Here is a 72,089-nt window from a genome sequence, read left to right as displayed (position 1 = left end):
GGACATGACGATGACGGCTACCAGTAGTACTGTACCGTCTGCTGCCACAGGGCAAGGGGTTGCTGCTACTGTGTAGCAATGCAGTACCACGTCTGCCAGCACCCAGGAGACATAGGGTGACGGTTACCTGAGCGGGCTCCATGCTTGCCGTGGCATGGCGTCTGCACAGGTAACTCAGGAAAAAAGGCGCGAAACGATTGTCTGCCCTTTGCTTTCACGGAGGGAGGGAGGGAACGAGGGCCTGACGATATGTACCCAGAACCACCCGCAACAATGTTTTAGCCCCATCAGGCATTGGGATCTCAACCCAGAATTCCAATGGGCAGCGGAGACTGCGGGAACTGTGGGATAGCTACCCACAGTGCAACGCTCCGGAAGTTGACGCTTGCCTCGGTACTGTGGAAGCACTCCGCTGAGTTAATGCACTTAATGCACTTAGAGCATTTTCTGTGGGGACACACACACTCGAATATATAAAACCGATTTCTAAAAAACCAACTTCTATAAATTCGACCTTATTCCGTAGTGTAGACATACCCTCAGCCAGCCCTGGCGACCCCATTAAAATGGGGTTACAACCCACTTTGGGATCTCAACCCACAATTTGAGAACCACTGCATTGTTTCATTCAGGTCAAAGGTAGCCTCCCTTTCACATACTGTTTTTTTATTTTTATGACCAACCAAGCAAACAGGGTGACAGCTCATATAACTGAAATATTATCACTATATAGCAAGTATCCAGCTTCCTGAGGTGATGAGGTAAAAGGCATCTGGGCCAGGAACAGAGATAAACATTTGTTTCTTGGGTGGCTGGACATGTAACAAGACAATAAACAGTGTAGTAAATCTTCAGTCTGGCCAGACCCACATATGGACAAGGACAATTATGTCTCAGTACCAGCATACTTCCCTTCCGAATAGGTTGCCTGCATAGTTTGGAAACGGAAACTTGTACAGATCCTCCTTAACAAACTGTTCAAAATAGCCAAATGTTTCTCCTAACTGTGAATATTCTTTAAGTGAGAAAGCAAAGGAGACATATTTATTGTATGACCAACTGCCATATCCAGTTGTTTGCAGATGTTTTCTGCTCTGAGCTTAATTAAGGTTTTCACATTTTTGCATGCATTTCTAACTGCATCAAGTTCTGAAAAGCCAGAAAAATGGAGAGAATGGTGAACCTGCAAAACCCAAGGGAACTTTAGAGTATTATCTTATTGAGCTGTTCCTCAAGACATGACCTTGGAAGATGCTGTCAATTCATATGCTGAATACAGAGACAACAGTTAATAAAATTAGGCTTTGGACAAAATAGCACATTCCCCTACCTCTGTCCACCCACTGAAATCATGGGGAGGTCAGAGGGGCTGAGCACCTAGGAAAATTAAGTTACAGTAGAACCTCAGAGTTACAAACACATCAGGAATGGAGGTTGTTCATAACTCTGAAATGTTCGTAACTCTGAATAAAATATGATGGTTGTTCGTTCAAAAGTTTACAACTGAACATTGACTTAAGACAGCTTTGAAACTTTACTATGGAGAACAAAAATGCTACTTTTCTCTTTATTTTGTTAATAGTTTATGTTTAACGCAGTACTGTACTGTATTTGCTTTTAGTGTATATGTATGTCTCCGCTGTTGCCTGATTGCATACTTCCAGTTCCAAATGAGGTGTGTGGTTGACCGGTCAGTTTGTAACTCTGGTGTACATAACTCTGAGGTTCTACTGTACTCATTTGCCCACATTTGTATTTAAACGCCTAACTTTGGGCAACCAAGTTTGAAAACAATGGCTTTAAATAACCAAAAATGTTCAGGACTTCAGTTTTCCATCTCTATTTAAATACAGCACTTCCAGCAGCACAGCATTCCTAACTAATATGTGGCTAGATGGGTGACAGCTGAGACTATTGCTTACCATGCAAAATGTGCTCATTTTACGGTTATCTTCACATCCCTGCCTTCCCATTTGTCTGCTTTACTAGACTGTGAGCTCTTGAGGCAGGGGCTGACTTCCTGTTATACATTTGAGCACAACAGGCCTTGATCTTTGATTAGGGCCCTTAGGCACAACTTCAATACAAATAAATAAAAATAACAACACTACTGAATGAGTGTAAATTGTGTCACTTACTAACTCTATTGTATTCAATTCAGGGTCTTTCACTGTGCCTGTCACTATGGTATCTATTAATTCACGTTTCCTGCAGCATCTTGGTTATCCTTAGCATGCTTCCAGGAAATGCCATTGGTGCAGTGTGGCTAAAGCTTGTAAAGCCACAATATATCTTAGAATGACAATTTATACAGTACATGACCATGCCCAGTGATTAGAAATGTTTGACTGTAAAAATATGTAATTTTCTCTTATGTGCAGAGACTTTTGGAAGTTATTTTAAGCGCTGCAAACAGGACAAGAGTTCTACTATCACACAACCCAAATAGCAGCTGTAAGTTTGATGCCAGCAGCTGACAAAAAGAAAAGGAGGACTTGTGGCACCTTAGAGACTGCGGTGCTGCCTCTCCTTGTCCCCTCTGTTAGGGGAAGAGGCTGTGTCCCACCTCTCCCTCTCTATACCTGTTCATAAGCCGACACCCTTCTCTGATGCTTCCCTTTTTTACTAAAAAATTCAGCTTATGAACAAGTATATACGGTAAGTATTTTATACAAAGTGGATCTGCTTTAACAGATGAGACAGAGAAACCCACCCTAGAATGCTACATAGCCCAGGAGGATTATGACACTCATCTGGGAGGTGGGAGACCTCGATTCAAATCATTGATCTGCATCAGGTGGAGGAGGGATTTGAACTCAAGTCTCCAAAGCCAGGGTGAGTTCACTAACCACTGGCCTAAAGTTTATAAGGGGGCATCCACCACAGCCTTCGGTGGTGTTTTGTGCAGGGTCCAATACAGTAGACATGTTTTAAGGCAGCCTTTGAGTACCTCCACTAGATTGGACGCCATAGGCAAGGGAATACCACTGAGGTTTAGCAATGAGCTGGGCACAGAGCTCATCAGTGGCATCACGACTGAAGCAACTTTGTGCATGCCCATTGGTAGAAATTTTGGGGACTTTACCAGTGGAAACTTCGGCACCTAGGGAGTTTAGGCATCTACAGGTTAAGCGGTGGCTGACTCGGGGTTTTGAGAATCTAAATTTTGGACTTTGGTGCTAAAGTGGCAGTTAGGTACTTAAGTCTCCCTAATATCCCTTTAATAAAAGGATTATATTAGAATTATAAAGTTACTATTTATAATAATGGCTAAGATCAGGAATTCAATCTGAATAACTACACTGCAGACCAGCAATCTCAAAGGTCTCAGTGCGATTAGTTACATTCTGTGGTTGCTGCTAACTGGCTTGCATCCCATTCTTATACTGAAAACAGAAAGCCATATTTGTCTTTCAGCTGTTGCTGTTTGTTAGGACCCAGTAAACATGGCTAACTCTTCCATAGTAACCACTGCTAAAATGTTAGACGAAAACCACAAGGTGAAAGAAAAACTACTGCTTTCATTAGCCATTTGTTGATGAAAGATGAAATGACAATTGCAAGTTTCAAAATTCCTGATGCCTGCTTCTTGGAGAAAAAAAATAAGAAAATTCTCACATTGCTGTCAGCAAATGAAGACAATCTTACAAATGATCACAACATTTGTTTGTGTATATAGTCTGGTCTCATGGTAGACTACCAGATATATGAAAATGTAAATCCAGGAGTTTCATTGTATGTTCTGGAGAAGTCCTGCGTTTCACTGCACATTACATCCCTCCAGTAAAAGATGACTAAGGGAGTCTCTTACAAAGAAAATTAGATACTGCATATTAGATACTGTAGGTGTAAATTCCTGTGACAACAAGCTATGAAAGGAGGAGGGATGGGGATCATCGTATCAATTAAAGTACAAAAGTATTATTTCAGAGATGCCATGACTAAATTATCCTGTTTACAGTGAAGATATATTCTTTTCACCCATCAAAAAGAATACTGAAAACTACCAAAGAAGCCCCATGTAAATTTAGAGGAACTTATGTTTAAATAATATTTTCAATATTTATAAAATTAATTCCATTCATTTATAGAACTGGAACACGTCAGTGCTGACAGTATAAGACAGTCAGCTTGGCAAGCACAATTATTGTCCTGGTAACTTCAGTAAACAGAACTCTTTTTGCAGGACTCAGTTTAAATAAAACAGGCTGGGACAGACTGAACAGTTTAGTTAGCACTTCCAACCTTTCAATAGCTAGTCCAAAGTATGAATATTTAAACTACGGTATTTCTAAGATTAAGAGGTTAAGGAATAAGTTTTCAGTAGCTTTTGTACAGTAAATATGGTTTGCCTTGTGAGTGTTAACAGCTTTTCCTTTTGCCACAGTAAATCTACTGGAAATATCATAGCACCAGTAAGGGTATCTGATAATACAACAATTTGCTCGTATATAGAATCCTTCATCTAAGGATCTCAAAGTACTTTATAAACATTAATTAAGGGTCATTAATTAAGCAGAATAAGGACAATGGATTTTTAAAAATTAACGTTAACAAACTAAGAAAACTGGTAGAAAATGTAAGGGAAAAAGAAGTGCAGGAGCACTTGCAGTTTATCAAAGAGACAATAGTAAAGGCACGACAGCAAACTATCCTGATTTGAAGGAAAGATAGGAAGAATAGTAGGAGGCTACAACAGGAGCTCTTTATTTACCTGAAAATCAAAAAGCAATCCCACAAAAAGTAGAAATATGGACAAACTGGTAACGAGAAGAACAAACATGTAACATAAAACATTCCATTTGCAAATACCTGGAAGATGAAGGGGTGATTACTAGTAGCCTGCATGGATTTACCAAGAACAAATTATACCTAACCAGCTTGATTTCCTTCTTTGACAAGGTAACTGATTTGGTGGACAGAGGGAATGTGGCAGACATAATATACCTGGACTTTAGCAAGACTTTTAACACAGTCTCACATGACATTCTCATAATTAAGCTGGATACATACCATTAAGTGGATACTTAATTGGTTAAATAACTGCAAACAAAGAGAAACTATTAATGGAATTATGTCAGATTGGAAGGAGATCTCAAGTGGGATTCCACAAGGATCTGTTCTGGGCCCAGTGTTATTTAACAACTTTATTAATGACCTTCATGTAGGAATAGAGAGCATACTGATCAAGTCTGCAGATGACACAAAGCTGAGAGGGTTGCAAACACTATGGAGAATAGAACTAAAATTCAAAGGGATCTTGATAAATTGGAGAACTGGGCTGTAGATAACAAAATGAAATTCAACAAATATGAGGTACTACACTTAGGGAAGAAAAAACAAATGCACAAATACAGAATGGGGGATAACTGGCTTGGCAGCAGTATTGCTGAGAAGGATCTGGGAGCTGTTGTAGATCACAACTTCAACATGAGTAAACAATGCAATGCTGTTGCAAAAAAAGCAAATGCAATTTTGGGTTGCATTAACAGAAATATAGCATGCAAGTCACAGGCGGTGATATTACCACTCTATGGAGTACTATGTCCAATTATGGTCACTGCTGTATAAAAAAGGATGTAGAAAAACTGGAAAGGAACCAGAGGTGAATGACAAAAATGATGAAAGTGATGGAATGTAAGCCATATGAGCAAAGGCTGAAGGAACTAGATATGTTTAGTTTAGAAAAGAGGAGATTAAGGGGGGACATGATAGCGGTCTTCAAATACTTGAAAGGCTACCATAAGAAAGGTGGAGAAAAATTGTTCTCTCTTGGCACAGAAGGCAGTACAAGAGGCAATAAATTCAACTATAGCATAGCAGAGTTAGATTAAATCTCAGGAAACTCTAAAAACAGTAGACAATGAAACACAAACTGCCTAGGGAAGTCGTAGAATCTCCTTCACTGGAGGTTTTCAAAAAAAGGCTGGCTATCTCTCTGTCTTGGATGGTTTAAACTCAACAAATCCTGCATCTTGGCAGGATGTTAGCCTAGATGATCCTGGCAGTATCTACTAACCCTATGGTTCTATGATTCTACGTAGGGACATCATCAGAGAGGTTATGGCACAAAATGAGTTACACCTAGCAAGGAACATAAAAGACAGTAAGAAGGGGTTATATAAATACATTAGGAGCAAGAAAAAGATGAAGGAAAGTGTAGGTCCATTGCTCAGCTAATAACAGACAACACAAAAAGGCTGAGGCATTTAATGCCTATTTTGCATCAGTCTTCACTAAAAAAGGTTAACTATGATGCTTAATACACTTAATATCAACAACTAGGGGGAAGAAACAAACCAAAAATAGTGATAGAACCGGTTAAAGAATATTTAAATAAGTTAGATGTATTCAAGTCAGTAGGGGCTGATGACATCCATCCTAGGGTACTTAAGGAACTAGCTAAAGTAATCTTAGAACCATTAGTGATTATCTTTGAGAACTCATAGAGGACAGGTGAGGTCCCAGAGGACTGGACAAGGGCAAACAAAGAGGACCCAGGGAATTATACATCAGTTAGCCTATCTTCAATACCCAAAAAGATACTGGAACAAATTATTGAATAATCAATTTTTAAACATCTAGAGCAATGGCTTTGAACCTTTCCAGACTATTGTACCCCTTTGAGGCATCTAATTTGTCTTGCATGCCCCAAGCTTCATCTCACTTAAAAACTACTTGCTTTCAAAATCAGACATAAAAATACAAAAGTGTCAAAGCACACTATTACTGAAAAATGTCTTTCTCATTTTTACCATATAATTATAAAATAAATCAATTGGAATATAAATATTGTACTTATATTTCAGTGTATAGTAGATAGAGCAGTATAAACAAGTCACATGTCTGTATGAAATTTTAGTCTGTATTGACTTCGCTAGTGCTTTTTATGTAGCCTGTTATAAAACTAGGCAAGTATCTAGATGAGTTGATGTACCCCCTGGAAGACCTCTGCATATCCCCAGGGGTACAGTTGAGAACCATTCATCTAGAGGATAATAGAGTGATAAGTAATAGCCAACATGTCAATCAGAGAGGACATATCTAGTGGAGTCCCAAGGAGGTCTGTGCTAGGCCCAGTACTGTTCAATATTTTCATTAATTACGTGGATAATGGAGTGGAGAATACACTTGTAAAATCTGCAGATGACACTAAGCTGGGAGGGGTTGCAAGCATTTTGGAGAAGACGATTAGAATTCACCATGTCCTTTATAAATTGGAGAATTGGTCTGAAAACAGTAAGATGAACTTCAACAAAGACAAGTTCAAAGTACTTCACTTAGGAAGGGAAAACCAAATGCACAACAACAAAATGGGAAATAACTGGCTTGGTGCAGAAAAGGATCTGGGAGTTACAGTGGATCACAAATTGAATATGAACCAACATAATGATGCAGTTGCAAAAAAGGCAAATATCATTCGGGGATGCTGTAACAGGGTATACAAATTCTGCACCAGTAACTAAGGAGTTAAGCAGCTGCTCTGGGACCAGGCAGCTCAGCCTGCCACACCTGCAAAGCATGCATGTCTTGGAGGAGGAGATCAAAAGGAGAACAGGCAAGTCTAGTGGGGTAGCAAATAGTGGAGGTGGACTGGCCTACATTCTGAGTTACTGGGAAGGAGCATTATAGGAGCTCCTGCAGTCTGAGGACTGGCTGTATTGTTGTTGCCAAACCCAAAAAGAAGAGACTTGTGATTCTCAGGAGGCCTGAGACTTTATTTTTGATTCCAGTTATTTAAGGTCTACTTTAACTGTCGAGAAAGAGGGGACTGGAAGGAAGTGATCCAGGGAGGCAGTAGTATATATAGCACTTTGGTGATGGAGGACATTGCTGCTTACACTGGTCCCTGGATCAGAACCTGGTGGAGACAGTGGGCCCAGGTTTCCCTACTATCTCCCAGAGGGTGCTGAATGCAGAAGTCTACCCATGATATTAGAAATCTAAAGGAGAGAAGGCCATGAGGACAGAAGGGTCAAGATCCCAACACCTCAATCCAGGGGGAAACTCAGGGTTCCCTCTCCTAACCCAGAGGTCAGACGTAAACATGTCCTGGCTGGAGGGCTGAGTCACAGAAGGAACTGACCACCACAGGACCAGCATAGCTGTCAACATGGGGCACCAGGAAAGATGAGAAACTCTCAGGCCCTGCGCAACCACTGGGTGGCACTATGGAGATCGTTCTCCATAGTCATATATAGGGCATGGGGGTAATTGTCCTGCTCTGCTTGGCATTGATCAGGACTCAGCTGGAGTAGTGTGTTCAGTCTGGGGCATTGCAAACTGGTGAGAGTCCAGAGGAGAACAATGAAAATGATAAAAGATTTAGAAAACCTGACCTATGAGGAAAAAACTGCACATTTATTCTTGAGAAAAGAAGACTGAGGGGGGAAAGGGGAAACATGATAACAATCTTCAGGTATGTTAAGGACTGTTATAAAGAAGACAGTGATCGGTTGTTCTCCATGTCCACTGAACGCAGGACAAGAAGTAATAGACTCAATCTGCAGCAAGGGAGATTTAGATTAGACATTAGGAAAAACTTTCTAACTATAAGGATAGTTAAGGGAGGCTGTGGAATCTCTGTCACTGGACGTTTTTAAGAGCAGTCAGACAAGCACCTGTCAAGCCATCTCTCCACCCACAAGGAGGTAGAGCATGTATACTGAAACTGTAAATTCCCCACGTTACACCACCAATTTCACTCAGCTCTCACCTGAAGTGACCATCTCCAGGACCTGGGATAGCTCGGGCTATGTCTACTCTATAGCATATGTCAGCATAACTTGCATATGTTGCTCGGGGTGTGAATAAATCACCCTCCTGAGTGACATACGTTAAACCAACATAAGCACCAGTGTGAACAGCGCTATGTCAGTGGGAAAGCTTCTCTCGCCGACATAGCTTTTGCCGCTCTCGGGGGCTGAAGTAGTTAAGCGGATGGGAGAGCTCTCTCCTGTCGGTTTAGAGCAGCTACATTAGAGAACTTACAGAGGCACAGCTGCATTGGTGCATCTGCGCCGCTGTATCTCTAGTGTAACCATGCCCTCGGTCTCTATACTCTGTCAACCCTCTGCTGATACTTCCAACAAGAGTACCAGTTAACGCCAATGGTGATCATAATTTTGTCATGTAGACATTAGTCTACTGGGATCTGGATTTAAACCACTAATTTATTTCAAACAGGCCAAAATACAGTTCTCAGATGGTCAAACCTGTCAGTCTACTATTTCACATGTTTCGAACTGGATTATAAATGTCTTGGGATAGAGACTAAGATCCTGATCCTTCACTCTGTTATGTATGTGATTAACTTTATGTATGCAAATAGTCCCACTGGTGAATAGTCACACTGAAGTCATTGAGACTGCACATACGCATAGAGTTACCTATGTGTTTTTATAGGACCTTTGTCATAGATGTATGTGGGGCCACAAATGCCAGCATTCAGAACATTTATTTAAATTTAAAATAATAAAAATACCTATCCCTAGGTGCCCTAACATAATTAATCACACAATACAGACAATTAAATTAAACTTCAGCAGCACTGAAATCAATTCCACAGGACCGTGGCTGGCTAGCCACCTGCCCCTTCATCATCTAGGAAGCACATGATCAGCCCTCTCTAGAGACCCTATATTTTGCAGAGTGCCTGCAAAGTCACCAACTTTTGGTTATTTCAGAACAAGAGAGGGAGCAAGTTCCAGAGTCCTGAAGCCCTCATAGAGAATGATCTACCAGCCTTTTATAATGAGGGGGACCAGCCTGAACAGCCCTGCTGGCCACAGCTATGGCAGTATGGCAATGGTAGAGGCGATCCCTCAGTTTAGGCTAGTCCCAGGCTATTTCGGGCATTATAGATCACGACCAACACCTTAAACTCCACTTGGAGACCAATGGGAAGCCAGTGCAGGTCCCAGAGCAATGGGGTCACGTGCTCCCAGTGAGATGTCCCTTCAATAAGAGAGCATATACATTCAGCACAAGCTTCAGTCTTTGAGTAGTTTTAAGGTGCAGACCACACTGCAATAGTTTAATCTTGAGGTGACAAAAGCATGGATACGCTATGGAAAGAAAAGGTCACAACCTCTTAGGCAGTCAGTTGTTTATAAATGTTATAGTACGTTTGTTGAAAACAACAGGCAATATAAGTGGAGTATAGTGAATTATTTTTTAATACTTTTCAAGAGTATTTTTACCTACCTCTTTAGTAAGTTATGTAATAGATTAACCTAACATAACTGAAAGACAAAATATATAGAAATTAACATTGAGATATTCTAGTTCTCATAGTACCATTTCTTAGAGAATTGCTTAATAGCTTCCTTACATAATTTTAAAAAGTGTGAGAGAGAGTTAATTCTCTGAGCAGACAAAGACATTATTTTGATCTGTTGCCCAGGCACAAGCCCTTGCTAGTTTTATTCCAAATTAACTCTTCTGGAATGAGCCTGCTCAGTCTCCAGTGCCAGAATGGGCTTTAACTTTAAACCAAATAAGGCAGCAGCTTGCCAAACTTGGAGGTGACGTTTGATTCTAGCTATTAACATGGAGCTGAGCCACAGATGAATGAATGACAAACAATTCCTTACTTCCAGCGAGCATTACAGTTCTATCCTAACAGTTTCTATCAAATTTGCTGTCAGAACATAAAAACAAAACCTCTAGATACATTTCAATACACTAATTAGATAAAGAATGTAATTTCCATTCAGAAAACCTACACCTTGTAGAAACACATCTCCCCTTTAAATCGAAAATATAGAAATACTTTGTGATTTAGTTATTAAATACAAAAAACACATTTAAATGATGCCAGGTTTGAAACACAATCTAACAACAGAAAGGAAACTCCCATGTAACGTGATAACTATATCCTTAACTCATGCTAGAGTGATAAAGGCACAACAGAGATATTATCAAGGTTAGAAGATCCAAAATTTCAGGCAGTCAATACTATGATAATGGGAGGGATGGATGGATGGATGGATTTGTCGTATTTTTATATCTGTTGCAAACACAAGGTAGGCTTGGGTTTTCAAAGGAGTCTAAGAATATTAAGTGCTTAAATTCCAATGAACTTCAAGGTGAGTGAGGCATCTAATTCCCTTAGGGACCTTTAAAAATCCCAGCCATATTTTATATGTGCCTCTTTCCCTTCCTTCACCATACACTTCAGTGTTCTTTTTAAAAAGATATTTTAAAAAATCAGAGTCAAAATCTCAGACAACATGAAAGCCCTACAAAAAAACAGTGTGCCCAGAGAGGCAACATTGGGTTTATTTTATAATTCAGTTTCCAGCTTCTTAGTTGTTTAGAAAAAAATCACTTAGAAATAAGAAATTTCACAAATTTACAAAAAATGTCATGTCAGCAAAATGTTATTTTTGTATTTAATGTTTCTTTGTTAATTTATGACAGACCTTTAATGCAGGCCTTAAAAAACTCCAAGATGCCTACTCACCACTGCAAAGTGGCAAGCTTCCCATGGCAAGTAAGAGAGGGGTTAAAAGTCTTCAACTTCTGCAGGATTTTAAGAAAAAGTTCTAGCCCCTATGGTTGCAAAGGTGAGCCAGATATAAACCAATATAGTGCTGTCTTCCTACAGACTGCTCCAGTGAATTCCAGCATTAGAATGAAATTAATAAGAATCTGATCAGTTTCAGTCTTGCTATTCAGAATCTCTGGGCAGCAGGAGCAAGCACTGCAGCTATGCACAAGGGAGGAAGACTGGAAAAATAGAGATTGAGGCCTGGTCTACACTACAGAGTTGGGTCGACATAAGGCAGCTTATGTCGACCTAATTATGTCAGTGTACACACTACAGCCTTGTCCCGCCAATGTAAGTGCTCTCCTACACGGACATAATAATCCATCTCCACCTCCACAAGGGCATATGTCGGGTTTTTTAGGGTGATGCAGGGTAGGTCTATACTCTGGGGCTCAGCAATTTCAGCTACGTGAATAAAGTAGCGGGAGTCGACATAGCTTAGGTCGACCTTTTGCAGTGTCTACACCGCACTGGGTCAACAGGAGAAACCCACCCATTGACTTACCTTATGCTTTTTGTTCTGGAGGAGTACCGGAATCGACAGGAGAACAATTGATGATTGATTTAGCGGGTCTTCACTAGATCCACTAAATCAACGCCTGATGGATCGATCACCATGCATCAATCCCCCAGTAAGTGGAGACAAGCCCACAGTGTCTGTGTAGACACTGTGTTATTTACATTGGCTGTCTTGTCAATTTCACAGCTGCTGCCGGGAGGCTCCCAGCTCAGGGAGCCGAGAAGCCTCGGCAGCTGGCCTCCGCTCCCAGCCAGAACTCAGGTGGGCTACTGCCAGGGAGCTGTGCCGCATCACTTCCCGCAGCTCCCATTGGCCAGGAACGGTGAATTGCGGCCACTGGGAGCTGCAGGCAGTTGTGCAAATGTAAACAAAATGTCTGGTGGCTTGCCAGTGGATTACCCTGATGGGCCACAAGTTGCCCACCACTGCACTAGGGCATAATGTTTTGTGAAAGTATGGCCAGAGGCCCATAGTCCTGCTTAATAGATGTCAATGACTGGCACTTCATGAAGTGAGGCTACTGAAGCTGCTTTGGCTCTGGTAGAGTGAGCCCTCACATCTTGAGGAGCTGAAGTATCCACTGACTCATAACAGAGCAGGTTACAGCCTGAAATCCACTTAGAAAGTCTGAGAAGAGATTGCTTGTCCCTTCATCCATTCTGCCAATGAAACAGTCTTAGCAACCTCCCAAATGATTTTGTTTTCTGTAGGTAGAGTGCCAACACCTGGCATACATCCAAGGAATGGAGTCTCCTATCCTCCACAGGATTAGAAGGGCATCTCCCCTGGAATCCTGACCTTCGGACCTTTGAAGCAATATATCTTGTATACTATGATATAGTATTCCTGTCTTCTTGTGATGCAAACAGTTCCCCAAAAGAGATCCCCATTGTCTGAATGTGCTTTTCACCATGGAATCGCGTGCCTTATATTCGGGATTGATTGAGAAGTGTCTGCTGAGGCTGTCTGCTAATATATTGTGTAGTCTCAGGAGGGGTGCTCTTGACAGAGTAATCTGGTGGCAACTACACCAGTTCCAGAGGTTAGCTGCCTATATGTAAAGACTGTTAGATCTCACTCCCCCTTGCTTGTTGAGGTATACAGTGTTGTCATGTTGTCTGATATCACGTGAATATGATGGGATTGTATGACTGGTAAGAATTGTTTGCAGGCCTCTTGGACAACTCTCAGCTCCAGGATGTTTATGTGCATCTGGGACTTGTGAGGAGTTCATATTCCTTGTGATGTGAATTTGTACAAATGGACGTCCCACCCTAAAAGGGAAACATCTATAATCATGTTTTCTGGGGTGGGGATAAAGTGAAGGGAATTCTCACACACAAATGTTCTCTGTTCTCCCACCAAGCTAGAGAGTCCCACACTCTTGGATAGGTGCAGGGGAGAGGGAGCCTGACTAACTCATCCATATTGGACAATTATTATCATTAAGCCAAATCCTTAAATCTTTACCCAGTTTTCTCTCTGTCTTTACTCCGGCAAAACTCCCACTGATTTTAGCTGATATTTTGCCTAATTAAATACAATGGAAAAGTGGAAATTCTATCTAAGTACAAGGACTAAGCCCTTAGCAGCAATAACAGACAAGTGATGTAGAGTCAAGGTTGTCAGTGGAGAACTGGAACAACAGGAACACTTGCAGGCTAACTTTGCTAGTATAAGATACTCATGGGGAACTATACCAGCACAATAGGAAAGGAAACATCTAAGAACAGCACCACTGGAAAATCCTGTCTCTCTTTTACAATCAGATACAAAAGAAATGTGAGTCAGGATGAAGCAGAAAGATGGAAAGAAAACATCAGCTGATGCAACAGAACCAACTGGGAGCCAGAGTGAGCTGCACAAACTGAACATACCTGCATAAGAACTAGAGTCCAAGACAATGCCAAAAGAAAGAGAAGTGGTTATCTATTACACTAGTTGCATTTTTGTTTCCAAGTCTATGTATAAGAAATATCTATGACATTGGTAAACATTTTCAAGCCAGCACAAATATTTTATATGTGTACATTGTACAAAACATTATAGCCGAAAACTTCCAATGAAGGGCTAGAAAGACTCTGTGGTCAAGTAAATGACTGTATCACAAGTTGACTGAAATGCAAAATGATCATTGAGGAGGGACAAAGCTCAATATTAATATTTCTTGTTAGGTGCAATGTTAATGATGCTGTGGTATGGTTAAAGCAAAGACAGTACAGTAATACAATCACAACATCAAAAGTGAGACCAGGTTGCTTTAAGAGAGAAACAGGAAGTTGTAACCTGAAACTTACTGAATGCTGGGCTGGGCAGTATACTGTGAAACAGCAAATAAAGTAAATCTATTTGCCGTAAACTTCACAGAGCATCCAGACTTTGTTTTACCAAAGTTGGTACTCCCCCTGTGGGTGGAGGAGACAAGAGACGGGTGACGTCATACAGGAGCAGGGATAAAGTGCTGTTTCTGCAGCTGTGGGATGAGAAAAAACCTCTCAGGCGTATAAAGGATCTGCTGCCCTGTCCAGCAAAGACACTGCTGACAGGACCTTTATTCCTACAGCTCAGCCTTCAGCTCCCTTTACCAAGCTAGGGAAAAAAGAAAAATAATCCAGTAATAGTAGCGGTCAGAAAATTGTTGTACAATGCCACAGAACGTCATTCTCCCAGGACCTGCTCCTTGGGGATTCAGACTGACAGGAGGGATAGATTTTAACCAGCCTTTGATCATAACCAGGGTATGTGTTCTTTTCTATTTCCCTTTTATTTATTATTTTTAACATTGTTTTAGTTTTTGCTCTTTGACTTTTCTTGAATGAAGCAATAAACAAGTGAACTAGCTGCAGGTTGCGTTTATTACTGTTGTTCAAATTTAGAGTTGCTGAAAGTTGACAATTTTGAAATGATTTGTGTGTGTATGAAATTTAAAGAGACTGTTTTATCAGGCAAAATTTATTCATTCGACTCCTGCTCATTCCTCCACTGAAATTTGAGTGTCAAGGGGACACTGGCAAGGTAAGAGGACAGTGTGATTTCGCAAAGCATTCAGATTTTCACTTTCCAGTTTCGGACCCCCAGGGAGCCAGAGACCAGCCTAAGATACTGACCATACTGCAGCTCTCACCAGCCCCAGTAACTGGCCCATGTGATCTTTGGGAGAGAGGGGGACTTGGCAGCTGTTCCTTGTGTCTGGATATTTGTATACTAATCTTCATGTCAGCTTGAGTTAAGAAGAGTTTGTAATACAAATCTTTAACCAATTCAAGATCTATGTGTTGTGAGCAAAGGCAGTGGGACCATGTTCCTACAAATGTACAGTTCTGTGTTTTAATTTAGTTTACATCAGTGATTTATTACAAAGTTATTCTATCATGAACAAGCAAGAAAAAAAATCGTATGCATTAACTAGTGGCTTTTAGTGATACTCAATATTAATCTCTTATAGTACTTCACATTTAAAGAGGATTAAGAACACAATCCCTCCTCTTTTTTATGTATTTTAAGATAGTATCCTGAAAACTGGCATTTATTTCAGAGGTTGTCACTTAATGACTGCAACACACAAAAATCTGTTTTCCATTCTTAAAGCAATAGCAAAACATATTTCCTGTCCATTAGGTAAACTTAGTTTAAGTACATATTGTTGAATAGGGCTTTATGTCACATACATCAAATACCAGAATCAGTATTCTTTATTTTCTACTGGTTTACAGTACTTGCACATACTGAAAGCATGTTTCATTCTTCTCTTCTACCTCATTAACATAGTTTTGGAAGTACTGCACTGAGACTCAGAATTTAGACAATATCTTAGTGCAGTATTACATAAGTATCAGAACTTGTAAAATAAATACCTTTGATGATGCCATGCAGTAAAAGTACGTCAAACAGGAGTTTATAGAAATGGTAAGCACCAAAATTCTACAGTAAATTACCCTAGTGTAAATCTGAAGTAACTCCATGTAAGTCAATAGAGTTACTCCACATTTATACCAGCATAACTGAGATCCCATTTTGCCCTTAAAATGTAATGCTCTTAATATATAAACTTATATGCTAAATGTTTGTTGTATGAGACATGAAAACTTTGGAGGGAAAAAAACCCATGTTGAGTAAAAAGAGTGAAAAATGTCTAGATGTATTGGGACTTTCATTGCCTTTTATGGACTTACAAGGGGGAAATAGTTTCCATTATCTCTAATGAAAAATATTTTAGCAGAGTCTGGTTTATATTTTCCCTTTGTTTAGATTATGTGCAATGAGGTTTAAAATTATACTAACAAAAGATAAATTACATTTATTCTAACTTTCTGAGGAATAAATAATTTTGCCATTGACTCATCATCATATCAGACAAAAAGCTGCTGGTTTGTAGCAAGATGTCAATGCTCATTAATCATGTGTTTCAAGTGGAAGAACTGTTGATATTATGCTAGCTGCATGGAAACTTTTTCAAGACACCATAATAGAGGCTCAACTTAAATGTATACCCCAAATTAAAAAACATAGTAAGAGAACCAAAAAAAAGCCACCATGGCTAAACAGCAAAGTAAAATAAGCAGTCAGAGCCAAGAAAGCATCTTTTAAAAAGTGGAAGTTAAATCCTAGTGAGAAAAATAGAAAAGAGCATAAATTCTGGCAAATGAAGTTTAAAAATATAATTAGGAAAGCCAAAAAAGAATTTGAAGAACAGCTAGCCAAAGACTCAAAAAGTAATAGCAAAAGTTGTTTTATGTACATCAGAAGCAGGAAGCCTGCTAAACAACCAGTGGGGCCACTCAAGGACGATAAGGCCATTGTGGAGAAACTAAATGAATTCTTTGCATCAGTCTCCACAGTTGAGGATGTGAGGGAGATTCCCAAACCTGAGCCATTCTTTTTAGGTGACGAATCTGAGGAACTGTCCCAGACTGAGGTGTCGTTAGAGGAGGTTTGGAACAAACTGATAATCTAAACAGTAGTAAGTCACCAGGACCAGATTGTATTCAACCAAGAGTTCTGACGGAACTCATATGTGAAATTGCAGGACTACTAACTGTAGTCTGTAACCTATCATTTAAATCAGGTTCTGTACCAAGTGACTGGAGGATAGCTAATGTGACGCCAATTTTTAAAAAGGGCTCCAGAGGTGACCCTGGCAATTTCAGGCTGGTAAGCCTGACTTCAGTACCGGGAAAACTGGTTGAAACTATTGTAAAGAACAAAATTGTCAGACACATAGATGAAAGTAATTTGTTGGGGAATAGTCAACATGTTTTTTGTAAAGGGAAATCATGCCTCACTCATCTACTAGAATTCTTTGAGGGTGGCAAAAAGCATATGGACAAGGGGGATCCTGTGGATATAGTGTATTTAGATTTTCAGAAAGTCTTTGACAAGGTCTCTTACCAAAAGCTATTAAGCAAAGTAAGCAGTCATGGGATAAGAGGGATGGTCCTCTCATGGATTGGTAATTGGTTAAAAGATAGGAAACAAAGTGTAGGAATAAATGGTCAGTTTTCAGAATGGAGAGAGGTAAATAGTGGTGTCCCAAGAGGTCTGTACTAGGTCCAGTCCAATTCAACATATTCATAAATGATCTGGAAAAACGGGTAAACAGTGAGGTGGCAAAATTTGCAGATGATATAAAACTACTCAAGACAGTAAAGTCCAAGGCTGACTGCGAAGAGCTACAAAAGGATCTCTCAAAACTGGGTGATTGGGCAACAAAATGGCAGATGAAATTCAATGTTGATAAATGCAAAGTAATGCACATTGGAAAACATAATCCCAACTATACATATAAAATGCTGGGGACTAAATTAGCTATTACCAATCAAGAAAGAGATCTCGGAATCATTGTGGGTAGTTCTCTGAAAACATCTGTCATAAATATAAAGGGAAGGGTAAACCCCTTTGAAATCCCTCCTGGCCAGGGGAAAGCTCCTCTCACCTGTAAAGGGTTAAGAAGCTAAAGGTAACCTCGCTGGCACCTGACCAAAATGACCAATGAGGAGACAAGATACTTTCAAAAGCTGGGAGGAGGGAGAGAAACAAAGGGTCTGTGTGTCTGTCTATAGTCTGTCTTTGCCGGGGATAGACCAGGAATGGAGTCTTAGAACTTTTAGTAAGTAATCTAGCTAGGTACGTGTTAGATTATGATTTCTTTAAATGGCTGAGAAAAGAACTGTGCTGAATAGAATAACTATTTCTGTCTGTGTATCTTTTTTGTAACTTAAGGTTTTGCCTAGAGGGGTTCTCTATGTTTTTGAATCTAATTACCCTGTAAGGTATCTACCATCCTGATTTTACAGGGGGGATTTCTTTATTTCTATTTACTACTATTTTTATTAAAAGTCTTCTTGCAAGAAAACTGAATGCTTTTTCATTGTTCTCAGATCCAAGGGTTTGGGTCTGTGGTCACCTAGGCAAATTGGTGAGGCTTTTTATCCAACATTTCCCAGGAAAGGGGGGGGGGCAAGTGTTGGGAGGATTGTTCATTGTTCTTAAGATCCAAGGGTCTGGGTCTGTAGTCACCTAGGCAAATTGGTGAGGCTTTTTACCAAACCTTGTTCAGGAAGTGGGGTGCAAGGTTTTGGGAAGTATTTTGGGGGGAAAGACGCGTCCAAACAGCTCTTCCCCAGTAACCAGTATTAATTTGGTGGTGGTAGCAGCCAATCCAAGGACAAAGGGTGGAATATTTTGTACCTTGGGGAAGTTTTGACCTAAGCTGGTAAAGATAAGCTTAGGAGGTTTTTCATGCAGGTCCCCACATCTGTACCCTAGAGTTCAGAGTGGGGGAGGAACCTTGACAACATCCATTCAATGTGCAGTGGCAGTCAAAAAAGCTAACAGAATGTTGGGAATCATTAAGAAAGGGATAGATAATAAGACATAAAATATCATATATAAATCCATGCCTCTATATAAATCCATGGTGTGCCCACATCTTGGATACTACATGCAGATGTGGTCGCCCCATCTCAAAAAAGATATATTGGAATTGGTAAAGGTTCAGAAAAGGGCAACACAAATGATTAAGGGTATGGAGCATCTGCCATATGAGGAGAGATTAATAAGACTGGGACTTTTCACCTTGGAAAAAAAACAACTACATTTGATATGATAGAGGCCTATAAAATCATGACTAGTGTGGAGAAAGTAAATAAGGAAGTGTTATTTACTACTTTTCATAACACAAGAACTAGGGGTCACCAAATAAAATTAATAGGTAGCAGGTTTAAAACAAACAAAAGGAAGTATTTTTTCAAGCAATGCACAGTCAACCTGTGGAACTCCTTGCCAGAGGAAATTGTGAAGGCCAAGACTATAACAGGGTTCAAAAAAGAACTAGATAAATTCCATCAATGGCTATTAGCCAGGATATACAGGGTGGTGTCCGTAGCCGCTGTTTGCCAGAAGCTGGGAATGGATGACAGGGGATAGATCATCTGATGATTATCTGTTCTATTCATTCCCTCTGGGGCACCTGGCATTGGCCACTGTCAGAAGACTGGATACTGAGCTAGATGTACCTTTGGTCTGACCCAGTATGGCCGTTCTTATGTGGCTTCACTCTGCTCTTGCTCCTGCTCTTGTGGGAGAGAGGTTTATGTTGAAGGGGGCAATTGAGTATTTGACTACTAAAAACCCATTTTTCTAACCCAGAGGATCACACTTACTGACTTAAGAATTTAAGGTTGGTTCAGAAATGTAGAAGCTCTGTCTCTCCTTTCCTTCCCCAATCCTGGTGCATTTTTCAAATGACTGAGCAGAAAAATACCACAGTGAAGAACTGAACCTGTGCTGCTACGAACATTAATTCCACATGCTGTGTACTTGACAGTTATCTCTGACAGAGACTGCTATGTGACAGAGAATAGATTTAATGCTTTGAACTTGTTATACCAGAATGGGGAAATTAATCCATTTAATCTGATATCCTTTCTTTAGCAGCGGCCTTTACCTGACGCTTTAGAGGAAGATGAAATCTTCCCAAATGCACTAGTTGTTCGTTACTATAATGTGATGGGAGGGGATTCTTTCTTGAACACAACTGGAAGTCAGCTTTTTTGCTTAGATTCTGAAGCATAATAATAGCCCTTACATTTTTAATCCTAACTAGTGTAACTGCAGATTTTATCCTTATTTATGAGCCTAATCAGTTTGAATCTTATTTAGCTATTGATCTCAATAATATCTTGCAGTTTTGAGTTCCACAGCTTAATTATATTATTTATATGTATAAATATTAATTATATGTATAATTTATACATATTATAATTTATACATATTAATTATATGTATAAAATATTTCTTGCAATGCATGGATATGTAGCAGTGCAATACTCATAGAGACAATATAAGAGACAGTTTCATTAGCATTGATACAGTGGTGATGGTACATTCCATGCTTTTAATGGAATCTTTCTTTCTTCAAGAATACAAGATTTTGTTAATCTGTCATTTCCTGGGAAAATGTATTTAAGAAAGTACAATCTCAGTGAGCAATTTTATATGTGATGTAATACTTAAGAACTAAGAGAGAGAGTGCAGTGTTTTTCTGGACAGTTACAGAATGCTTTCAAACACCATAGAGGCATAAATGCCTTAAGTACTAGGAAGTGCAGTAATCTCCCATAAATACACTGCCTGGCAGTGGAAGCGAGGGATAATTAGAAATGGATAGGCAAAAATTACATATAAATGGTCTGTTCAGAGCACACTAGAGAGACTATTCTGTATCTGAAGGAAGTAATAATTCTGGATCTGATTCCACCTGCCTGATGAGTCATCAGTGCTGGCTGCAATGACAGGAAATGGAATTAAGAAGCCAACGATTCTACACTTCATAATTAATTATTAATTATTATTATTATTCCAGTAGTGCCCATAATATGCTAAGGAAGAGAGATTTATCAAAGGAGAAAGCAGTGGTCTTAAGGATCAGTTCAAGAGGACGTTCCATGAAAGAGCTGATAAGGGAAACTCTTCAAAGGGGACTAGGAGAGAAGAAGATAAATGAGCAGCCTAGGCTGTGACATAATAAGAGACAAAACCAGGTGCAGGAAAGGCTGAGTTCTGAAGGGCCTTGAAGGTGAGGACAAGAAGCCTGAGCTTTAGGCAGCAGAAAAATGTTCTTGGGGGGAAGGGAGGGGAGTTAAACAGCAAAAGAAATAATTCAATGGTGAAAGAAAGAAATTTCTAAATAAAACATCTGTGTCTGAATTTTTTTAATCTCTATCATGTGTGTGCATGTGCATACACACTTGTGAGAGAAAAAGTGGAATTCCAAATTTGAGATATGAAATGGTTCTGCTGCCTATCACGTTCTACAGGCAGCTTCAAAAGAACTTAATTCCATGAGGATGAATTGTTCCAGTAATGTATTCACTTTGCTATTTGGTAGTGTGTAATATTGTTTTATCGTGCGAGTAAAAAAGTATTCCTGAATTGAAGGTTTAATTGAAATTAAATGGATTTCTAGAAGTCAGTAGAGTAGTTTTATAGACTGGAATTGTACTGGGAAAGGCAAAAGATATTCCTTTTGATGAAGGTGTGAGTAATATGCACATTGCCCTGGGAAATACTATAGGTGGACAGAAAAATTATGCATCTTTGTAACCTCTCTCTTGCAGGGTTTTTAATTCCATATTTTCCAATCAGTGGTATGAGATTCTCTTTAGGACAAACTTCCAAAATACGAATTTTTAGACTTGTTTAGAGTAGCAGTTCTCCAACTCATCCTCTTGCTTTAATGTTAAGTCTCTCTCCTTAATCTAAACAAAAGCCTCAAAATCTAGATATCAAGCAATAACATCACGTTAGAAAGCAAAAACATCAAGAAAGCAGAACAGTTCATCTACCAGGGCACCACCATACTAGCCAATGGAGACCTCAAGAAGGAAGTGACATCAATAATAGGAAAGACATCCACAGCATTCACCAAACTCAACAAGGTATCAAAATCAAAGATATACAGCACCAGAACAAAACTGAGAATTTTCAACTAAAATAATCTTAGTATTAACATATAGCTGCAAAAGCTGGAGATCTACCAAAAAGTGAGACAGAAAACAAGACAACTTCAAAAATCAGTGTCTATGAAAAATTCCAGACACTGAATGGAAAGACTTCAACACCAACAAAGAGATCTGAAAAATCACCAACCAGCAGCTCATCTCCACCAGAATCAGAAGAAATCTCTAAACATATCTGGGGCATGTACATCACATGCCAACATGCAGACTCCTACACAAAGTTGCCAAGGGGAAACCAATTGGTGTGAGAAAACGATGGCACCTAAGAGAATTTTTAAGGAGAACCCTTTGTAGGGAGGGCAGAACAGCTGTTCTCCACACCATATGAAAGCGGTAGCAAATGACCGGGAGGTATGGAGTAGACTAGTGTCTGCCCTGTGCGCCGACATTGGCATGGGAAGGATGTAACGGAATGTAAAAACAAGTGTCCTAAAGAGGCAGAGGGAAGACCCCTAAAGAAGCCTGGGAATATCTTTGAAAAAAATTGCAGATCATCGGAAGCCCAAAGCCATGTACAAAAGAGATATACGGTCAGAGAAAACAAGGCTGAAGGGCTTTATATTCACTGTTGCTGAGAGGAGGGATCTTCCTTCCCCAATACTCTTACAGACTAGGGCAGTGGTTCTCAAGCAGAGGTATGCAGAGGTCTTCCGGGAGTACATCAACTCATCTAGATACTTGCCTAGTTTTATAACAGGCTACATAAAAAGTCAATATAAACTAAAATTTCATACAGACAATAACTTGTTTATACTGCTCTATATACAATACACTGTTAGTTAAGTACAATATTTATATTTCAATTGATTTATTTTATAATTATATGGTAAAAATGAGAAAGTGAGCAATTGTTCAGTAATAGTGACCCGTGACACTTTTGTATTTTTATGTCTGATTTTGTAAGCAAGTAGTTTTTAAGTGAGGTAAAACTTGGGGGTACACAAGACAAATCAGACTTCTGAAAGGGGTACAGTAGTCTGGAAAGGTTGAGAACCACTGGACTAGGGGATTCAAAAACTGTAGCAAGAGAATTTAATTTTTTTAAAGTTATGTATTTACTTTCCACTTACACTGCCCCAATGGCAACCCCAATACAGTTTATCCTTCACCCCAGGATCTCCCCTGTCCCTTGGCCTTTACATGACACTATTCCATCAATTTAGTGCTACACTAGTAATATCCAACAGCTGGGACAGTGTGAAGTTGAGAGACATGGCCAGGACACTTCTGAAGAGCTGAAGGGGCAGGGCTAAAGACTCCCAGTCAACAACCCAGATGACACTTGCCCCATCAGCACACACATGGAGCTGCATCAGCAGGTACTTCTGAGCCTCAAGGGGAGGAGATTAATCTGAAGCTTCTCCTTTCCACAAGACCTCCCGAAAACTAATGATCTGATCTGCAGAGAGCAAGAATCCCTGTAGAGCACTGGCTGTTCAGCCAGGTAGGATTCTACCATATCAAGGGGAAAGGAAACACTGGAATCTGCTTAAAAGTGTGCTATTGTGCACGAAATTTAAAACTTTCGGCTAGTAAAAGAGTACAAAGTTTTGTTATGACAGTTTTGTCAGATATTTTGCTCCCCTCATATTTGCAAGAACTTTGGCCCAGATTCTCAAAGGTATAAGGTGCCTAACTCCTACTGATTTGAAAACCTTTCAGAATCTAGGCCTTTGCTCTTGTCCTTTCCACAGATTTAAGAATCTGTGATCACTCTATCACAATCATGCCTCACCCCAAGACAAATGTATTAACAACCTTTATAGACCTATCAGTTTAACTCATTTACAGGGCTGGCTGTAAATAGTGTTAAACCTGAAAACAGCTGATGGTGCATTTTGTAAGGAGACATTTTCAAATGTACTGAATTAGGAGCACTTTCTTTCATTTATTTATTTAAAGCTTAAATTTAAAGCTCTTATTAGAGTGAGAAACTAGAACCACTTTGGTACTTATTCATTTATTTTATTATTATTATTCATACTGTGGAGTGCCCATAGGCCACAACCAAGTTAGACCCCTTTGAATTAGGTGCTGTACAAATATATAATAAATGGATGCTTTTAATGTGGGCAAGTTTAAATGCTGTCTCAAATTTAAATATGCCCCTGAGAAATTACCTTTCTAACAGATATTAGGTAGAATGAAGTGTTACCTGATAGAAAGGTGGTTTTCAACTGCATGGTAGGAAAATTTGACAGAGATGTTCCATAGAAAACCCTGTGTAAACTTAAAGCTGGAGAAAACAGTGTTCTTGAAAAAAGAAAAGGAGTACTTGTGGCACCTTAGAGACTAACCAATTTATTTGAGCATTAGTCTCTAAGGTGCCACAAGTACTCCTTTTCTTTTTGCAAATACAGACTAACACGGCTGTTACTCTGAAACCTGTCATTATGCAAGTGTTCTTGAAGTATTTCTTACCCCATTTCTTGGACATGGGAGGATGAAGACTGACTAACTCCCTTTTGGTGGTCAGGAGATTTATGGCACAAATATTGCACAACTTTCCCTTACTTTTGGACCTGTTATCTCTGATACTTGGAACTATTGGTTCTCGTAGAAATGTGGTACAGTAGACAGCTTACAACGATGGCTTTCAGTCAATATTTGTGTGTTTACATACAATGAAAATCAGCATTGTTTGCTACACAGGTAGTACTATCTACCAGATTGTAGTACAGATGTAGTTGTGTGCATCTGGTATATTTAACAGATTGGAGAGTCCTGTTTTCTAACACAGGGCTAAATTGTGGTAGTTAAGCATGAACCTGTGTCACCCTAACAGAATTTCTAGAAAACACTGTGTCTCAGGTTGGAACAATGTCTCTGTATCTTTGCAGAGAACAGTTGCTTTTAGTCACTAGAGGAATACTTGATTGGCTACCACAGGTTTCAAAGCATGTTTCCTTTACCATGAAAGAAACCATGCCAAAATACTATTGGGAATGTTATGAGCTGGGTGAAATCTAGTTCAAACTGATGTATGAACAAGTCCTCTATTTAAGGTAGTTGTAAGAGACAGCCAAGGGACCACACTGAAAACAAAGCCTAATACAGTCTGCCCAGAAACTAGCATCATGTGGGCAGAGGGGTCACATTCAAACATGTGCATGGCAGTGTAAAAACACACAGAAACTGAGAACAAACATGAACTGGGAATGGGGGGAGAAGAGGGAGAAACCCAAGTAGGAGCCTGTAAGCACATGTGATCACGGAAAAAACTAAAGAGATCTTTTGGATCTTGTGTTGACTGAAGAGGCAGTAAGATAAGAAACTGCTCTTTTTGTTCTTGATTCCTTCTGCATTCACAGTCACAAGACTTTTTACATTATTTGTAAATAAACAAAATTGCATGAAAAAATACCCAACTTTACCAATTTCTACTCCCATCTGGAGCAACCTACTAGACACTGTATTTTTAGCAAGCAGCTCAGGCCAAAAAGGGGTAACACTGGAGTCAGCAGTGGGATCCAGGTTCCAAGTAGAGAGACTGTGAGCTAGTGGTATTCCTGTTGAACCAAAATGCAACAAATAATGCAGGATCTTGCAGAAATAAAAAATGGCCAGCAGGATTTAAAACAAGATCTCAAATAGGAGCTGGAGACTTCGCAAAAGGAATTAAAGACAAGACCTAAAACAAGATCTAAAACAAGAGCAGGAGGTTTCCCAGAAAGGGCTCAGAGAGAACTTGCAGGTTGAGATGAGTTTGTTGTATGGAGCTGCAACTAAAAAACACTTGGACAGACTGGGAAACCCAGTGGCAACACACCCGGGCTAGAATGGTAAAGCAGACGGATGAGGTGAACAACAATCTGACTAAAGTTTTTCCATGAAGCAGTGGAAACCAAACAGGCTTTGGCCAATTTGGAACTTGCTGAGATGAGTTGCAGCATGGACTTGAGTTGAAAATTCAGGTCCAGAAGGAAATCAAAGGGTCACAGATCATAGTGGAAGGTAGCTGTCTGGATGAGGAACTGAGCCAGCCAGAGGACTAGGGTAATACCAGATATTTACAACAATTTTCTGCCCCATTTGTAACCCACAGAGACTCAGAGGGGACAAGTCAGTTTGTCCCAGCTCAAATAATGAAAAAACTTCCTGGCAGAGGTGATGCATGGAAGGACATGCGGGGTCACGTGACCCCCCAGATTGGCTGGTTGGCTTTTACAGAACATGCTCACTTGGACTGAGCATGCTCAGTAACACTGCTGAAGCTGGCTGCCCCCTCCCCCCCAGCAGCAAGCATGGATCATCTCTGCTGGGACGCTCATTTGGCTCAGTTCAACATTACAGCTCAAATGAATGGCTGGGAGGAGGGACAGAAATGGGGGTTACTATCAGCCAACTTGGGTGGCCCAGCTCTGATTGTGCTACAGAACTTACCCACAGGAAAAGAGACTGAGTTAGCCAGACCTGGTACAAGCCCTTGACACGCAGTTTGGAGCTAGCCATCAATCTGATCTGGCCAAGGTAAAGCTAAGAGGCTAGAGCTAGAAGTAGAAGGAAAGAAGAAATCCCACCTCAGCTGGCAGAGAACCTGCAAAGACTTATGTTCCTAGCATCGCCAGATACCATGAAGGCTCTCAACGCTAAACTAGCAATGGACCAATTTATAAATACTCAGTTGGACTTGGATTTGCCAATCAAAATCAGCAAAAGGAATCCAATTTTCCACAGAGCTTGAATCTTTTCTTGTAACAATGTCCAGAAGAGAATGTAGCTGCTAGTGTAGAAGATGGAACCTGATCACCATGAGCCCTGTAAATACACCTCTGTGGTTCCATATGTATGATGAAAGAAGAGATTCTAATCTGGTTCAGGACCTTATTGAATAAGAAGATAAACTGATAAATTTGGTGTGTAAAACAAGGGAAAATGTCAATAATGCAAAAATTAAAGGAAACAGTTCAGTTAAATGTTGGTACTGTGACAAAATTGGCCACAGAAAGGATTATCAATGTAAGACAGCCAAGAGAGACTCTTGTAAGTGTCTAGTGAAAGCCTCTTTCCCAGTTCAGGAAATGAAGGAACACCAACCTGAAGGAGCAAAGGTTAGGGGAGATACAAGGATCAACCCCACAGATTTTGTTTAGATCTTGGCAGTTAAACAACAGTAATGGGCGTATGGCTACTAACACCACAGAAACATTAACCCAGGAACCAATCCCTGTAACAAATCCCATTGCCTACTCTGTCCCCATATCTACTCTAGCAACACCATCAGAGGACCCAACAACATCAGCCACACCATCAGGGGCTCATTCACCTGCACATCTACTAATGTGATATATGCCATCATGTGCCAGCAATGCCCCTCTGCCCTGTACATTGGCCAAACTGGACAGTCTCTCGTAAAAGGATAAATGGACACAAATCAGACATCAGGAATGGTAACATACAAAAGCCACTAGAAGAACACTTCAATCTCCCTGGACAGTCAATAACAGATTTAAAAGTAGCCATTCTTCAACAAAAAAAACTTCAAAAATAGACTTCAAAGAGAAACTGCAGAGCTACAATTCATTTGCAAACTTGACACCATTAATTTGGGCTTGAATAGGGGCTGGGAGTGGCTGGCTCACTACAAAAGCAATATTCCCTCTCTTGGTATTGACACCTCCTCATCAATTATTGGGAGTGGACCACATCCACCCTGACTGAATTGGCCTTGTCAACACTGGTTCTCCACTTGTAAGGTAACTCCCCTCTCTTCATGTGCCAATATATGTATGCCTGTATCTGTAATTTTCACTCAATGCATCTGAAGAAGTGGGGTTTTTTGCCCACAAAAGTTTATGCCCAAATAAATCTGTTAATCTTTAAAGTGCCACCGGACTCCTCATTGTTTCTGTGGATACAGATTAACACAGCTACCCCTCTGGTACTTGGCTAATAACTGTGTAATCCATGTCAGGAAAGGTGTCTTACAAATTCAGTCTGTGAAATTCTCTGTAAAGATATGGCCCAGGTGGGATAAATAATTTGTAGGTAATTGGTTTGCAGTGGAAAAATTGTCCTGCCCCTGGGGGCATTATAACAGCTACATGCTTTGGTAGCTTTCCAACAAAGGAAAGATGGAGAGTGGCTGAAATCTGTTTTGAGACCCAGGGTCTCAGGATAATCTTAGCTGCTAAAACTCTTGTGGACCTGAAATAAAACCTGATCCCAGCTCGTTTGCTGAACATTTCTGACAAGCAGCAAATAGAAAAAAAGGGAAAGTGATCAGCATGCTGAAAAAGGCTTTTGTGACTGTTCCCGCTCTTGGCCTATCCATGTTTCAGATCCCCTTTCATATTGGACACAGAGGCTAGTTCTTACAGTTTGACGGACAGAATTTCAGCTTGCCTGCCTGACCACTTCCCTCCTTCTCCCCCCCCCCACCCCGCCCCATCTGAGAATGTAGCTGTGGAAGTTGAGGCTAGAAAAGTTGTTACAGACATGGATTCCTCATTCAGATAAAAGGGTCTGCTTCAGCCAACAAGTTCAGCAGAAATGATAGGCATTCCTCAGGGGCTGACTGAAAGGTGATGTGAAACTATCCTGACAGAAAGACACTGTAGAAATGTAAATAGTTAAGCTTGTATCAGTAGTAATATACTAAATTATTTCTTTCTGTTTAGGTTATTGGGTGTCATTATTTTAGGCCTCATTGGGGTGACAGGCAAAGCTGAGGTGAGTGGGAGGTATTATTGTAGGTGAAACCTTATTATGGGCTGAATTAAAATTTCATTCAAACTGATGTATGAATAAGTCCTCCATTAAGATAGTGTAAAAGACAATTAAGGGGCCACAACTAAAATAAAGCCTAAGAGAGTCTGCCCAGAAACTAGCACTATGTGGGTGAAGGGTTCAACTGGGTATTGTGACCAGGTGTGTGTAAGGATGTGAAAATACACAGAAACTGAAACCAGACAACAAGGGAGAGAGGAGGAGGGGCAAGAAAGCTGATCAGGAATCTGTAAACACAATAGGCATGTCTAGACTGCAGCAGCAAGTCTCAGAACCCGGGGCAACTGACTTGGGCTTGCACTACCGGGCTAAAAATAGGAGTGCGACATTCTTGCTCAGGCTAGAGCCTGGGCTCTGAAACCCAGTGAGGGTGGAGGGTATCAGAGCCCAGGCTCCAGTCTGAGCAGGAACATCTTCTGAGCTATTTTTAGCCTTGCAGCATGAGCCTGAGTTAGTTGATCCAGGCTCTGAGACTCGCTGCCATCGTTGTTTGTGTGTCTGTTTTCAGGGTAGATGTACCCAATGTGATCCTGGAAAAAAACTAGAGAGAGCGCTTTTGGGTCTATTTTTGGCTAACGAGGCTTGGGGGCTGTAACCTGAGAAATGCTCCGTTTGTTCTTGGTTCCTTCTGCATTGAGAGAGACAGGATTTTATACATTCCTTGTAAATTAAAAAGATTGCATGAAAGAAAATACCAGACTCCATCAATTTCTACTTCCAACTGGAACATCCCAAGGGACCCAAACTTTGACTAGCCGCTCGGGCTGATTAGGGCCAACAGGAGGAACAAACTCCTAAGTCTCTTCTCCCATTAAAAGCTGTTTTTTCTCTTACCCAGCAGTTGAGAATGATCTTTTGTTAAGGATAGAAGGGTAGCTCTGCTTCAACCTCAATGACGGTCAATGTCTAAAAGGTACAATTAGTCCTTAAAGACTGTGAATTAACAAATCTGTTGAGATTAAATGCTGGTGTGGTGTAAAATGGCTTATCTGGTTGGATTTTAAATGTCACCATAATATTTTTCTTGTAAATTAGAAGGCCTGTATAGAAATGTATCGTCAATTTAGAAGTGTGTAAAATCTCATGTTCACAAGCAAGGATGACATCCAGAATTAGTGAGGGAGGTCCTTTTTAGGTCATAATTATAGTTGCCAGCCTTTCCTGTTTGAAAATATGCAAATATTCTGTCTGGATTTATACTTTATTAGTTTAAGAAATATTTAAACCATTTTACACAGAAAAAGTATTGTAAAAAGCAAAGAAAAATTTAACAGCTACATACAAAAAATAAAGGAAAAACAAAGGGGATGCAGAGAAAAATAGATAAAACCTGAAAGAGTTTCTTCATGGAGCTGGATTTTTTAGGAAATGTGTATAAAAAAACCCACATTTTCTTATTTTCTTTTCAAAACTCAGAGGTGACAGCTTAGCTGTAAAGACAACAGGTAGAATTAATTAAGAGAAGTGAAAAATTAGAGACAAAGTGTGCACTCTCAATTTTTTTGCTTGTTTTCGAGAAAGCATAGATATTCCTGATGTAATTTTTGTTTTTAAGATTGGATTACATTACATTTTAGTCTCAAACCTAGTAAAATATTGGAAAATACACAGAGTATTCAAAAAGTGAAAATTACGATTACTGTTATTTAGAGAGATTCACAGATGTGCTTTAATTTAAAAAAAAATAGTAAAAAATAATAGTTTTTTTCTTATATCTTTTAGATTACGCCAGGAAGCAAGGCTTCAGCAGCCAATTTAAGTCCTGGTGATGTCATTCTAGCTATTGATGGCTATGGTACAGAGAACATGACTCATAACGATGCACAGGAGAGAATTAAAGCAGCATCACATCAACTTTGTCTCAAAATTGAGAGGTATTTCATTATATGTATGGATCACAACATCATATTTACTTTCGGAGGAGACATTAAGAAACTGAGGTCTTTTTTCCTCTGATCTGATGACTGTCTAAGTAGACATTACATATTCCATGGATCCTTTCAAAAAGAATAAGGAATGATCACATTGATAGTATTCCATTTCTTAATTAAACAGATTCCAGCATCTAAGGTTCTGTGTATGATATTGCTGAATTCATAAGGGTTTTTACCCTTGCTGTCCGTTGACTTAAATGGGTTTTGGATCATGTCTATAAATCCTGCACTGTCAGTATTATTTTTGTAGCACCACTAACGTGTATGGAACTTTATAGACATGCGGGAGACCAGAGGTCCAATTTGCACGGTGCTGACCATCTCTTTGTCAATGGGAACAGCATCTCACAGGATCAGGCCATTACAATTTAGGGCCCCAATTCTGCAAACACCTATGCACATACTTAACGTTACTAACATGAGTAGTACCATTCACATCAATGGGACTACAGTTGGTAGTAAAGTTAAACACATGCAAAACCAGTTGCAGGATCATGGCTTAAAGTCTCAATTCAGGAAAGCATCTCTACTGAGGGTGGCATTTAAGCATGTGTTTACCTTTAAAGTTTGAAGTCAACATGAACTTAAGTACATATTTATAAGTTAAGTGAATGCGTAAGTGTTTTCCTGAATCAAGGTCTAAATTAAGCAGATAGCATAACAACAAATGACTCATTGCTTTACGCAATGCTTTGGGATCACAAGAGTGCAAGGTGCTTCATAAAATTATGTTTTCTGGGCCTGAATCTGCAGCTGTAGTTCTCAAAAAATTTCTACTAAAATTCTGTGCATGGGGCAGCTGTCAACTCAGTCCCTAATTTACCAGTGTTTTAAATATATGTGCCACAGATGAAAAGTTAACTCAGTCATTAAATTGCCACAGAGATAACTTTTAAAATATGCTGACCATATTACTGCAGTTCTCCTTTTCACGTCAAGGAACATGTTTACTGGAGAGAGCACTGTCTAGTGGCTTACAGCACAGGTTTGGGAGTCAGAGAATCTACATTTTATTTAAGGCTCTCTCACTGACTTAATGTACGTCAGTGTTAGGGCCTGATTTTCAGACTAAGGTATGTGTAATTCAGCATGTAAAAATTCTAAATTTACACACATAATTACTACTATTATGCATGCCAAATGGGACGCAAAGGATCATTTGCAGTTACCCAGTCTGCATACACAACTGTAACAAATCATGCTTAAATTATGCTTTTTACATATATCAACAGCACTTAACCTAATTTTGAAAAGGCCATAAGTCTCTGCATTTTCCCAACTGAAAAGACTCAAATAGTAATAACTTCACATGGTTGTTTTTCAGGCTTGCTTAATTCATGTTTGTGAAATGCTTTGAGAATCTCAGGTGAAAGGTACAGAGGGCCTGCTCCTGATATCACTGAACTCAGCAAAAACAACGAGGAGTCCTTGTGGCACCTTAGAGACTAACAAATGTAATTGGGCATGAGCTTTCGTGGGCTATAACTCACTTCATCGGATTCATGGAATGGAAAATACAGTAAGCAGGTATAAATATACAGCACATGAAAAGATGGGAGTTGCCTTACCAAGTGGGGGGTCACTGCTAAGATGAGAGTTGCCTTACTCACTTGGTAAGGCAACTCCCATCTTTTCATGTGCTATATATTTATACGTGCTTACTGTATTTTCCACTCCATGCATCCGATGAAGTGGGTTTTAGCCCACAAAAGCTTGTGCCCAAATAAATATGTTAGTCTCTACGGTGCCACAAAGACTCCTTGTTGTTTTTGCTGATACAGACTAACACAGCTACCCCTCTGAAACCTGAACTCAAGAAGAGACTATTATAGAACCATACATAATCTTTAGTACAGTGTATCTTCATGTATAACTTACTATGTATGTTTTCTGACTAGCAAATACACAAAAACATCACATAAGATTCTGTCCATGTCATTATAAGAATTTTATATGTTAAAACATTCAAAAGGATTTTTTAATAAACTTCAGATTTTAAGTTTTCAGTGTACATATCTCATGTATATATGCCATGTTTATGGGAGGGATTTTTTCTCTTATTAACAGGGCAGAAAGTAGATTATGGTCTCCACAAGTTTCAGAAGATGGCAAAGCACATCCCTTTAAAATAAATTTGGAAGCTGATCCACAGGTATGAAGTTTTATAAGTCACCAACACACTTCAATATAGCTTTTCACATTCTAAATTGTCTCATTCATTGTCATTATAATTCTTTATAGCACATTTCCTACACTGTCTACTTAACTTGATATAAATCATAAAATGTATTAAATACATGGACATAATTTTAAATGATTGACATTTTAAATTTCACATTTACATTTAAATAAAACCTAAAATTCTCTTGTGGAAAAACTGCAGAGTGCCTCAAACATTCTCTGAAAACTTTACACTTCACTATAGTTTTATTATGGAAAGAAAATATCTCCTTTGATATTAATGTTGTTTAAATTGCTGTATCTCTTTTTGATATTTCATCCATCATATTTTTAATTTCTTCAAATGGGACTAAAGGTAAAATATCAAAATTATTCAGTTATAATACCATAGTAGTCTTTGTGATGTGACAGTCAGTTGAACAGGGTGGTCCGGTAAGTTTGAGTCTCTTTATTTCAATTAACAATTGTGGCACCACGCAAAGCCACAGAGCCTCAGAAAATTGCAAATTCTGAATTTGTGGAAGACTAAACTATTCAGATGGATTAGTCATAAACTGGAGCATTCTATCTATAGCTAAGAAAGGTAAAATCCTTGTTCCTGCACTTGAACAAGGCAAATGAAATCTGTTTGAATTCTCACCTGCCTAGAACTTACATAGATGTCCTTGTACAGATCTGCATGTGGGAGGGATGGCCAGCTCCACACTGATCAGTCTACAACTAGCCACTTTAACTGCAGCTCTAGAGGTTGTAGGGCAGAGGTGGGCAAACTACGGCCCTTGGGACCCTCCTGCCTGGCCCCTGAGCTCCTGGCCCAGGAGACTAGCCTCCAGCCCCTCCCCTGCTGTTCCCCCTCCCCCGCAGCCTCAGCTCACTGCGCTGCCGGCGCAATGCTCTGGGTTGGGGGGCTGTGAGCTCCTGGGGCAGCGCAGCTGCAGAGCCCGGCCTGACCTGGTGCTCTGAGCTGCGCAGTGCGTGGCTGGCTCCAGCCAGGTGGCTCGGCTGTAGTGCTGCCAGCCATCAGTGCTCCAGGAAGAGTGGTAAGGGGGCAGGGAGCAGGGTGGATTGGATAGAGGGCGGGGAAGTTTGAGGGGGTGGTCAGGGGGCAGGGGTGTGGATAGGCGGCGGGGCGGGGAACAGGGGGGTTGAATGGGGGCAGTCAGGAATGAGAGGAAGGGTTGCATGGGATGGCAGGGGGCAGTCAGGGGCGGGGGGTCCGGGGTCGGTCAGGGGACAGGGAGTGGTGTATGGGGCAGGAGACCCAGGGGGGCCATCAGGGGACAGAGAACAGGGGGGTTGGATGGGGGGTCAGGCCACACCTGGCTGTTTGGGGAGGCACAGCCTCCCCCAACCGGCCATCCATACAATTTTGGAAATCCCATGTGGCCCTCAGGCCAAAAAGTTTGTCCGCTGCTGCTGTAGGGGATAGATTTCAGCATTTGGTTCTTAGTGCTTTGTTCCATTTGCCATATATTCTCTAACCTTAATACATACATATTATAATTTCAATCTTAGCTGAAAAAAGATTATTATTGTGCTGGCAGGACAGCATCAAAACAAATATTTAAATATATTATTCCATGATGGATTACCATGACTCTCTGTTCTACAATACATTTAGGAACAGACTCCATCCCAGTGAATTCCATGAAATAAGTGATTCAATCCTGCTCTGACAGGCTTTTAAACATGAATATAATCTCAATGTTCCAATTCTACAAATTTTTCCTAAATATTCTATAAACCTTTGTATTAACTAGTACAAAGTATTTTAGCAAAAATAGTGTTGTAATTTTAGCAGTATGATACAGGACATCAAGAAACGATACAACTATTTCAAATGCATAGTTTTGTGGGATATCTAGGACATACACAGAAGAAAAGGCTTTTCTAATGTTAGGGTTCCTCCAAATGGAAAAAGCTGTAGAAAAAAAAAATCTGAGTGACAATAAGCCTATACCATTATAATTCTATGCCTAAAGGAGACAATTTTTTAAAAACATATAATGTAGTTGAACCGTTAAGTACTATTTGGCAACAAGTTATTGAAAAGCTATCTCCATTACTGTCATCAGAAAAACTGCTTCTGCTATAGCAGTGGTTTTCAACCTGTGGTCCGATGGATCACTATGGCTGCGCGGACTATGTCTAAGGGGTCCACGAAATGTTGTCATTACCATAGAACAGTGGTTTTCAACCTGTGGTCCGTGTACCCCTAGGGGTCCTCAGATTATATCTAGTATTTCCAAAGGGGTCTGGCACCTCCATTCAAAATTATTAAGGGGTCCAAAAATGAAAAAAGTTTGAAAACCACAGTGCTATACTAAACAGTCAACATTCATTTGCATGTCTACTTCTTCCCTTAAAAGTGAAATAATAAAAGTTTATATATAGTCAGCAACAGATAGGTCCTCAGAGTAGTAGTTGAGCTTGTAAGCAAATATGATGAACCATTTAAGGGAGTATTTATATTTTAAATCAAGTACAATCATTCTAGAGCAGCGGTACGCAACTTGTGGCCGGTAGGTTGCCCACCACTGTTCTAGAGCATCCATCATACTGATCTACTCTGCACAAAAATGACATTATTAATTCTGTTTCTGAAATAGGTGAAACTTTAAATTAAAGGAGATTTATTTTACTGCATATTTAGACACAACACCTGAAGCCTGCCATATATATTCTGCTACTAAAAGCAATACAGTGGCAAAATTTCTTAATGTTCCTTAGCCTGAGCTGGTGAATTATAGTGCATCTATAATAAATGTTGGTTTAAGTCACATAGGTTAAAGGTTGTTGAAAACTGAGAGAAAGATGGATACAATGTCTGAATTAAATAAAGGCCAAGATTAGTGAAAAAATCCCAAAGCATTGTATTTTCCTTTAAACTCAAACGCCACTACATTAAAAAGCTTGTCCATCCATGAGTTGGTCTGCAAAAGCGGGAAACCGTCACGTTCTATAAAAAGCATTTCCTGTTAAGTCTCTCTTGAACTTATTCCAAAGGTCATAGTTGTGGTAAACACAGGACCTTTTTCAAAATCCAGCCACAGTTTTTGACTCTCTGCCAGACAGAAACCTCTGTTAATATAAAGCTAATGTTTACTACAGTAAGTAAAGTATCATAAACATTAAAAATATCAAGAATATTAGTGTTTTTAAAAACTGAACATTAAACAATAATATAGATGAAGATTCATGCATGCCCCCGAAAAATCTACATGACAATCAATGACTCTGAGAAATGTATTACTTCTGTTTGAGAGTTATAAAATTACAACAACACATTATAAGTGATTCCCTGCTCCAGCATGCTAGCAGAGAGTTAAGTTTAATTTAAATTTCAGCAGGTGCACAGCCATTCTCCAGAAACTCACAGGAGGCCATATAAAAATTTAAAATAATTCACCTAGTTCCAATTATGGAACTTCAACTAAGAACCTTTAGCATAAGAAAGAAATAGGCTAAGCAGTCTCACGGAGTTTAGAAGATTCATAAGCACTGAATACTGCCCCATCACACACACACGCACCCACACAGTTCAGCCACAACAGAAAGAAACACAGGAGGCAATGGATGTGGTATAATTAGGCCACAACTTTATTCACCTAAAATATCTGGGAATACCCGGCCATATATTTTACAGTGCAAGTCATCCGCCTTCCCTTAATCATTTTCACATAATCACTCACCGGACCGCACCACCCAGAGGTGAGTTTGGCTCCCTGCTATACGAGACATAGGAGTTCTGAACACACACCCCCACCCTTCCTCAGCTCCCTAAAGAATGCTTTCTTTTACATCCTATTACAATCAATTTTATCTTATAACCATATCCCTTCCATAATGAGTAACTGCACTGGACATCTGCCACAAGTTCTACTTACTGAGTTATGACTTTATAACCTAACCCCACTGCCTCACCCTGCCCAATCCCAAACTTGCTGTGGAAAAGGTGAAAAAAACCTTCCCCACATCAGCCAATCTGGTGGCGAGGGAAAAGCCCCCAAGGAAAAAGGGCTAGTGTGATGCCCATAGTGGATCATGAAGGAACCCAGTCCTTTTTCAGATTCTATGGGTGGGAGGGTGGGTGTTGCCAGTCCAATCAAGGTGAAAGAGGGCTTTATTGAGACTGCACAAGGTATAAACACCAACCCCCTTTTGATCAGCTGGAAGGCCAATGCCTCCCCCCAACCTCATTCAGCTGTTTCCTGCTTCCTCCCACTCTGTGCAGGTAGACATTCCCCCTTCTTCCACCTCTGCTACTAGTTGCAAAGGGAGCCCTTAAAGGGGAACTACCTCGTTTCTTTTAGCCAGCTGGACAAGGACTTACTGCCCACAGTTCTTCCTCCTCCTACCCCAGGAAAAACTGTGGGCAAGGGCCAGCAGTGAAGCCTATGGCAGAAATACTACTTAACAATAGGAAATGCTGCTTGAGAGCCATTCCTGATGGCCAGCTTGGTTGATTCTGATAGCAAATAGCCAGCTTTTTCATTTCTATTGAAATATGATATAATATGATGGATAAATATTGTGAAATAATAGACCATTTTATTAGTATTAGTAACATAGCCGGTTATTACATAACCCCATAACATGGGGTTATGTAAGAAAGCAATTTATAACATAAGGATTTAAACTAGTTTAAACAGTCAAAGAAAATAAGTCTGCCTAAAACGGCTAATGCATGTTGCTTTAATAATAAACACCTCTTTTGGTTTGTTCTTTTATGTTCTATTAGCAGTGTGAAACAGTGCTGTAGATCATATATTTTTCTTTCTCCTTTTGCCTTTTTTAACCTCAGCTAAAGTGACCGTTTTTCTTATAGTAGTTTTTTTTTAATTATATTTTACTTCTGCCTTACCTTATGGATTTCCTGTCATTTTAAATATGGTGCTCAGTGTGATCTGATTTTTGAATAGCAAAGATGTTATACTTTCCCTACAGGGTTAATTTTATTATTATATAGCTAAGGGTAGAAATCTAAACAAAACCAGAAAAAGAATCCAATAATCACTATAATATAGATGATCAGAATGTATTAGTAATTGCAATCAAGTTTTAAAGCATGATAATTATGCCAAAATATGAGTCCCTGCCCTTCACACACCTTCATTTAACACCAATTTATATCTCCCAACATTGTGCAATGAGTTAAACTAAAGGTCTTTCAGTGTGAGGACACCTCCAAAACATAAACAATAATGTACTTTTTATTAAAGTATACAACATGAATAATAATATATCATTATTAATTAATATGTGGCCCCAGTCCTGAACTCATTCCATGTACACTGTTGATACATGTAAACTGCTTGAGCCACCTTCCCTCTGTTTCTGACATGAACATAGTCATGAAAATGACTTAGCCCTGTACTGATTAGAAGGTCATCTGTTAGCTATAACAACATAATTAAATATTGTAATTCCTTCTTATTCCTGTTTTGACTTTGAATGCTCTTGGATCTTACTAAATTTCTGGTGTAAAGGAACAACTTTCCTAGTTTTAAATATAATAAACACAAGAGCTGGACTGTTTTGACTGCTGTATGTTTTGTCGTTGACATTTTGTGCACATTATGATTTTCCTAGAAAAGGGAATTTAAGTCTAACTAATTGCAACAATGCAAATATACTTTTGACCATTGTAACATTGTGAAGATGCTATTATGATGTCACATGTCTTCATTTGTCAACAACAATTAAAAATGAGATGAAATGACCATTGTTAGGGTTTTTTAATATTTGCTTATTGTGACCTAAATGTATATGATGGAATTGAATCAATTTCCAATATTGTGAATCAAATACATTACATAAGTTAGAAATGATCCTCAACGACAGTAAAAGATAATATCTAATTACTAATATACTGTTACATTGCATCCCCTTCACAATGTACAGCAACACAAAACTGCAAATGAACTTCTCTGTGGTGATTTACCTATGTGCTGTTCTTGTAGTTTTCTTCAGTTCATTATTTCTTAACTTTCTCTTTTAATAGAACTGCTTTTTCCTGTTTGCATCTTCTGGTAGGCACCCTATGTAGCTATGATTTTTCTTTTTTAAGGGCTAATAGAAGCTCTCACATTGACCTCTTCCCTAGGAATGAAATCAAGTCTATTTCAGTTAAAAATAATTTCAGGAGCTGTGCCTTCACCAATGCTCCCCTGCCAAATTTTTTGGCTTTAAAATCTCATTTCCCTATTTTAAAATGTGTTTCTCTTCCCTATTGCTGTGTAACAAACCCACACAAAAAACAGAGGACAGGGACTAGCTAACAATTAAGGTAAACAAACTGACTATAGACAAAATTCATAAAGCAAACAGTGAAAAAAGAAAAAAAATACTTTTAAAGTGTATATGATTACATGCAACCCTTATACCAATTACAAAATTATTGAAATTTTTATGTATATTTGCAAACATACCACTCATTCTATTTGTCTTCACAAGGCACACAAATAACATTTGAATGTACATGGCTTACACGCACATGAAAGTTTAATGGATAAACAGAATGTCTGTATAACCTATGTGTTTACTTAATCAAGCCTTTAAGTTCCAGTGGAGAAAGAAAGATGAGATTAATAAATTCCAGTGTTGTCAGTTTTGCTTGTTATTAGCTTCAGTGTGCACTGTAGCTTTGTGTATTTTGTCTGCCTATTACGTACAGGAATTCAAGCCTATTGGTACAGCTCATAACAGAAGGGCCCAGCCTTTTGTTGCAGCAGCAAACATTGATGACAAAAGACAGGTAGTGAGTTCCTCCTATAATTCTCCAATTGGGCTGTATTCATCTGGCAATATTCAAGACGCTCTTCAGGGACAACTGAGGGGTCTAATTCCTAGTTCACCTCAAAAGTAAGTATTGGTGTTTACTTACATTACATGGTCTCTTGTGGAAATACCACTCTCTGTTTTGTTGTCCATTCAAAAGTCCAGCTCTTGTTGTTTTATTTTTCTTTTTTGACACTCTAAACTTCTGTCATATTTTTCAAAACTGGTAATAAATGAAGCAATTTCCTTTTAACATCCAGGAGTGAACATTCAGCTATAAAAGTAGCGATAATGCAGATAGTTAAAAATTCCCCTTCACTGGGTTTGGCTGCGATACGACACACCATCCTTCCCTCTTACACTACCTTGTACTCTTCTGTGTTTCTGACTATAACAGCAAGTGTGTTTTAATACCACTAGTATGCAACATAAAAGTAGTTGGTTCTTAACAATTTGTAACTTTTGTATACGCTAATTTTACCCAATAATAAATATTCATCAACTGAGGGAAGTTATTTTAATCCTTTTTTTTTTTTTACAGGATACGAACTACTTTGAACACAAGCATAATATTCGTCCCAAACCTTTCATAGTCTCAGGCCGAAGCAGGTTATAAACTCTAACTGTATGATGTGTTGGATGCATGGGTTTTTTAATGCATACTCACAATTCATATGAAAATGTGATATTAATGCACTCAAAATTATTTTATGCGATTAAAGCTTATTTTAAAGCTTTTAAAAAATAAAATGCATGCTTTGCAGAGCTCAGGCTTCCATTTCCTAAAGGAAGAGGGTCCAGATTCTAAGGTCAGTGACACTGGTGAGAGTCTGGAATAACTCCAGTGAAGGTTCTTCAACTCAGTGCACCTAGTCCACATTTACATCAGTGCAATTGAGATCAGAATCTGATCTTGACAAGTTTATGGAGCTGTGAAATTCTCTAGTCCCACTATACGTATGTATCACTTGTAAACTTGCTAATTAAGAATTTTATCCAACCTGTCATATCAGGATCCTCTGAACCATGTAGATTGTAAAGGCCACACTTAATCACTCTACAGCAGGCTGACCTATTCACAATGCAATCTGCAGAGGAACTAAATAAAAGAAAAATCTGAGCACCACAGAGTTGTAAAACTATCAGAAAGGGAAGAGCTTTTGCACATGAGCTCCATTTTTTAAATCTAACCTCTCTCTCTCTCTCTCTCATAATTGTGCGTTATAATGCCTGAAACAATATTACTTGATCACAACAGAAGGAAAAGTATCCTTCTAGAATCAAAGGCAGCCTCTGTGGCTACATAGGCTAGGAGGCCTCACAGGCTTGAGCAAATTTCTATGGACACTGCCTTCCAGTACAGGGGTTTTGTTACCACCAGTGGCTTCATAGAATCATAGAATATCAGGGTTGGAAGGGACCTCAGGAGGTCATCTAGTCCAACCCCCTGCTCAAAGCAGGACCAATCCCCAATTAAATCATCCCAGCCAGGGCTTTGTCAAGCTTGACCTTAAAAACTTCTAAGGAAGGAGATTCTACCACCTCACTAGGTAACGCATTCCAGTGTTTCACCACCCTCCTAGTGAAGAAGTTTTTCCTAATATCCAACCTTAAACCTCCCCCACTGCAACTTGAGACCATTACTCCTTGTCCTGTCCTCTTCTACCACTGAGAATAGTCTAGAACCATCCTCTCTGGAATCACCTCTCAGGTAGTTGAAAGCAGCTATCAAATCCCCTCTCATTCTTCTCTTCTGCAGACTAAACAATCCCAGTTTCCTCAGCCTCTCCTCATAAGTCATGTGTTCCAGACCCCTAATCATTTTTGTTGCCCTTCGCTGGACTCTCTCCAATTTATCCATATCCTTCTTGTAGTGTGGGACACAGTACTCCAGATGAGGCCTCACCAATGTCGAATAGAGGGGAATGATCACGTCCCTCGATCTGCTCGCTATGCCCCTACTTATACATCCCAAAATGCCATTGGCCTTCTTGGCAACAAGGGCACACTGCTGACTCATATCCAGCTTCTCGTCCACTGTCACCCCTAGGTCCTTTTCCGCAGAACTGCTGCCTAGCCATTCGGTCCCTAGTCTGTAGCTGTTCATTGGGTTCTTCAGTCCTAAGTGCAGGACCCTGCACTTATCCTTATTGAACCTCATCAGATTTCTTTTGGCCCAATCCTCCAATTTGTCTAGGTCCCTCTGTATCCTATCCCTGCCCTCCAGCGTATCAACCACTCCTCCCAGTTTAGTATCATCCGCAAATTTGCTGAGAGTGCAATCCACACCATCCTCCAGATCATTTATGAAGATATTGAACAAAACCGGCCCCAGGACCAACCCCTGGGGCACTCCACTTGCACTCAGTTCTGTACTTTATTTTCAAAGTAAAAAAATATTTGTGTCATAATTCCAGCAACTCAAGTCTGATACAGCAGTCTGAGAAGTCAAAGCAGTTGGCATGAACCTCATTGACATCCTATTCATGATGGCCAGACACAGGCAGATTATCAAATTTTGTGAACTGTCCAGTTAGTGAACCGGTACAATAAAAAAGATTAAGGGTGGTGTTCATCTGTTTTGACAAATGAAGTTTAGTTTTAATTATGTATATTCTTAGTTATTATTTCTACAGCTGTTACACATCTCACAGACACATACAAACGACAAGATCCATACCATGAAAAGTTTAGTGTTTTAGGGATAGGTCATCAGATTATGATCTAGTGCATTGCAAGGCACAGCACATTGTTGCACTGCCCTCTGGGGTGCCCTAGACGGGAGATTTTGGCACAGGGAGTCTCTCTCTCTCTCCCTCAGTCTCCCTACAACTCTTGAGAAGAAGTAAACTGCACTAGGTCTAGATCTGTTGTAGTGTATGCTTCCCAATGTGCCAGCTTAACTGCAGTCTACAGTCCACCCATTCCCTGTCCACTCCACCCCTTCCTACTCACCTGCAGGAAGTGGGGATGCAGTAGCTCTACTCTATGTGGCCTGCTCCTCCCATGCACAAGAACTGCCAGTATAGAGCACAGGCACAGAGGAGTCAGAGTGTACCTTATGCCCCCTTACTTCCTTGTGTTGGCACAAAGGACAGGTCACAATCTACGTGTGACCCCACTATAGCACACCATTATTAAATCTTTGCAGAGAAGTGGCGTGAAACTGTTTTTTGTGACAATGTTTGGACTTGTAGACCATCACAGTGAGAATTTACAAGGTTCAACTATATTAATATCACCTTTTTCTCATTTAGTTGAATGTTTGGACTGTCTATAAGAGGTCATATATTTTTCTATTTATTCTTATAGTAAGCACTCTCATTCTATATAATCTTGAATATTTAGGATTGTTTCATAATGTATGTTCTGAAAATTCATTTTTTAAATCAAGCAATGCTTTGTAAAAGATACTTGTCATTTTCAGTGAACATATTTAAACAAATGACCATTTTTCAGGATTGCAGATGGGAAATTAGATGCAAAAATTAATCTGATAAGAAAGTGATCAGGCTTTGTGGTCTTCATTAGTTAATATTTGTAAAGTGCTTTAACAATGGAAAGTTCTGTATACTTCAAATTGCAAGTATTATTTATTAGCCTCAGATGAATGGTGCTCTGCAATTGCAAAGCAGTCGCAACAGCAGTGGTTGCCAGTTAGTTTTTTACCCTCTGGACTGAACATATACATTAAGCAAATTCTGCTTATTTGGTACCTAAAGTCACGTGTGCCAAAAGAGAAATTTTAATTTATTATGTTGGAAATTCCTAAAGCAACTGTTGCGGATTACAACCCAAAACAGGTTACATTCATATTATCCTTTATTAAATACAGTAATAACACCATCTCAGTTGTAAATCTCTCTTCAGGATATAAGGCCAACTCCTACAGTCCTCTCTCAATAGGATTTCTGCCAAAATAAGGACCAAGTGTGAACTGTAGGATTTGGCCAATAAATGAAATTTTAGGCACAATTATAGACTTCATGCTGACAAAACTAATTAACAGAGGTATGAAATCTTTACACTAACTTAGCATTGCCTCTCCTTGTTGCTGGTAGCAATAGCTATGCTTCTTTTGGCCTTCTCTCAATGTATTCCATTTTTTTAAACTCATCATTAACAAGTCTTGCACTGCCACAGGATCCAAATCTTCTAACGTGTGACCCTGATTTTTCTAAGCACTGACTTGTGTATCTGTGACTGGTCCCTTCTATGGGCTTTTGGCTGGGGCATGCTGGGACAGCATACTTACTTGGGAACTTGCCTGTCTTTTTTGGAATTAATTTTCCTTTGATGGTAAGGAATGTTTCTCTCTTTAAACTTTCAGAATGTGGTCCTGTACAAATTCCACCTAAGAACTAAAGGGAGCATTAATTTTGGGTTATTGTGGTCCCTCTTCCTCTCCATTGCAGAGTTCTGAAATGTGGCTGTCAGGCAGGCACTGCATTGTATCTCCAAACTGAGAGCAATATAAAATTCTCCCTGATTTATTCAGGAGTCAGCCAGAAAATAACCTATCAGTACACAAACATGTAGGTCGAAGGAAGCAGATTGAATCACAATCCTTCCCAAGAGTTTGATTACCACATATATGTGACTGTGCCCGTGATAAGGAAGTGGTCTCAGATGACTGTGGAAGGCCTGGGTTATGCATTGTTCCTGGAAAAATTGCCCCCTCGAAAAAGAAACCCTCTGAGTCAAATTAGGGCTGAACAGGGCCCTAAGTGCTATGGGAAGAATAGTAAAACCAGTGACACTGAAAAGAAACATTTTGATGTAATATTCACTACGTTACTCTGCTAATGATTTTCCAGAAGATTTGCCCATATTAATGTCCAGCGGCTTTACAGCTTTTCTAAAACTGGAGTTGTAGCCAACATCCTATTTTCATTCTAAATCAAAAATAAGGTCAAATTCAAAAGTAACAGTGACCAAGTTTCATTTCATATCATTTGAGAATCTATTCTGTTTTTGTGAAGGGCCATTTTACATTCTGCTTGGAATTGTTATAATTTAGAATGGCAAAAGTATGTCCAGTTATTTTTTAACATTTTTAACTTTTTTTGAAATTTTCAACAAAATATATGGAAAAAATATGTAATAAATTTATTGTTGAAATAACTTTAAAGGTGTAATAAATACTTCAGTGTAGTATTAAGGAAAATCTTAAAAGGTCACGTGTTATTTTATGTTTTCTTTATAGAAAACCCTTTCAAGTGAGAAAATGTAATGTAGCATTTAGGTCACAGACTGGAATGAAGAGTTTGGGTTCTAATTCCTGGCTCTATCATTGACTGTGTGATCTTGGGCAAGTCACTTAACCTCTCAATGCCTCCACTTCCCATTGTGAGGCTGGAATAATGCTTACCTAGTTCAGAGGGATCTGATGAGGCTTCATTAATCCTCTGAAAAAGGCACAATGTTAAAAGTACAAAGTAATATTATTTTCCAAGTACTCTGAGCTTTCAGAAGGTTATGTTTACTGTCAGTGACAGGGAAAAATATATTTATAAACCAGGCTTTCACAGATTCAGAGTTTTTAATTGCTTGGTCTTGGGTTTTGTTTGTAGTTGTTGTTGGGGGGGGGAGGGAATTAAGGAAGTAAAGTTGACTAGATTAAACATACTTTTGCTTTTCTATATTTGATAGATTTCATCTCTTTCTTTACAGTCATGTTAACATCTCTACACTTGTTTATTTTGTCTTTATTTTGGGTATGTGTTGCACACCTTTCTGTAAACTGGCTATTAACACAGTGGAGGCAGTACTCCTTCCGGTATTGATGGTGGCAGTGGACGTAGTACCCCCTCTTCTGTTAGTACTCTCAGTACTATTTGCCCTACTGATTTGAAAGCTGCATCTAAGATGGCCCCTAACATTCCCTTGGAAATGGAACTTCCTGGTGTCAAGATTGTACATGCTCAGTTTAATACACCTCTGCAGATGTACTCAGATGACAATATAATGGAAACACTGCAGGGCCAAGTTTCTACAGCTCTTGGGGAAAATCCCTCAATGAGGTAATCAGAGCCAGCATGTGCACTGAATATATTTGCTAAAGCATTAACATTATCAATTTCCATACTGTTTCTACATTAAATTTTAAAAGGCATCTAAACAGCAACTAAAGATTTTGAAGCTTATATTAAAATACTATTAATTAGGGCTGTCAAGCAATTAAAAAAATTAATTGTGATTAATCATGAGATTAAAAAATTAATCATGATTAATCGCCATTTTAATCACACTGTTCAGCAATATTAGAATACCATTATTTAAATATTTTGGGGATTTTCTATATTTTCAAATATAGGGTCAGGTCTGGGAGCTACAGGGCTTCAACCCCTCTAGGAGCATGGGGCTTGGGGCTTCACCCACTCTTGGGACTCAGGGCTTCAGTCGCTCTCAGGGTTTGGGGTGCAGGGCTCCAGCCCCCCCCTCCTCCACCCAGGAAGCTGCAGGCTGGGGCTGCTCCAGCCCCTGCTCCACCTCCAGAGCTGTAGGCTAGGGCTTCAACCCCACAATGCCTCCTCCTGAGCTGCGGGCTGGGGCTTCAGCCCCTTCTCCCGCGGGTCGATGCCTCCCACCCCGCTCACAGGTATGCAATTAACACGTTAAAAAAAAATGAACACATCAATTTTGCTTTCAGTTAATTGCAGGCATTAATTGCAATTAATAGACAGCTGTACTATTTATGTATTAAAAATCTTTTTCTAATGCAGATTGTTACAGATGTCTGTCAGAACATACAAAAGACAAGTGTTACAGGTCAGACTCATTTTAAAAAGAATCTCTCTATTTGCAGCTGATAACTGTAGCTACTCTTTAAAATGGACTCTTGATCCACTACTGACCAGCGCCTCAATCCTGAAAAGACTTACACACAACAGCTAATTTTAAGCACTAACAAAGTCACACTGAGTTCAATTGGACTATTTAAGTCCTTAAAGCTCAGCACTTGCATAATTCTTTGCAGGACTGGGTCCTATGATACCTAGCCCTATCATCTGAAGAAAGAAAAATTAAAGCAGTCAGTACAAGACATTTTACACTCTGTTGCAGTCCTTCATGCCCAGAAAGTCTTGCAGATATTCTTCAATTTTTTTCACTCTTAACCCCAATCCAAGAAAACTCATTCCAGACCCCTAACCTTTGGCCAAGAAGGACCAGAATACACTCCTTCCTGGGTTCATTAGCAAATCTCTGTACACGTCATAAGCACTCCTCCTCCTATTTGAGTGCAGCACTACTACAATGTTCTTTCATGTCTGGGGAATGGTTAGTTAAGAATTTTATACAGAGTAGTAGTATAGTAAAAACTCTTACAGACAACCAGGGAATGACTCCAGAGTGGTAAAAAGCAGACTTCAAAACTAACTTCCAGTCAAGCTTGTAATATTTCATATGGGAAACAATTAATTGTGTCTCTTTTTCAAGGTACAGCAGCTCTCTCATTAATAATTTGTCATTTACATTGCTTTCTCCTTCATTTTACACTCTAACAACTTACCTTCTTTTTACTGTGTTTTTACTAACAGTATTTTAAGTTAAATCGTTTACAATATATGTAGTATCCACATTTAAACTATTACAAATATTTTCAATCCGAAGGCTCAATCACGGACTTGAATGGGAGTTCAGGTCATTCCACACATTGCAGGATTGGGCCTTTACTAACTACAAAAATCATACTTATCCAAAAGCATATACACCAAGTTCATGATGATCTGATGGAAACAAAATTCCATTCTATAAGAGCTTTGTGGAGTAACAGTGTTGCCCTACTGCAGTGATGAGCAACCTGCAGCCCGCCAGAGTAATCCACTGGCAGGCCGCAAGACAGTGTTTATATTGACCTTCCACAGGCATGCCGTGGTTCGCCATTCCTGACCAATGGGAGTTGCAGGAAGCGGCGCGGGCTGCAGGTTGCCCACCACTGCCCTACTGCCTGGTTATCCATCATCAATAACATTTTTTTAAAAAGCAAACTTGCTTTCTCCCCCTGTGAAATCCTGGATTAAGTCTAAGGATTCAGGTTTAATAGTTGGCAAAGGCATCCCCAGTTTGGGAACTGACCCTGCACAGAGCCCTGAAATGTCTCAACTGTTGGGGGTTACTTTTCCCTATGCGTGAACTTGGAAAAGGTATCTTAAAGTCTAGTGTCTGGTAAGTAATTTGTGTGTGTGGCAAGTAATTCTACAACCATTACTTATGATTTTTCTTGGGAACATGTTAAAAATAAGTAAATCTGGGTAAAAAGTTAAAAATCAACCATTAGTAGGAATAAAAAAAATGCTGATTTTTTTTAAACTTAAATGAAAAGTTTTTCCTGTTACTTGCTGCAGTCTTTGTTCTCCAAAGTAAATTTAATAACAATGCATATGTCTTATCTACAGTATTTTCACCAAGAGTAAAAAGTACTATGCTGAGGAGGAAAGATATTTAGTTTACTATTTTAAAAATAGCTCAGAGAAATCTGGTTGGGGAATCACAGAAATATAGAGCTGGAAAGGACCTCAAGAGGGCATCTACTCCACGCCCCCCCCCCCCCATCCTGAGGAAGGCCAAGTACACCTAGATCATCCCTGACAGATGTTTATTTAACCTGTTCTTAAAAACTACGACACGGATTCTACAACCTCTGTTGGTAACCTATTTCAATACTTAACTATCTTTTAGTCAAAGTTTGTCCTAATATCTAACCTAAATCTTCCTTGCTATAGATTAAGCCCATCAGTGGACATGAAGGTCAATTTATCACAGTCCTCTTTATACCAGCCCTTAACATACTGGAAGACTGTTAACAGGTCCCCCCCTCAGTCTTCTTTTCTCAAGACTAAACATGCCCAGTTATTTTTAACTTTCCTCAAGTCAGGTTTTCTAAACTTTTTATAATTTTTGTTACTCTCCTCTGGATTCTATCCAATTTGTCCACATCTTTCTTCAAGTGTGGCACCCAAAACTAGACACAATACTCCAGTTGAGGCCTCACCAGTGCCAAGCAGAGTAGAATAATTACCTCCTGTGTCTTACATATGACACTCATCTTAATACACTTCAGAATGATACTTGACGTTTTTGCAACTGCATCCCATTATTGATTCATATTCAATCTGTGAGCCCCAGATCCTTTCCTGCAGTACTGCTGCCTAGCCAGTTATTCCCCATTTTGTGTTTGTACATATGATTTTGCCTTTGCCTTTATTGAATTCCAGCTTGTTGATTTCAGATCAACTCTCCAATTTGTCAAGGGCATTTTGAATTCTAATCCCGTCCTTCAAAGTGTTTGCAACCCCACTCAGCTTGGTGTCATCCATAAATTTCATAAGCATACTCTGATTATCAAACATTAACTAGTACCAGACCTGGGACAGACCTCTCCAGCCCCCCACTGAGTATGACCTCCCAGCTTGACCACAAATTAGGATTATAGACATTCATGGCATCCAACATACAAACATAGAACAAAAGATTTTTGACCAGTCACTGAGTCTACTTCTAATCCATTTCATATTCTAAACCTTACTCTCAAACTCCAGACAGATAGACAGACACAAAACCCAATCCAACCCCCTTGCAAGCAATGGGAGTTTTACCATAAGATTGAGAGTAGGAGCAAGCTCATAATGAGAGACTTAAAATTAACATTTATCTCTGTATAAATACAGTAATATGCTTCATTAAAGTATATGATACTGCTTCTACTTAGTTCCCCAATACTCAAAAAGTTGAAACCCCTTTGTCTTCAGCCTAATTTTCACAATGCATCCACAGTGTCTGTTCTTCACCGTACCTGCATATCTTGTTAGTAATAATTCTTAATATAAGACAGCTAATATGAAATATTAGGGATAAAATCCTGTCCCTACTAAAGTCAGTGGGAATTTTGCCATTGACTTTAATGGAGTCTGATTTTCTCCCTGTGTGTTTATTTTGTTAAGGCAGCCACTACAAAAAGTAGTATTGTTTCATATTCTCTGTGTATATATAAAGCCTGCTGCAGTTTCCACGATATGCATCTGAGGAAGTGAGCTGTAGCTCACGAAAGCTTATGCTCTAATAAATTGGTTAGTCTCTAAGGTGCCACAAGTCCTCCTTTTCTTTTTGCGAATACAGACTAACACGGTTGTTACTCTGAAACCTACAAAAAGTAAGCAACACAACAATTTTATTTAATTTAAAAAAACAACAACAGATTTTCCATTTAATAAAGCTTGGCTTTTAAACATTTGCCACTGGAACATTTGTTTCATTGTCTTTTCCTATGAATGTAAGTTAAGTAAATCACAATTACTATTATCTTAACAATTAATATATTAACTAGTGATTGGCTGATGATGCCCTGCAGAAAGTTTGGGTTGTTCAGATTTCTGCAAACCTTTCTTAATAGTGTGAGTGATATCATGTTTTAATACTACACTTGAAGCTATTTGACCTGAAAATGGTATTCTGAAAATTAGGTCAAAGAGCAACTGGTGACTTGGCTGCAGCTGTTTTGAGGGTAAAGACAAGTAAGGGCCCATTTCCAATGCAACTATAGCCAGAAAAGTTACTGTAAAAATAACTTCCCGAGGTGTCATATTTATTCTCTAGCTAGACTTCTACATATAATTTTTTAAATTTATAAATCAAGAGATGACTTTTCTAACTGTCAGTCCCATAAACTCAACCTAGGATCTGAAAATCAAGCTAAGTTCTGACTTTTCAGCATCAGCAGTAATAAAGATTTTGCATTCTAAATGTAACTGAGGCATGAGGCAGAACAGAATAGTAAATAATAAATATTATGAATAATAATAATAATTAGCACTTATATGAAATCCAGGTTACTCTCCCCTGATTGTATTTGCTCTACTGGGCTAATAGTACTAAAACTGGATTTATCAGTAAAGTGCAGAAATCGGACTCAAAGACACAGTCTTTGGATATGTTGATTAATCAGAAGGTGCCCTTTTAAAAGTCACTTTTCTGAGCTTGAATTAAACTTTGATATTTATTTGTAAAATGAGAACTTTGCTTATGAGAATACTGTGCAGCAATAACAGGAATATGTATTTAAATTAAGAAAGATATATCAGAACTTCACCACTGTACAAAGCATGCCAATCTAGTCAGGGGGGAAAGGTCTATTCAATGATTCTGTAAACTGATTTTTATCATAACTTTGTTTATTGAATCATACTCATGTCCAGTAGCTCTACTGCTTTAAAGTTATATTGGTTAACTCTCTTTACCTGCTCATCCCTTGTTCATGTTGCAGTGAACCAGTACCAACCTCTGTACCTCAATCTGATGTGTACAGGATGCTGCATGACAATCCGGAAGGGCCCAGTCAACCACGTCAATCTGGCTCATTTAAGGTGCTCCAGGATTTAGTCTCCGAGGATTCTGGTTAGCAGCAATTTACTGTATATATCTGTTCACAGCACTCTTTATTTTTTACATGTGTTGAAAGGGGAAAACCTGAAAAGAAGATATACAAGGATTAGAGCTATAAAATTCAATTTCACATTTTGCTACTTTACCCCTTTTATTAAATATTTAACATGTGCTATGACAATTAACTAGTCTTAAGACTTCCATTTATCAACCACATTTTTCAGAATCTCTTGTCAGGTTTTTTAAGACTGATAATGTGCAAAAATGTTTTGACTGAATGATAAAAATGTTGCATGAGAAAAGTTTTGGGGTGAGATAAAAATACCACTGAAACAGGAAAAGAAAATTGTCCATCTCTTTCTAAACCAGGAAAAGAAGTGGGAAGAATTTTAAACTCTTTCCTCAATTAAGTTTCTTCTCTCACACACACTTCTAAATAAAAAACAAAATGATGCTAGAAAACTGGTTGAAGAGAATACCGTTTGCACTTGCATTCTCCCATAATTATACTCTATCAAAAATACTATAATTGATGAGTTTTTAACAATAAAGCAGATAGGAAAAGAGCATTATGAAATTCTGACAGTTTTATTATACCTGTACTAAATATAAAAAGCAGAATTTAAACAAAATTAATCTAAATTTAACAGTTTACAAGAAAAGACGTATAATGTCATAATAGATTTTTGTTTAAATTTTGATATGACTTTTTATTCATATTGTGTTATCAATCGTTCAGAATGAATCTGAAGGTTAACTCTATAAACAACAAGTAAGGCTGCGAGTCTTTCATGGGCCCCGGGCCGCCCCCCAGCCCAAAGCAGTGGCAGCAGGGCCCCGGACCACCCAGAGTGGAGGTGGAGATCACGGATTCCGTGACTTTCCGGGACCTCCATGACTTCCCCAGCTGCAGCGGCTGGTGCGGCTGACCCCAGGGCCACGCGAGCAGCTGGTCTGGGCCCAGGGTCCCCAGGCAACTGGTCCTGGGTGCTGTCCTGGAGCAGTGGCCCAGGAACAGCAGCAGTGCCCCAGGCCGCCCCGGCCTAGAACCGCGGCAGCAGGGCCACGGGCTACCCCATGTCCAGAGTCGCAGCAGCAGGGCCCCGGACGCCCCCTGCCCGGAGCAGTGGCAGCGGGGCACCAGGTCACTCCCTGCCCAGAGCGGTGGCAGCGGGGCCTTGGGCTGCCCCTCCCCCCAGGTAAGATTTAGTTAAGGGTATTTTTAGTAAAAGTCACTATTGCCCGTGACCTGTCCATGACTTTTACTAAAAATACCCATGACTAAATCGTAGCCTTAATGACAAGTAATCTTTTCATTAGCTGACTTTAATGCAGAACAACACTCAGGGCCAATCCTACTCCCACTGAAGTTAATAGCAATATTCCCACTAACTTTGATGATGCAAGATTTGGCCCCTCAAAATTAAAAAAAGGTTATTGTAAAGGTCCTTGTATAGAGAAACTCTAACTTTACTTAATGAAAGGAAAAGCTTATAAATAAGATCCTACTTAACTTGCGATATTTCAGAAATTGCAGATTCTGCAATATTAGGCTTCCATCACAATTTTGACAGTAGGGGGCCGCCGCTTTCAGCGCCTGATAGCTGACAACGGAAAATCGCAGAAAAATAATAATGGACTTTATTACCACAAATAATAAGGTCCATTATTACTTTTCCACAGTTTTTCATGGCTTGTCTGGAACTCAGCTGCAATTTTTTGACAATCATCCTGCAATTCAAGCAGGGCCTTCCTTATAAATCAGTATAAAGTAGATACACTCAAGCAAGCATTTAGTTATAGCCAGATGCTTCTGTGTTATACTGTAAATAAATGAGAACATTCTGTTTCTCAGATGGACGTCCCGTTGGTACAAGGAGTGTGAGGGCACCGGTAACAAATATGCCTTCAGGTGCAGGAAGTGTACAAAAAGTGCCATTGTGCGACAAATGTGGGAATGGCATTGTGTAAGTTGTTTTTTCTTAATTTTCATAAAGTTATAGCTATAGCATAAATCTTCAAAAGGGATTACAAAATACAGGCCGATTTTCTACGGAATTTTCTGTTTGTAATTTTAGAGAAATCAAAAAAATTGCAGGTGCATTGAAAAGCTTAAAAAAAATAAACCATCCAAAATCATTAACATAATGTCTTAAACATTTTCAGGACATTCAGCTCACTTTTCAAATATAACTTATTTTTCACTTGCAGAGGCCTGAGTTCAAGCTTCTTGGTACCTCTTGCCACACTCAATCATTAACACAGATACTGAAAAGAGCAGCTGCATAGCCTGTACTGTTTCAGGCTGGGATTCTCAAAGCTGCCTAATGGAGTAAGGTACCCAACTCCCAATTCAATGGTGTCAATAATTTCAAACAGGAATACAGAGAATCCTGAACTCATGTCTTGGAGGCTAAGTCAGAGGAATTGTTTTCTAAACCTTTTTTCACTCCCTTGCTGCTGGGGTACATTATACTGTATGTGATAGTTGAAAGGGGCAGGTTTCAGAGTAGTAGCCGTGTTAGTCTGTATCCGCAAAAAGAAAAGGAGTACTTGTGGCACCTTAGAGACTAACAAATTTATTTGAGCATAAGCTTTCGTGAGCTACAGCTCACTTCATCGGATGATGAAAGAGGCAGTGGTCTTTGAAGTACTGATCTTCCAGTGGAGTACTGAGACTTCCAGATGGCATTTTATATTTACACAGGAAAAGGTCTGCTCAGAATCAACTTCCAGCTTTAGAATATTTTCCTAGCACTTGGAAGAACATGACATAACTCCGCGGGCATTACCAACAAGCCCCCTACAGTAGAGAAACAGTATTTATTTTATATGTCATGTTGCCATGCATTTCTGTTTTATTCTAAATTTATTCTCCTCTACTAATTTAGTTTTCTCTTCTTTATTTTCATAAACAGTGGTACAGTGGTGAAGGCACGTGACAAGTACCGGCACCCAGAATGCTTTGTGTGCTCTGACTGCAATATCAACCTCAAACAAAAGGGCTACTTCTTTGTGGAGGGACAATTATACTGTGAAACTCATGCGCGAGCCCGCATGAGGCCACCAGACGGATATGAAGCAGTTACCATTTATCCGAAGTGCTAGTCCTATGCTAACAGACACACATGCATGCACACAAAAAGACATTAACAACTTAGAGCAGCAATACAACTGACTGAACTTACTGCCTTAATCCAAAGTAGCAGTTTTTAAACATTTTCTTTTGGAGTGGGAGTGATGCAGAAGCCTCATTAGCCAGCAATAGCATATATAACAGTAACATTTTGCAAAGTAATTATCTTTGAATATGCCAGTGTAATTTAATGAAGTATAAGGCAGTAAAGTTTTGTATGACATATTGTACTGGATAAAAATAACTTTAAACAGTTGAGTGCTTATATAGCAAATACAGTACATAGAATTGTGAAATCAATATATTTTTGTTTAGAATTTGTTTCAACATAAACTAAATTTTTGCACAAATATAGTAACGATTAGTCTGATTCCGAGATGGCTTGAGCACCAGCCACTTCTATAACTCAATCCCTCAAAGGTCAGTCCACTAAAAAATCAGGGATTTTACACCTATACTACCAAACTGCAGTTATCCATGTCTGCGTCAGCCATAAAATCATTCAACTATCATTACCCTATGCCACAAAAACAAGCTTTGCTTTCCTTACTTTGATATTTGAGAGTCTATTTATTTACACCTACTGGTGCAACAAATGTAATACAACACTGATATTAATTTTATATAAATAGAACAGCAAGCACAGTGAAGCTTGCTTATAGTGGAGTAGAATGAATGTCCCATATTATTTCAGTGAACGGCTGAGTGCAAACTACAATGAGAGTGTGACTTGCTTCACTTACCATGAAATTCTGATGGAGACATGAAAAGGCAAACACACACACAAATAGCAGAAATGAGCAGGTATGGTCATAATGAAATTAGATTTGGTAACTTTAAACTTTGGCAGCATTTATAATTACTGAGAATTAAAATATGCCACGGAAAGATCCTACACTAAGTACTTGCTGAATGCCAAAGAAAATACTCACAGCTGAGCATTTTCTGAAATTCACTAAGGACCAAATTTTCAAACAGGCATATGTCTAAATATGTATGCACTTTTGCTCATGCCAGTTTTAGTCACACCTATCTTCCAATGTGCATGGCAAGTCTGTATCTTGTGTGCATTTATAGGTATGTGTAGGTACACAACTCTGCACATGTGCATCTGAAGAACTATGTGCCTCCAATAGGTATGTGTACAAGTCCATGCACACTTAGGTGCACACCTATATGAAAAACTGAGCCTTAGTGTTTACAGTAAGTATCAAAACCATAGTAAATTGCTTATGACTGTATTTAAATACAACTTATGCTATAAGAAATTAAAAACTTTCATATCAAGCATACAAACATAGCAGAGACATGAAAAACTGAGTACAGAAAACCCCTAAATATTTTTCCCATTCTACCATAAGATCTCAAAACATGCAGAACACTGAATCAAAATAATATAGTGTGCATGTTTTAAACACATACTAAAACCCCAATAAAGTTGCATCTTGAAATCTGAAACCTAATGCCTGTGTATTTCAACAATTCTCAAGGTTCTTTAATGTACTGCACTTCTACCCCGATACAACGCTGTCCTCGGGAGCCAAAAAATCTTACCGCGTTATAGGTGAAACCGCATTATATCGAACTTGCTTTGACCCACTGGAGCGCGCAGCCCCGCCCTCCCAGAGTGCTGCTTTACTGCGTTATATCCGAATTTGTGTTATATCGGGTCGCGTTATATCGGGGTAAAGGTGTATTTCAAAATTTAAATATGTTTATAAAATTTGTCCATGTCACCACATATTAAATATAACAAGAGTCTGTATATACAAACTATGCACAATATGCCTTTTTAAATAAAGATGCATCTTTAATTAATTTTAAAACACCAAAAATAGTGCTTCCAAAGCACCAGGAAGACTATATGTATTATTACTTATTTCCATTAATGAAATTCTGTAAAGTAAATTTAAATTTTCTTTTGAAAGCGAGAACGCAAGGAATACATATCATTCTGAGAAGCTTTAATGTAATCTAGGTTTTAAAATCATTGTTTGTAATGTTCATTTCTTTATTAATAAAAATTGAAAGTAGAAATAAATCTATATAATCAAGATTTTGTATTTTGCCTTTCTGGTATGAAATGAAAGAAAGTATGTGTAACGGGTTCCCCCCGGGGTGCCACCTGTTATCACTGAGCTCTGTAACCCACCACCCGGGGCTCCCTCTCACACTGTGCTGCTGTGACAAGTTGCAAAGCCCTCCAAGCTTCCACTTTCACCAGCATTCATACAGGTAGGGACATACCCCTCTGCAGTCACATGCAGACTCTCTAACCACCATCCTCTCAGTTTAGGACCCCAGAGCAGTACCGTCCTGCCCTGGTCAAATCTGGCCAGTACATGGGTTTAACACCCGGTCCACCTCTCCCTCAAAGTGAAAAGGACCATGCACACTTGTGGTAACCAAGCTGAGATTTTCCCTGGACACCTTAGTCAAACACACACTGGTTTGGATTAAAAAACAAAATAAATTTATTAACTACAAAACGATAGATTTTAAGTGATAATAAGTGACAGCAAACAGATCAAAGCAGGTTTCAGAGTAACAGCCGTGTTAGTCTGTATTCGCAAAAAGAAAAGGAGTACTTGTGGCACCTTAGAGACTAACCAATTTATTAGAGCATAAGCTTTCGTGAGCTACAGCTCACTTCATCAGATGCATAGCGTGGAAACTGCAGCAGACTTTATATATCTATATAGATATATAAAGTCTGCTGCAGTTTCCACGCTATGCATCTGATGAAGTGAGCTGTAGCTCACGAAAGCTTATGCTCTAATAAATTGGTTAGTGATATATAAAGTCTGCTGCAGTTTCCACGATATGCATCTGATGAAGTGAGCTGTAGCTCACGAAAGCTTATGCTCTAATAAATTGGTTAGTCTCTAAGGTGCCACAAGTACTCCTTTTCTTTTTGCAGATCAAAGCAGATTACCTAGTAAATCAGGGATTGGCAACTTTTGGCACGTGGCCAATCAGGGAAATCCGCTGGCAGGCTGGGACAGTTTGTTTACCTGCAGCGTCCACAGGTTCAGCCGATCGCAGCTGCAGCTGGCCGCAGTTCACTGTTCCAGGCCAATGGGGGCTGCAGGAAGCGGCAGTCAGCATATCCCTCAGCCCACGCCACTTCCCGCAGCCCGCATTGGCCTGGAATGGTGAACCGCGGCCAGTGGGAGCTGTGATCAGCCGAACCTGCAGTCGCTGCAGGTAAACAAACCATCCCAGCCCACCAGTGGATTTCCCTGATGGGCAGTGTGCCAAAGGTTGCCGATCCCTGTAGTAAATAAACAATATCACAAACTGAGCTTAATATTACATACACAGGCTAGAAATTCTGTTTACCTAGGCCCGTCACTTCCCCCCTGTTCAGTCTTTATTCCTCAGGTGTTTCCAGGTGTGTTAATGTAGGGGAGTGGGGTACCCACATGATGTCATTTTCCCCCTTTTATATCTTCTTCCCACTTGCCGAAAAGCTCTTTTGCTGTGACCTGGGTCAAACAGTTCCCATTGTGTAGTGCTATCTCTGAGAGGTTTCTACTGTACACAGTTCCTGGGGTAATCCTTGTGTTTGTGTGCATTTCCTCAATAAGCCATTAACACTGTTTGGCCTCTTTCCTGTTGTACCTGAAAGGCTGCTTGTAGGTGTTTTCAACCTCATAACATATTTCAGTAACAAATACATACCCAAACTTCATAAATTCACATTTGGCGATAGCACATACAATCCAATGAGATATTAATGTCTAGCAGATGAAGACTTTTAGAATACCACCTCACAAGGCATACTTTGCACAAAATATATCCTAATTACATGACAGTGGTGAATATTGGGGTACCAGGGTGCCACAACATGCATGTCCAGTAACTAGGAAATATCAGAAGCATGGCATATGCAGCCGTACAGCAGAGTACATTTACAATTTGTTGAGGCATGGTGGAGATTAAAGTCCCGAGGATTTTATTTGGGGTGCCTGAATATTAGGAAAATCTTTTTAATGATAGTTAAGGCCTGGAAGAGGTTACCTAATGAAGTTGTGAAATCCCTGGAATTGGAGGTTTTTAATAACATGTTAGACAAACACCTGTCAGAAATGGTTTAAGTAAAAAATTTTATTAAAGCTAATGTTAAAAAAAGTATATAATACATAGGTTCAGAAAAAGAATGTCTGTACATCTGGATATAGTGCTTCGATTATCCACAAATACAGAGTTTGTTTTTAAAAGTCATATGATACATAGAGCACATAATCAGCAATAACCCAAATTTAGGTGAATAGATTTAACAATATAGTTTAGATATTAGAAACCAAATACTCGGGTACATTACTCATGAAAAGTTGTACAGAGATTTGGTTGTGGAAAGTTAGACAAACACCTGTCAGAAATGGCCTAGGTATAGTAAATCCTGCCTCGGTATTGGGGGACGGATTATATGATCTTTTGACACCTCCTCCGCTCTACACTTCTATGATTGATTCTATTTTTCTGTGTAATCTGGGGAAAGATTAGCTTTCTAAATCCGCAGGTTTGTACTCTGAGAAAAGAAAGCAAAAAATTTTCATTACAGCCAAAAATCCTCCATCTTTGCGAGGAGAGAGAAAAGTGGGAGGGTGCATTTCAAAGCAGGTCAGCAACTCACTTCTCCTTATCTGCCCAGATATACTTGAGTGTCAAATTGGAAAAACTAACAAGTAAGTACATATGAAGGTTGTCAAGTTGAAAGAAAGTTGAAGCACATGAGTTCATGCCAAACCATTTTGGGGGAGTTCAGTGGCATTGCATCATGACATGATGCTATTTTGAGAGAAGGTCTGAGTCTGCAAGTGACATAAACAAATCTGGCAGGTGATCTTATCTAATTGTATCACCACTCAATGTCAAAGACTTAACAGTAATGTAAACTAGAGGAAACAGGTATGGGAAAGGTTTGAAAGAAGGGTTTCAACTCCAGACTGAATTAAAGACCCTAAATTAGAAGATAGCAGGGAGGGGAAAAAATTGGAGTTCTGTCCTGCAGTCTCTGCCGAACTCCAGTCTGAGGGAACTAAATATAGATATATTTAAAATGTAAGTGGCACTCTCCAGAGCAATCCAAAGGCTACATTCTTTTTTCTCTATGGTGTCAGTGGTTCCTGACATATTTCCCTTATGTCTCACTCAAAAGTGAGAACCTTTATCCACTAGCTTAAGAATGTTGTAGCCAGTAATCATGATACCTTAATGCTACCAACTATGCACAAATACTTTTTTTTAAAGCTAAGAGCCCTGTAGAGCCATAAGTATTTATTTTTGGATGGAGAGTAAGATGCTAAGTATAGATGTTTGTTATCTGGACTCTTCAGATGTCGATCAACAGGTGTAAAAAGTATTCCCCAGCTATGTTACTTTTGCATAAACAGCAAAGCTATTTTGAGGCATATGAACACTTAAAATAAAGCTGCACCTTTCACAATGTACAAACTGCAGATAGTATCTGAAATAAAAGATATAACATGGCTTTGACACTGATTGTCCAAAGACATGTCCCAGTCAGCTGTTTAGGTTTCTTTCAATGATGTTAAAGGGACACCACTTATCTGAAATCTAAAACATTTTAATATAATCTGTTAAAAGACACTACACCTTCTTTCCAGTTTCCTGTTAAATGTTTAGCTTTACATTCACATTTTTCTACTTTAATTTTTTTTCTTTCCCTTGGTAATCTGTGAAAAACAAACAAACAGAATGAGGGTGATGTGAAAAGTGAAAATGACTGTACATAAACTTTTGTCATATCCTTTTTGTTATATATACACACCTTCCCCCACCCTGTGTCTGTCTTGCCTTTTAAACAGTTTCTTACAGGTCTCTGGTCTGCTTTCAAAATTCTTTTTCTGTTAAAAAATGTTTACTCAAGAGCCTGAATTAACCTTTCTTAAAAATCTTGTAAGCAACCCAGCTGCCTACAAGAAACTGATATTAAATAGAGCAGAGTAGGTTCCGGAGAAGTTGATTGAGACAGCAGAAATCAAAGGCAAAAAGTAATGAAAAAAATGTATAATTGTCAACTCTTGTATGCCAACACAGTCAAGCCAAAAAGAAGTTTCTATATTATGACAGAGGGCCATATTGTGGCCTAGCATTCGTGGATGTGCAGCAGAGTAATGCAACATAAAGCAACCCATTACACTCCTGTCTGGTGTGCCCACACTCTGTGTAGTAGCCATAGGAAAGAGCCATTATTCCCTCAACTGTCCATGAGGGAAGAAACTGGCGGAGCCTTGGCTTCATTGCATCAACATGCTGGCCACTGTAGTTGCAACAGCACTCCAGGGGAGTATGATTCATGAAGATCTGGCACAGTGTACTTCCCACTTGGAGCAAGAGGAAACCCTGGAGTTAGACTCACAATCTGCCTTCCAGCCTGCTCCAAGGGCACTGCAACCCTCTCTTCTTTGTTTCAAGCCCAGGGCAAAGCTATAATTCAACCCAAATTGTACTGTATATATATTTCAAGTCCTTTTGACTTTAGGACACTTAAAATAATTAATTACATCTTTTTCAGATTGGCCTCTGGTTTTCAGATATATTTTTAATACAAATGTAAAGGTCTCCTTTTCTTTTTCCTTTTTCTGATACTTCATAATTTTTTTAAAAGTAAACTAAAGTAAACCACAGAAATTTAGTTCTGCATACAGTCAGAAGGAAAATATACACCACTGTACTTCATTAGGAAAATGACGTCCAGCAAAAATCAGATGATTGTTTCTGTGGATGTGAGTTTCCTACAAGATATACAAATGAAATACTGGACAGCAAACATGTAGAGATGGGGTAGCAACAGAGAATGTTTCAGTTTCCATAAAGAACCGTCTTTGCATGTGTATGTGTGTGGGAAGGTGAGAGGAAGATTTAGTTAGTCTGAATATCCTTGAAATCTTTGTAAAACAGAACCACACAGGAGACTACTAAATGATGTATACTTCCCTTGAAATAGGCTTAGTCTCCTTTATTTTTGTCTTAGCTAATAATATCAGAGAGCCCAAGAGCAACTCTAGACCATACCTTGGGAGAGGTTCCCATGCAGGTAACCTCTGCAGGGTAGAAGCAATTTAACATGCACCTCTTTTCAGGGAAAGAAAGCAGATCCTGAGTGGGAGGTCATAAGACAGTGAAATTACATCTTTCTTTCTCCAGAGGTACATGGTCAGAGAACGACATGTGAAACATGTTTGTGTGTGCCAGAAGTTTGTACTAGCACTTGATACTTGTGAGGTCAGGTCTTACTAGTTGAGAGCTTAATAAAGAGACTGAGCCTCGCTTGAGCTATTTGACATCACAACCTCCTGCATGGATTATCGCACAGAGGTAGCTTAAGGATAACAAGAGCCCCAGGGAGGTACTAATTTGCATTGATTTACAGCCATTCAAACCTGTGCAGTGAATACTCTTTCAGCACACAAGCTTCCACTGTGTGTGGAAATCCTTAGCAGCAGAGAGACTTAGTTCTAGTCCTTCATTTGAGGTCTTCGGTGTCAACAAACACCATGAATTTTTTTTTTAAATCACACCAGCAGTTGAAAAATGTGTACCTGCAATTGTAACAAAATAACTCCAACGATTAAATGGTTACTCACCTTGTAACTGTTCTTCTTCGAAATGTGTTGCTTATATCCATTCCATTAGGTGTGCGCGCATGCTGCATGCACAGTTGTCTAAGTTTTTCCCCTAGCTCAGAGGTGGGCAAACTACGGGCCGTGGGCCACATCCGTCCCGTGGGACTGTCCTGCCCGGCCCCTGAGCTCCCTGCCAGAGAGGCTCGACCCCAGCCCCTCCCCCGCTGTTCCCTCTCCCCCACAGGCATGCCGCCGTGCAGGCAGCACGGCTTGCACCCGTCCACCTCCCAGGCTTTCCAATAAGCCTGTTCTGCCACTCTGAGCATCATGGTAAGGGGGCGGGGGGACAGGAGGTCCCGGGGGGCAGTCAGAGGACAGGGGGTGGTAGGATGGGGTGGAGGTTCGGGGAGGGAGTCGGTCAGGAGACAGGGAGCAGGGGGTGGGGTCCTTGGGGGGGCAGTGAGGGACGGGGCTCCCAGGGGGGTGGGGGTGGTCAGGGGACAAGAAGTCTTGATGGGTCGGGGGTTCCGGGGGGCCTGTCAGGGGGCAGGGGTGTGGATAGGGGTCGGGGCAGTCAAGGGACAGGGAGCAGGGGGGGTTGAATAGGGGGTGGGGTCCTGGGGCGTGGTTAGGGGCGGGCAGGTCCTGGGAGGGGGCAGTCAGGGGACAAGGAGCAGGGGGGTTGAGGATTCTGAGGGGGTCAGTCAGGGGGCGGGAAGTGAGGGGGGGAGAGGCCAGGCTGTTTGGGGAGGCCCTCCATACCATTTCGCAATCCCGATGTGGCCCTCAGGCCAAAAGGTTTGCACACCCCTGCCCTAGCAGCACCTGCCAGGTTGGCTGTGGAGCCCCCTGGAGTGGCGCCTCCATGGCAGTGAATATAGGTCCCTGCTGATCCACCGCCTGTTCAGTTCCTTCTTGCCAGTTACTCTGACAGAGGGGAAGGCGGGAGAGTTTGGAATAGATATGAGCAACATATCTCGAAGAACAGTTATGAGAAGGTGAGTAACCGTTTTTCTTTTTCGAGTGCTTGCTCATATCGAGTCCAATTAGATGACTCCCAAGCCTTATGTAGGCGGTGGGGTTGGAGTTAATGGAATCACTGATTGGAGCGCCTCTCTTCCAAATGCTGCATACTCTCTGGCGTACTGGGTAATCACGTAATGAGACGTGAAAGTGTGAACCGAGGACCACGTCGCCTTGCAGATCTCCTGGATCAGGATCTCTGCCGAGGAGGTCTGCGCTCTTGTGGAACGTGCCATTAGTTCAGGAGCCAGCACTTTTGCCAAATCATAGCATGCCTGGATACAGGACATGATCCATGATGAAATCCTCTGCGATGAGTCTGGGAGGCCTTTCATCCGGTCTTCCACTGCCATGAAAAACTGATTCAATTTACGGAAAGGCTTTCTGCATTCAATGTAAAAGGCTAGCGCTCATTGAACATCTAGGGAGTGGAGCCTTTGTTCTCGACTATCCATGTGAGGCTTAGGGTAAAAGACTGGTAGAAAAATGTACTGGTTGGAGTGGAATTCGGACACAATCTTTGGGAGAAAGGCTGGGTGCAGTCTAAGTTGCATGTTGTCTTTACAGAAAACGGTGTAGGGAGGGTCAGAGGCTAGAGCTTTAAGCTCGAACACTCTCTTGCTGAGGTGATTGTGACTAGGAAGGCCACCTTCCATGACAGGTAGTGCAGCGAACAAGTCACCAAGGGTTCAGATGGGGGCCCATTAGTCTGGAAAGGACCAGGTTGAGATTCCACGCCAGGACTGGTTTCTTAACCTGCGGGTATAGCCTGTCCAGGCCTTTCAGGAAACGACTGACCATTGGGTTAGTGAAGACAGCATGGCTGGCCGCTCCCAGGTGGAAGGAAGAAATGGCTGCCAGATGTACCTTGAGAGATGATACCAAGAGGCCTTGCAGTTTTAAGTGCAGTAGGTAGTCCAGAATAACCAATGAGTAACCGGTATGGGTGCCTATCACAGAGAGCGTGACCCTGAGAACACTAGATTACAACTCTCTTCTGCTTGGCCAGGTAAATCACCCTGGTGGAGGGTTACCTGCTACCAAGTAGGACCTCTTTAACCTGCTCGAAGCACATGAGCTCCATCGGGTTTAGCCATGAAGCAGGCTGGATAACCTAGTGAGAAGGGCTTTAAACTAGGTTCACCGAGGGAAGGAGACCAAAGCCCTGAAGTAAATGGAGAAGTGGGATACCAGGAGGAAGCACGAGCAGGAGAGTGCAAGAGGGGAGGACTCCTGCCTCATACTGAGAAAACAGGACAATCAGCGAGTTATCTTAAATGCCTACACACGAATGCAAGAAGCCTGGGAAACAAGCAGGGAGAACTGGAAGTCCTGGCATAGTCAAGAAATTATGATGTGATTGGAATAACAGACTTAGTGGGATAACTCACATAACTAGAGTACTGTCATGGATGGATAAAAAACTATTCAGGAAGGACAGGCAGGGAAAAAAAGGTGGGGGAGTTGCTTTGTATGTAAGGGAGCAGTATGACTGCTCAGAGCTCCATTATGAAACTGCAGAGAAACCTTAGAGTCTCTGGATTAAGTTAGAAGGGTGAGTAACAAGGGTGATGTCGTAGTGGGAGCCTGCTATAGACCACCAGACCAGGGGGATGACGTGTACAAGGCTTTTTTCAGACAAATAACAGAAGTTACTAGATCACAGGCCCTGGTTCTCATGGGGGACTTCAATCACTTAGATATCTGCTGGGAGAGCAATACAGCAGTGCACAAGCTATCCAGGAAGTTTTTGGAAAGTGTAGGGGACAATGTCCTGGTGCAAGTGCTGGAGGAACCAAGCAGGGGCAGAGCTCTTCTTGACCTGCTGCTCACAAACAGGGAAGAATTAGTAGGGGAAGCAAAAGTGGATGGGAACCTGGGAGGCAGTGACCATGAGATGGTCGAGTTCAGGATCTTGACACAAGGAAGAAAGGAGAGCAGCAGAATACGGACCCTGGACTTCAGAAAAGCAGACTTTGACTCCCTCAGGGAACTGATGGGCAGGATCCCCTGGGAGAATAACATTAGGGGGAAAGGAGTCCAGGAGAGCTGGCTGTATTTTAAAGAATCCTTATTGAGGTTGCAGGGACAAACCATCCCGATGTGTAGAATGAATAGTAAATACGGCAGGCGACCAGCTTGAAATCCTTGCTGATTTTAAACACAAAAAAGAAGCTTACGGGAAGTGGAAGCTTAGACAAATGATCAGGGAGGAGTATAAAAATATTGCTCAGCCATGCAGGAGTGAAATCAGGAAGGCTAAATCACACCTGGAGTTGCAGCTTGCTAGGGATGTTAAGAGTAACAAGAAGGGTTTCTACAGGTATGTTAGCGACAAGAAGGTCAGCGAAAGTGTGGGCCCCTTACTGAATGGGGGAGGCAACCTAGTGATAGAGGATGTGGAAAAAGCTAATGTACTCAATGCTTTTTTTGCCTCTATCTTCATGAACAAGGTCAGCTCCCAGACTACTGCACTGGGAAGCACAATATGGGGAGGAGATGACTGGCCCTGCTTCAGGACTATTTAGAAAAGCTGGACCAGCACAAATCCATGGGGCCAGATGCACTGCATCCGAGGGTGCTAAAGGAGTTAGCGGATGTGATTGCAGAGCCATTGGCCATTATCTTTGAAAACTCATGGCGATCGGGGAGGTCTGGGATGACTGGAAAAAGGCTAATGTAGTGCCCATCTTTAAAAAAGGGAAGGAGGACGATCTGGGGAACTACAGGCCAGTCAGCCTCAACTCAGTCCCTGAAAAAATCATGGAGCAGGTCCTCAAGGAATCAATTTTGAAGCATTTTGAGGAGAGGAAAGTGATCAGGAACAGGCAACATGGATTCACCAAGGGCAAGTCATGCCTGACTAACCTAATTTCCTTCTATGAAGAGATAACTGGCTCTGTGGATGCGGGGGAAAGCAGTGGACGTGTTATTCCTTGACTTTAGCAAAGCTTTTGATATGGTCTCCCACAGTATCCTTGCCAGCAAGTTAAAGAAGTATGGGCTGGACAAATGGATTATAAGGTGGATAGAAAGCTGGCTAGATCATCGGACTCAACGGATAGTGATCAATGGCTCCATGTCTAGTTGGCAGCCAGTATCAAGTGGAGTGCCCCAAGGGTCGGTCCTGGGGCCGGTTTTGTTCAATATCTTCATTAACGATCTGGAGGATGGTGTGAATTGCACCCTCAGCAAGTTTGCAGATGACACTAAACGGAGAGGAGTGGTAGATACGCTGGAGGGTAGGGATAGGATACAGAGGGACCTAGACAAATTAGAGGATTGGGTCAGATGAGGTTCCACAAGGACAAGTGCAGAGTCCTGCACTTAGGACGGAAGAATCCCACGCACTGCTACAGACTAGGGACCGAGTGGCTCGGCAGCAGTTCTGCAGGAAAGGACCTGGGGTTACAGAGGACGAGAAGCTGAATATGAGTCAACAGTGTGCCCTTGTTGCCAAGAAGGCTAAAAGCATTTAGGGCTGTCTAAGTAGGAGCATTGCCAGCAGATAGAGGGAAGTGATTATTCCCCTCTATTCGGCATTGGTGAGGCCTCATCTGGAGTACTATGTCTAGTTTTGGGCCCCACACTACAAGACAGATATGGAAAAATTGGAAAGAGTCCAGCAGAGGGCAACAGAAATGATTATGGGGCTGGAGCACATGAGTTATGAGGAGACGCTGAGGGAACTGGGATTATTTAGTCTACAGAAGAGAAGACTGAGGGGGGATTTGATAGCTGCTTTCAACTAGCTGAAAGGGGGTTCCAAAGAGGATGGATCTAGACTGTTCTCAGTGGTAGCAGATGACAGAACGAGGAGTAATGGTCTCAAGTTGCAGTGGGGGAGGTTTAGGTTGGATGTTAGGAAAAACTTTTTCACTAGAAGGGTGGTGAAGCACTGGAATGGGTTACCTAGGGAAGTGGTGGAATCTCCTTCCTTAGAGGTTTTTAAGGTCAGGATTGACAAAGCCCTGGCTGGGGTGATTTAGTTGGGGATTAGATCCTGCTTTGAGCAGGGGGTTGGACTAGATGGCCTCCTGAGGTCCCTTCCAACCCTGATATTCTATGATTCTATGAAGCTTCCAAGTGGTGAGGTGATGGGAATCGAGGCTGGGGTGATTAAGCTGACCGTGGTCTTAAGTGATCAGGTCCGGGACTAGGGACAACGAGATTGGAGCTTTCACTGACAGCTCCAGGAGCGTGGTATACCAGTGCTGGTGAGGCCAAGCCAGTGCTACCAGTATGACCGCCGCCTTGTCCCTGCAGATTTTTAGCAGAACCTTGTGGATGAGTGAAATCAGTGGGAATGCTAATAACAGGTGGTCCATCCAAGGTAGGAAAAACGGATCAGCGAGAGAGCCCAGGCTGTGCTTCTGGGAGGAACAGAATTGGTAGCATTTTCTGCTGCTCTTTGTGGCAAACAGGACAATTTGAAGGACTCCCCACCTTTGGAAAATGTTGTGCACAACGTCCAGGCAGAATGACCACTCATGATTGTGGAAGGATCTGCTGTCCACCATCTCATTCTGAGAGCCTGGGAGGTAAGATGATTCCAGGTGAATGGAGTGTGCTATGCAGAAGTACCACAGCTTGAGGGCTTCCCGACGTATGGGTTAAGTTAGAAGGGTGAGTAACAAGGGTGATGTCGTAGTGGGAGCCTGCTATAGACCACCAGACCAGGGGGATGACGTGTACCACAGCTTGAGGGCTTCCCGACGTATGGGAGAGGAACCAGCCCCACCCTGTGTATGTAAAACATCGCAGTTGTGTTGTCCATCATGACCCTCATGCACTTCCCTTGCAATTGGGTCCAGAAGGCTTGACATGCCAGCTGGACCGCACTCAACCCCTTGACACCGCTGTGAAGTGAAAGCTCATGCTGTGACCAGAGACCTGGGTCTGGTGTTCTCCCAGGTATGCGCCCCATCCCAACGCTAACGCATCTGTCACCAGGGACAGAGAGGGCTGAGGTTTGTTGAAGGGGACTCCCTAGCATACCTCCTGTGGATTGAGCCATTATTGGAGAGACTAGAGAACAGGTACCAGGAGGGTGACCTCTTTGTCCAGACTGTCGCACTCCAGATGGTAGGCTGACACCAGCCAAGCTTGGAGAGGCCTGAGCCCAGTCGAGTAGACCTTGTGGACGAAGAGGTCCATCTTTCTGGAGTCTTTCAACTTGGGAGTCGGTCCCTGTCGGGCCCTGTTGCAACTCTCTCTCTTTCTTGTTAACTGTCATCACCACCAATGAGCAGGGTTGTGGGTGAGAGAATAGGTACTCATACCCTTTGAAGGGTACAAAATACTTCCTCTCCACCCCCTTGGATGTTGGGGGATGGAGGCAGGGGTTTGCCACAAATTTTTTGTTGTGGCTTGAATAGTTTTTATAAGGGTCAGAAGTATCCTGAATGGCCCTTCCGGGGTTAAAATGTTCACCACTGGGTCCTCCAGTTCCACTACTTCCTCATAGCCCATATAGCAGGCGATCCTGCGCAGCAGGTCCTGATGTGCCCTGCTATCAATAGGGCAGCCCCAAGAAGGAAGATCCCACCACTGCTTCATCCGGTGATGAAGATGATGAAGCCAGAGGCGGCACTGGGCCCTCTTGGCCCTCCAGCTCCCTGAAGTCGTACTGTTTGGTGCCATGACTCTCGGTGCCGACCGCTGTCTCGGTGCCGGGAGCAGGACCATGCTTGTGCCGCAACCTGACCCTGTCTCAGAACCCCAAGGCATGGGACATGGAGGCACACATCCTTCTGAGGCCACAGACTGTGAACCCCGGGGAGGGTGCCTTGGGCTTGGTGGTAGGCCCATGGGGTCAAAAGTGGCCATTGCATCGGTCTTTCCCACTACGCCTGCCACAGGCATCTCGCCAGTACCGACTGTGTCTCAAGTAAAAGGAATTAGAGCGCAATGACCACGGCAGTGCTGATCAGTGTGGTGCTGGAGAGCGGTGCTGCGTGGTTGGTGCTGGGAATCAGTGTTGTTCAGTTGGAGCCAGAGTCAGGGAATGCTGTCTCAAGGCCAGCGTCAGGGAGCACTTCCGTGATGACAGCATTGGGGAGCACACACCTAATTGGAATGGATATGAGCAAGCACTCGAAGAAGAATACTATAATTCATAAAGACTGGAAATAAGAAATCTCTATTTTTCCAGTTTGTACATTTTAAAATACTTTGTGACAGTTGTTTGTGAAGGTATTTACACCCAGCAACAGGGGAATGAAAGCAAAAGAGAACCAGGGTTAATTATAGTACTTGAAATCTAATGTGTAAAAATATAAATTAACAGTAGCATCAAGTTGACGGCACTCCTTTAATGTCTCTCAGCTATTTCCTTGTTCGTTACACAGATCAATTTATTTTTGGTCACATAATAAGTAGCATTGACTGAGACCCTTTCATTTTGACTCTTTCCAAGGATTACCTACTATCCTGATGCTTCTTATTTATTAATTCCCTCAATCACAAATTTTCATTTTTGTCATTAATGGCCTGTCTTGCAGAGGTACTAAACACACCTGTGGCTCCCATGCCATAGCCCATTTTATTGACTAGTGCTTCTGTTCCTGTTTATCACAGTCAAATTAAAATTGAAGTGTGAGATTATGTTAAGTGGTTAATCACTAGGCCAAATTCTGCTATTATACCAGTGTAAATCCAGAGTAACTCCACTGTAATCTAAAACAGCACAACAGAGCAGAATATGGCTTACTTTCCTTGAATTCCCTTCTTCTGTACATAGAAGCATGGAACTTCACATCTTGTGTGCATCCAAATCTGTTTTTCCTTTCCTTCTCCGTCACAAAAAATGTAGTCAAGAAATGGAAAAATTCTAGCTGGCTTCCCACTCTTGAAAGCACCCATTGACTAGAACCTTATAAATTTCATGAGTCCCAGAGCCATTTTTTCCTTTTCTTGCTGGAAGTGAGCAGAAGGCTTTGATTATAATAGAGTTAAGAATGTTCTGTTTGTAAAGTCTTGTGGCTTCAGACCCATGGGAGGCGACTACTGGGGCTTGGGGCTTCAGCAGGAGCAGGACTTAAGCCCCGAGCCCCACCATCTTGCCGCAGGGCAAAAGGCCTGAACCCTGGCAGGCGTGCCCCGCAGGGCTGAAGCCCCCGAGCCTCGGCAGGCATGCCCAGCTCTGAAACTTCTAAAGATTATCGATCATATGCAGCTTGGAGGGTCAGTAAGTTTGGCCACCCTTGTCCACGTGGCCCCTCAAAGCATTCTAATAGATTGGTGAGGCATGATTTTCCTTTACAGCAGCCCTGTTGACTCTTCTCCAACAAATTGTGCTCCTCTAGGTGTTTGATAATTCTTTTCTTTACTATAGTTTCAACCAGTTTGTCTGGTACTGAAGTTGGCTTACCAGCCTGTAATTGCCAGGATTGCCTCTGGAGCCCTTTTTAAAAATTGGCATTACATTAGCTATCCACCAGTCATCTGGTATAGAGGCTGATTTAAGCGATAGGTTACATACCACAGTGAGTAGTTCTGCAATTTCATATTTGAGTTCCTTCAGAACACTTGGATGAGTATCATCTGATCCTAGAGACTTATTACTGTTTAATTTATCAATTTGTTCCAAAACCTTCTCTATTGACACCTCCGTCTAGGAAGCATGTAGCCTTTCCCTTACTTAGCATGATTTATTATGAGATTTTTCCCATTCACACAAGCTTGATGTGGATCTGTGAATCACCTTTTCTATATACCTGCCATCCACGATAGTGCACTTTTCAGAGATATTGCACAAAAGGCCCTGAGACTCAATGTTGTTCTTCCTTGTGCCCCATACCAGGAGCTAATTAGGTGCCAAAACGCAGCCATTAAGCATGTAAGTTCTATAAGCACATGGTACTAAGGCACTGAGGTGGTGAGATTCTAGAATCAGTACCTTGGAAGACATTCATTGTCAGGACAGCAGTCCAGTTCTGGAAAGCCATCTAATGCAGATTCTGCCTTTTGGTAGAATGATATTGGTATTGGTCATTCTCCTACCATTGACAAAAGCGAGGACTGAGTTAGAATCTGCATTAAGATGCTTGTAACAGGGCTAACAACAAGCTCTCAAAACAGTCTACCATCATCATCATCCCACTGTTGTGTATGAAGAATAGAAAATACAGCCTCAGAAGCAGCCAGTTCCAGGCCCATGCCTTCATTTTGGCTGGGGCTCCACTACAGCCTGATAGAAAGTCTTTCCCTACAATGGAATTTCCCAAGACAAGCCATTCTTAGCCTAGATGCTGAAAGGGCTCACAGTGTGCTTCAACCATGCCATCTACTCTTCACATGTGGATACAGATATAAATCAAGGTGTTCAGTGTGTCACAGGGAGAGATTGCCTTTCCTAGAATTTGAAACTATGACAGTCTCCCTTTCTTCACCTGACCTCAGCCAGACAAGATTTATGATTGATCATAGACATCTGCACCCTGGTAGATAGGATACAGGGGACAAAAGCAACAAAAGTAACTCTCTCCTCATTTTATCCATCAAATGACTCTGACCTATTTAAAATTCTTCAACTTAAGTAAACAGAGACTGCCCCTAATTTTTTATTTTTCCATTGTTTACTCACAGAATCCTGACTTACTTAGCCATTAATTTGCCAGGCAAGTCAGAGTAACAAACAGACATTTCTAAACCTTTTATATACTCTGGGTCTAGGACTACTCATAGGTCCTCTATGCCTAACATATTATTATCTTTATTGTTCTGATGATGTAATAAACCTGTCTAGGTTGCACCTGTCCAAAGGTTCACAGAATATTCATACTCATCCTTTTACAATAATCAGAATGTGACAGCTGCCCATGTAGCTGATTCTAATATTATGTCTGTGATGTTAAAGGACAAGACAAATTTAATGAGCTGTTTGTGGTTAAATCAGCTTCCCCCTTCAAAAGATCACGAGGTTATACACATTCAAGACAGTTTGAGAGACAAGATGGGTGAGGTAATACCTTTTATTGGACCATCTTCTGTTGGTGAGACAAGCTTTTGAGTTCACACAGAGCTCTTCTTCACGTCTGGGAAACTTCAGAGTGTCACAGCTAAATACAATGTGGAACACATTGTTTAGCATAAGTAGATAACATATATTTCAAGGGACCAGTCAAGGCCCATTAAGTCCTCTCCAATCATAGGGAGGAAAGGAAGGGGGAAGCAGCTTGGGTCATGTTAACAGGCCACTTCACCTTCAATGGTCCCTTGAAATATGTGTTAAC

General features: G+C 40.6%; 1 protein-coding gene across 2 annotated transcripts; it reads left to right on the top strand.

The window, feature by feature from the left end:
• The first annotated feature begins 14,439 nt into the window (after positions 1-14,439).
• Positions 14,440-56,161, top strand: PDLIM3 (PDZ and LIM domain 3). 2 transcript variants are annotated; one of them, XM_073341853.1, is made up of 8 exons: positions 14,440-14,812; positions 30,545-30,696; positions 32,824-32,908; positions 40,259-40,326; positions 45,477-45,740; positions 50,981-51,111; positions 52,955-53,066; positions 54,018-56,161. In XM_073341853.1, exons 1-8 carry the CDS (start codon positions 14,720-14,722, stop codon positions 54,205-54,207), a joined length of 1,095 nt encoding a protein of 364 aa, XP_073197954.1. In that variant the 5' UTR covers positions 14,440-14,719; the 3' UTR covers positions 54,208-56,161. The 2 variants fall into 2 exon arrangements, with proteins under 2 accessions (XP_073197954.1, XP_073197956.1); XM_073341855.1 differs by lacking the exons at positions 40,259-40,326; positions 45,477-45,740 and adding an exon at positions 39,614-39,801.
• The last annotated feature ends 15,928 nt before the right edge of the window (positions 56,162-72,089 follow it).

This window comes from Lepidochelys kempii, chromosome 4 (assembly GCF_965140285.1).
Source record: "Lepidochelys kempii isolate rLepKem1 chromosome 4, rLepKem1.hap1, whole genome shotgun sequence".
Lineage (NCBI taxonomy): Eukaryota > Metazoa > Chordata > Testudines > Cheloniidae > Lepidochelys > Lepidochelys kempii.
This window is presented reverse-complemented; position numbering and strand designations above follow the sequence as displayed.

Bases quoted from the DNA above. Each gene is read 5' to 3' on its own strand.
- PDLIM3 (XM_073341853.1), top strand. From the start codon at position 14,720: ATGCCACAGAACGTCATTCTCCCAGGACCTGCTCCTTGGGGATTCAGA. The intron at 14,813-30,544 runs GTATGTGTTCTT...TATATCTTTTAG, and splicing joins AGCCTTTGATCATAACCAGG to ATTACGCCAGGAAGCAAGGC. The intron at 45,741-50,980 runs GTAATCAGAGCC...TTCATGTTGCAG, and splicing joins GGGGAAAATCCCTCAATGAG to TGAACCAGTACCAACCTCTG.